A 69573-nucleotide genomic window follows, 5' to 3' on the forward strand; every position below is an offset into this window, starting at 1 on the left:
ATAATTTATAAGTTTTGGATTTCCATTATTTCTTCAGATTTTCATCCTGACCCCTCTCTCTCTCTCTCTCTCTCTCTCTCACCAGAGACGAACCCAGGGGTGCTTAATCACAGAGCTACATTTCCAGTTCTTTTTTATTTTTTAATTTAAAAACAGGGTCTCACTAAATTGCTTAGGTCCTCAGTAATTTGCTGAGAATGGCAATCTCCTGCCTCAGCCTCCTGAGCCACTGGGATTATAGGTGTGAACCACAACATCTGGCCTTCTTAAGAAATAGAGAAAGAGAGAGAGAGAGAGAGAGAGAGAGAGAAATAGGACTCTGAGACATTAACTGAAGTATCATGATGCTTCTTCTCTTGGCAAGTTTGCACAGAGAATGCATGAGGACACTTTGCCTCTTGGCTTCTTAGGCTCTCCTTTGCCCATTTTTAGTTATTTCTCCCCAGTGAGGCACAGTCACCCAGTGCCCATCCAGCTCTCCCTTGCTCTAGTGCTATCTCTGTGGAGCTCAATGCACTGCAGTGGCTATGGCAGGAAATTGTATTGTGCATTTTGAGGTTTACAACATGGTGTTAGGAGATACATGCAGATGCAAAATCATTTACTATAGTGAAGCCTGTTAACACATCCATCATCTCACGTAGTGACTTTTTTTTTTTGGCACTGGGGATTGAGTGCATGAGTGCTTTATCACTGACCTGTGTCCCTGGCTGTTTTTACTTTTTATTCTGAAACAGGGTCTCGATAAGCTGTTGAGGTCCTCACTGAGTTGCTGAGACTAGCCTCAAATTTGCAATTCTCTGGCCTCAGCTTCCCGAGTTGCTGGGATTATGGGTATGTGCCCTATGCTCAGTTCACATAGTGACTTTTAAAAAATATTTTTTGGTAGGTGTAGTTGGAAACAATATCTTTATTTTATTTATTTATTTTTATGTGATTCTGAGATCGAACCTTGTGCCTTGCACATGCTAGGTGAGCATTCTACCGCTGAGCCACAACCTCAGCCCTTCACATAGTGACTTTTTGTGTGTGACAAAAAGCAGCTAAAATCTACTTGTCCAACAAAAATCCCTAACACGATACAACTTCACTAATTTTGGACCTCATGTTTTCCTTTAGGCCTTTGAACTTGTTCATCCTACATGTGTGCTATTTTGTATCTTTTGATCTGCATCTATTTCCTCTCCCCACCCACACCTGTGGTCACCACTGTTTTGTTCTCTATTTCTATGTTTATGAACTCTTTTTAAAATGTATATATTCCAGCCAGGTAGGGTGGCTCACACCTGTCATCACGCTGAGGCAGGAAGACCTCAAGTTCAAAGCCAGCCTCAGCAACTTAGCAAGGCACTTAGCAACTCAGCAAGATCCTGTCTTTAAATAAAATATAAAAAAGGGCTGGAGATGTGGCTCAGAGGTTAAGCACCCCTGGGTTCAATCCTCAGTACCAAAAAAAAAAAAAAGTACATATTCCATATATAAGTGACATCATGCAATATTTTTCTTCCTGTGTCTGTCTTATTTCAATTAGCATAATGTCCTCCAAGTCCACCTGTGCTGTAGCAAATGGCAGGATGTACTATTTTTAAGGCTGAATAACCATTTTATGTATATCTACACATTTCTGGATCTGTTCTCCTGGTGGGCATTTAGGTTGTTTCCATCTCTTGCTTATTGTAAATAATGCTTCACGAACACCAGAGTCCTGGTATCTTTATGAGGAGGTGATTTCTCTCCCTTGGGTATATACCTAGAAGAGGGATGGGTGGGTCAGATGGTAGTTCTATTTTTAATTTCTTTAGGATGCACCATACTGTTTTCCACAAGGGCTGCACCAAACTTCATCCCAACCAGCCACATGGAGAAGGAGCAGATGGCAATACAGGAAGCCAGAGAGATTCAGGGACTGGTTTCAATTTTTAATTAATTTATTGTTTATGACAATTTGCTCTTTTGAGAGCTCAGTCCATGGGGTCAGTATTAATGCCTTCAGACAATGATGCCCCCATGATCTACTGATCTCGCATTAAGTCCCTCCTCTTTTTTGGGGCTGGTACCAAGAATTGTACTCAGGGCCCTCGACCCCTGAGCCACATCCCCAGCCCTATTTTGTATTTTATTTAGAGACAGGGCCTCACTGAGTTGCTTAGGGCCTTGCTTTTGCTGAGGCTGGCTTTGAACTCTCCATCCTCCTGCCTCAGCCTCTCCAGATGGCTGGGATGACAGGTGTGTGCTGCTGTGCCTGGCTAGGAATGTCAATTTTGATATGATCCCCCTTTTTCAAGTTTTAAATTTTAAAGTACTTTCAGAATAAATAACACATGCACATAGAATAAAATTCACAATGGACCAAAGCAGGTTCTTCCCTGTCCCCTGTCACATACTATTCCCAGCTTCTTGATTATCCCTATAATTAGGAGCACTTAATTATGTGTTATCTCACACAGATGTAGCATTCTTTCCACCATCATTCTACCCTTTTCTCTTTTTTTAAAAAATTTTTTAGTTGTTAATGGACTTTTATTTTATTCATTTATTTTTTTAATATATATTTTAGTTGTAGATAAACACATGGTATCTTTATTTATTTTTATGTGATTCTGAGGACGGAGCCCAGTGCCTCATACATGCTAGGCAAATACTCTGCCACTGAGCCACATCCCCAGCCCCCTACCCCTTACTCTTTTCTCTTAACAGTACATCTCAGGTTCTTCCTTAACAGCATACAACAGCACATAAAGAGTTGGCTTGTTTCTATCACTACCTAGTGCCCTGCTGTGTCTGTATATTCTAATTTTGCAGGATATTTAGATTGCTTCCAGTTTCTTACTGTTGTAAACAATGGTGCAGTGCCTTCTGTTCAATGATGAAAGACTAAAATCATATCTTTTAGGATAAGGAACCAGCTGAGGATGCCCACTTTCATAACTTCTATTCAACACAATACTAGAAGTCCTAGCTAAAGCAATTAGATAAGAAAAGGAAATAAAAAGCATCCAAATCAAGAAGGAGAAGGTAAAACTGTCTCAGTTCCCAAAGATATAGTCCTATGGGTACAAAACCCAAAAGACTACACACACACACACATACACTAGAATTAACAAATGAATTTGTATTCAGTAGGATACAAAGTCAACACACAAAAATCGATTGCATTTATGTACACTAATAATGAACAATCTGAAAAGGAAATTGCAAAAACAATTGGATGTATAATAGCATCAAATAATAAAATGCTTAGGAATTAAACAAGGATATGGAAAGTTTACACAGTGAAAACCAGAAAACATTGCTCAAATAAACTAAGTAAGGCACAAAGAAATGGAAACAGCCCATGTTCATGGATTAGAAAACTGTCAAAATGTCAATAGTACCAAAGGTCATCTACAGATTCAATGCAATCCCTACCAAAATATCCTGATTTTTTTTTTTTTGCTAAAATAGGAAAACCCCAAATTCGCATGGGATCGTAAGGGACCCCAAATAGCCAACACAGTCTTACAAGGCTGGAGGTTCATGCTTAACAATGTTCTATAAAACTGTAGTGATCCAAACGGTGTAGCCCTGGCATAGAGGTAGACATACAGACCTTATAGAGAGCAAGCTGGAGACCCAGGGGGAGCCAGTACTGCAGTTCAAGTCCAAAGGTAGTCTGCGAGCCACTGATCTTTCTTGCTTGGGGAAGTCAGTCTTTGGCTCCATTCAGGCCTTCAGCAGAAGGATGTGGTCCATCCACATTATGGAGGCTAATTTGCTTAGTCAAAATCCATGGATTTAAATGTTAATCTCATGTAAAAACACCCTCAGCAGATATCCCTGAATAACATCTGGCCAAAGATCTGAGCACCCTGGTCCAGCCACAGTGACACTTAGAATTAACCCTCATACCCAAGGATAAAGATGAATTCACTAAGTTCACACAACAGGGCTGCTGGAAGTTTTGATCTAGACCTAGAACCAAGGATTTCTTTATTTCAGCTCAGTGATTAGGTGGCCACACATTTGGGGACAGTCTCAGTGCACACCTGTTATCCCTGTGCAATTAATAATGCCACCTTTTGATGGGCACGTTGGGGCACCCTGTCATACCAGTGGCTCCGGAGGCTGAGGCAGGAGGATGGCAAGTTCAAAGCCAACCTCAGCAATAGCGAGGGCTAAGCAACTCAGTGAGACCCTGACTCTAAATAAAATACCAAATAGGGCTGGGGATGGGGCTCAGTGGTCGAGTGCCAGTTTTGAGTTCAATCCCTGGTACCCCCCCCATCCAAAAAATATCATAATGTCATTTTTTACTCCCCCAAGCATCCAATTTGAACAATAAAGGTGACCACTTTTTAACAGACGGACCCTTTTCAATGCCACTCAACATGTTTTAGCCTGAGACGTGATGTTTAGTCTACATTTTGTCCACTCTGGCCCTGAAATTCACTCATCAACTTGTTTGGGGAGGAGGATGAATCAGTCCCCAAAATGTGACACTGACGTGATTAAGGACAAGGTCAGAGGATCATTGGGGGAGAAAACCCGACAGCAACTACAGGAGAATGAGGGGAGTCTGTCTGTCCGCTGGGCGAGGCTGCTCTGAATGCTTTCTGACCCATTTGCTGGGTTTTGTTTTGGCCTCCAAAACAACCACTTATGGAAAACATAAATAAAAATTCTGGCAGTGTTTGAAACGACTTGTTATTATTTTCCCTGCTTGTGAACAAAAGGAAGTATTTTACATGTGTGGCAGCATCTTGTTTTTCTAGGACAGACGTAAGACCCAAAGCTGAGGACAAAAAGTACCCAACATATTATTATTCTTTCTTTTTTTTTAGACTTTTTAATATTTATTTTTTAGTTTTCGGCGGACACAACATCTTTTGTTTGTATGTGGTGCTGAGGATCGAACCCAGTGCCTCACACATGCCAGGCCAGTGCTCTACCACTTGAGGCACATCCTCAGCCCCTCCCAGTCCTTTTTTTTTTAAAGAGAGAGAGAGAGAGAGAGAGAGAGAGAGAATTTTTCAGTTTTCATGGACACAACATCTTTATTTTACTTTATGTGGTGCTGAGGATCGAACCCAGGGCTCCCTGCATGCCAGGCGAGCAGGTTACCACTTGAGCCACATCCCCAGCCCTCCCAGTCCTTTTTTATTTTGCATTTTGAGACAGGGACTCACTAAATTGCTGAGGGTCTTGCTAAATTGCCTAGGCTGTCCTTGAACCCAAGATCTTCCTCTCTCTTGCGTTGTTTGGATTACAGGTGTGCACCACCGTGTGCCCAGCTCCCAAATGCTGCAGTTTAGAGTAGTGTTGACAATCAGAGATCGTCATTTGGACCAGACTTCCCTTCTCAGGGGCTCAGAGAGTGGTTGGGTATGGCCGGGTATGGTGGCACTCAAAGGTAATCACAGTGGCTGGGAGGCTGAGGCAGGAGGATCGCCAGTTCAAAGCCAGCCTCAGCAAAAATGAGGCCCTAAGCAACTCAGTGAGACCCTGTCTCTAAATAAAACACAAAATAGGGCTGGGGATGTGGCTCAGTGGCCAAGTGCCCCTGAGTTCAATCCCTGGTACACCCTCCCCTGTCCCCCCCCCCCACACACACACAAAATAGAGTGATTTGGGTAGGTGTGGTGTTTGAGAATGACAACCCAGGTCTAATGCAGAGTCCCTCAAAGAAGGGAAAAACATTGTCTTTTGCCTCACAAGCTACATCAAGTCCTAAAGACCCCCTGTTTGTTGGAAAGCAATGTGCTCTTCACAGGCTACCTGAGGTAGGGTAGGAAAGAAATGGAAAGAGAAGTATAGAAAGGACACCGATCTGAAAGTCTTGAATGTGAAGACTCCCTCCCACCCCCACAGCCAGTTCTCTCCCCCACACCCGGGACTCCCAAACTTCTAGGAAATCCATAAACCTTCACTCACAATCTTACAGTTAATGGAAACTCACTCACTCATGAAAATTGCCCCATGAATTGCACTACGAGTTAGTCCACACATAGTTTTTAGAAGAGGCTGAGCAAAAGAAGATACAAAGCCTTTATGTATAGAATACTTTTGCAGAAACCTATAATGTAGGGTGCTTTCCCCATGTATGATCAGGTAAGGGTGAAGATGTCGACCTAAGATCCTGAGAATTGTCAGACTGCCATAGACTGTCTTGAGATCCCCAGACTGCTGTCCCCTGCACATACCTTCCCACACCCGCCCCTTCGGGACCCCAGAGCACATGCCGTTCTTGAGATAGCCCTCCTTCTCCACTGAATGTGTCTCTTCTTTCCTAAGGGAATCTCTCTCTGTGTCCCTGACACATCCTTGAATTCATTTCTGTGATGTTTGTTAAGACCTCCACTTGTCCCAGGTTGAGGTCCCCTCTCTGGAAACTCCTCAAACCTCCTCCAGTGATGTGCCTGTCACAACAGGATAATAATCACTTTTAAACATATTTTAAAGGTACCCGTTGGATTCTGGATATCACTGGTGGCTTTGGTCTGACCACAGGGGTCATGTTTCTGAAGCTTTATTTCTGAGGTGCTGGAGAGATGGAGGAGAGGATGGAAAGGTCAGAGTTGAGCATTGATATGGTATCTTTATGAAGTGCCCATAATCAATGGTACTTCTTTGTCCGGGCCACTGTTGCCTCTAGAGAAGACCTTTGAACCACATTTATGTTTCAAATTAAAAAAATAATGTCGGGTGTGGCAATGCATGCCTGTGATCCCAGAGGATCAGGAGGCCGAGGCAGGAGGGTGGAAAGTTTAAGTCCAGCCTTAGCAATTTGGTGAAGCCCTAAACAACTTAGTGAGACTCTGTCTCAAAATAAAAAATAAAAAAGAGCTGGGGATGTGGCTCAGTGGTTAAACACCCCTCGGTTCAATCCCTGGTACCAAGTAAATAAATAATTAAAAATAACCACGACAGGGGCTGGGAATGTAGCTCTGTGATAGAGCATGTGCTTCACAGGTGGAAGGCCCTGGATTCAATCTGCAGCACCAACAGAATAAAAAATGGGGTTAGGTGTGTAGCTCAGTGGTAAAGTGCTTGCCTAACATGCACAAGGCCTGGATTCAACCCCCAGTACTGCAATAGATTCATTAACTAATTAATTAACAGAATAGTAATTAACCATTGAAATGAATGAAAGTGGCTGTCACCTTGTATTATGAAAGGACCTATTCCTTGTAATGAAGGAAGGGAGGTATGGCTTCATACAGATGGGACAACTAGAAAAATACCACTCTGGATTTTCATCCTGAGCAGTTGAGGTTGCTGAATAAACCATTTACTGAAAGACCAATCGCAGCAGCTGAAAAATCTCCAAGGCTCTAACTAATGACCCTGTTATCTCTGAAGATGTGCCCCAACCTCTGTCTGCCTGCTGGAGGTCAGACCTGGTTCCTTGCTGCGTCCTTCTGTATAAGAACATCTATGAATTGCCGACACCCCTCAGGGATGTCAGAAGGCAGGAGACATGGTTAGTTTTCAAATTGTCCTCAATTTTGTCAATATTATTGGATATTATCCAATGTGCACGAGAGTGACTACTCATGTGGTCATCGCAAGAATTAAATAAGGCAGGCTATGTGCTTAAAATATGGGTGGATGGATTGATTATAAATGCAATGATTTGAAATGGTCTGGGCTGTGGCGCTCTGAGCAGATTTGCAAGCGGGGTGGCGAACACAGTGGTCAACACGGTGTTCCTCAGAGTGTAGACTACAGGGTCCCTGAGGGTACCCCAGGTCTTTTCAGCAAGTTGTGGAGGGAAAAATTATTTTCGTAATCATACAAAGACATTATTTGCCTTTTCACTCTTACCCACTCAGGAGTGATACTGGAATTTTCCATAAGCCACACACATATGATAAGATCCTGAATCCAAAGTCTAAGAGAATGTGTCTTCCTATTCTTGGGTTTTAAACTATTCTCGGTTTTCATTAGTGGTTGCTAAAGAGTTGGAGGAGAGTGGACTGGTTGACTCAAAGGGACAGGGATAATTTGGGGGCAGTGGTGAGTCTATATTTTGATTGTGGTGGTGGTTACATGGCTGTGTGAATTTGCCAAAACTCATCAAACTGTACACTGAACATGGGTGAATTTTACTATGTAAATTAATATATCACTTCAAAAGTAAAAATTATTTCTCAATTTCTTCCTTTCTTCCTTCTTTCTTTTTTTCTTCATATCAGGAATTGAACCCTGGGGTGCTTAACCACTGAGCCATACCCCCAGCCTTTTTTTTTTTTTTTTTGGTATGTTTATTTTGAGACAGGGTCTTACTAAGTTGTTTAGGGCCTTGCTAAGTTGCTGAGGCTGGCTTTGAACTTGTGATCCTCCTGCCTCAGCCTCCTGAGCCTCTGGGATTACACGCATAGGCCACCCTGCCTAAATCTCAATCTCAATTTCTTTTTTTTTTAATATTTATTTTTTAATTGTAGTTGGACACAATTTTATTTTACTTATTTATTTTTATGTGGTGCTGAGGATCGAACCCAGGGCCTCACACGTGCTAGGTGAGCGCTCTACCACTGAGCCACAACCCCAGCCCCTCAATTTCAATTTCTAATAGGATAAATATAATGAATTAGAACCCACATGTACAAAAGCTCTCAGTTTTTACAAAGGACTCCTGAGACCAACACCTTTGAGAACCACTGCACTAACAAATGTCTTTCTTTGGCACTGGGGATTGAATCCAGCGTTGCTTTGCCATTGAGCTAACTCTGCAGTCCTTTTTATTTTCTATTTTGAGACAGGGTCTCCCTGAATTGCGGAAGCTGCCCTTGAACTTTCAATCTTCCCGCCTCAGCTTCCTGATTCACTGGGATCACAGACACATGCAGTATGCCCAGCATGTGTAGATTTCTTTGGGGAAGCAGTTGGAACTCAGTCTGGAGTTGAGGAAAGTGATTAAAAAGGAGATAAAAACTTCTCTGGCCTTCATGCTCCATAAAGTGTATTGCCAACGTGGAGGCCACTAACCATCTGTGGCTTCTAAGCACATGAAAATTAAGTAGCTCATGGGCTGGGGATGTAGCTCAGTGGTGCACGTGCTCAGCAAGTTCAAAGGTTCCATTGCTAGTAAAACACACACACACACACACACACACACAGCCTAAATTGAGAGGGTCCAAAAAGACTATAAATTATTTCACTACTAATTTTATATGGAAATCACAATATTTTAGATCCAGAAAAATTTACCATTAAAATTTATTTTCACCCCTTGTTTTTTACCTTAAGTTAATTACTGAAAAATTGAGAATTACTTATCAGCTCCCTACTCTATTCCTGTTGGACAGTGCTTTTCTGGAGATAGCCAGACTTGACTGCCAAACTCCATCCCACCTCTTACAAGCTGCATCAAAGTCTTACTACATCTCCAAATTTCTTGGATTTTTCTGGAATGTAAAATGTGGGTAATGTTGAATTTGTTATGAAGATTAAATGCAGTCGTACTTGGCAACATGTACTGAGCACTTAAGGGAACAGGAAGTTTGGGGCTATTATCCCTTAAGACCTCAGTTTCCCTATTGGCACCCTCGGAAATCGTCCACGTGCTCATGAAAGGTCTTTCCTCTGCAACCCATTTCCACCCTGTGACAATATAATGGCAGTGTTACTAGGAATTCACCCTGTGTACCTTGGCTCTTGTGCTCTAAGGAGAGATTTAGAGTAAGACGCGAAATGCAGCTAAAGTGTAGCTAGCAGCCGGGTGCAGTGACCATGCCTGTAATCCCAGCAGCTAGGGAGGCTGAGGAAGGAGGATCTCAAATTGGAGGCCAGCCTCAGCAATTTAGGGAGGCCCTAAGCAACTTAAGGAGACCCTGTCTCAAGATAAAAAATAAAAAAGGCTGGGGATGTGGCTCAGTGGTTAAGTGCCCCTGGATTCAACCCCTGGTAGTAGTAGTAGTAGTAGTAATAATAATAATAAAGTGTAGCTAGCGAAGTCGATGGCGGAAGTGGGAGCAGACCCTCGCAGTAAATTACAAATACAGTAAGGTTAAAATGACACGCTAAGGAACGCAGGGAGTCTCGGGCTGGGATTCCTGGGCCCTGGGAATACACGATGCTCCCGGCCTCTCACGGAGGCCGCCTCCACTGCCGGACGGGCCCTCCCCCTCCACACTGAACATATGGCCCAGGGTCCTTCCTGAAACTGGGTCGGTCATCTGCATTTGTGAATGGAGTCTGGATAAAATGTGAAAAGGAAGCGGCCCAGAGCAGGTGGGCCTCCCTTAGCAACAGTCCTCGGCTCCCGTTGCTAAGGGGGACAGGAAAAACAAAGAGGTGGTCCGTGGGCTATTACTCTCCGGTGGCCGCCACTTCCGGTCCTCCCGGGGAGCTTGTCCTTCGGCCTCGTTTCCCCCGAAGAGCTGCGATTGTGGCCGTGGGTTCCGCCGCCGCGGGAGCCTGGGGAGCCCTCCGGCGGGCGGCGGCGGCGGCGGAGTCGGAGGGGCAGCGGCTGGCCTCCGGCACGTCCGCGATGTTGAGCTCCCGGGCCGAGGCTGCGCTGACGGCGGCTGACAGGGCAATCCAGCGCTTCCTGCGGACCGGGGCGGCCGTCAGGTGAGCTTCGCCGGCGGGGGCGGGGCGAGCGGGAGGCCGGGACCGAGGCTGCAGCCGGAGCCGGCGGGGCCTTTTCTCGCCCTGGTCGGGTCCTCCGGGGCCCCGGTGGACACTCCCCAGGCCTCTGCGTCCTGACGGAGGGAGGCCCGGGCGCCGAGGCGGGAGGGGTGACAGGCCTATCAGGGCCTCCAGCCCTGCGGCGACACCGGTTCCGTCAGCGTCCCCAGTTCTGTCGCTGTCCCCACCCCGCGCCATTGCCACCATGCTGCCAGCGTCCCCGACTTCGAGGGCCTCCCAGTCCTGTCTAGGCCCCGGTGCCACCGAGCCCTCTAAAGCCCCCAAAGGCCTGCGAGGCCCCTCGATCCTGAGCCCCCCATTCATATCGGTCCTGGATGCCAGGTTCTCTGCCAACCCCAGTCCTCGGTAGCTCCCACGGTCTTACCAGTGCCTCAGGCCTGCCAGACCCCCCCCCCCCAAGTTTTGTCCATACTCCTGTTAATGTCAGACCCCCCCTCCAGTTCTGCTAGGGATCCCCACTTCTGTCTGAGTCCTCAATCCTTTTCATGGGACTGAAGACCCTTGGGAGGGCCCCTAAACCAGACCAGGCCCCTTGATCAGTGAAGATTGCCTGGTCCTGCTGAGGCTTAAGGCCCCCCGCCCTTTCCTGGTATGATACCTGTGTCCCCAGTCCTGTCATCGTGTCTGTCTTATCCGCTCTCTCCAGGGTGCCAGGCTTCAGAGCTGCTTGCTGCACCCCCATTGCTGACCCTAAGTGACTGAGACCTGTTGCTCAGGTTTGCTTCCTTTGGAACTAGAGCAGGTCGAACGAGTTCATTATCCCAGGACTGGAAGCCCTCAATGCTTGTCCTGTCCAGGGCCCCCATTCTGTAGGTGGAAAATGAGCCTTGAACTGGCCTTGCCCAGGACCTGATGGCAGAGCCGGAAGGAGAAGCCAGATCTCTTCACTCCCAGGCCCTGACATTCTGCTCATGATGTCGTTTTTGCAGAGAAATTGAGTTTGCAAAGTCATCATTTTCCCCTGGGATTCTTGTCCCTGCCCTGCTAAGGACCTGGGCAAGTCCTCTCCCCAGCCTTTCAACACTGCCTTTCCATTTCCCTCGTGAACTTTGGTTTTAAGCACAGACTTTGGAGCCAGCTAGTCGTGGATTCAGAGCCACATTCCCTCACTCAGTCACTCAAGTGACTAAGTTGGCCACATCTCCCAGATCCTTCATTTTGGATGTCAGCAGAACCTACTTTCACAGGGTTTTTTTTTTTTTAATATTTTTTAGTTATAGATGGACACAATATCTTTATTTTGTTTATTCATTTCTATGTGGTGCTGAGGATCAAACCCAGTGCCTCACACATGCGAGGCAAGCGCTCTGCCACTGAGCCACAACCCCAGCCCCATACAGGGTTGTTTTAAGGATGAGATAAGATTATCAATAACAGTGCCTGGCATAGCGTATGCATGCTTAAGTTTTAGTATTTGATCAGGAGATTTTTAAAGTGCTGCTCAAGTTCTTTACATTTCAGTGTTCGTTCATTTTAGCATTTCCAGGCACTTTAAAAAAAATATATTTATATTAGATGTTGATGAAATTCTTATTTTATTTATTTATTTGTATGTGGTGCTGAGAATCGAACCTAGTGCCTCACACATGCTAGGCAAGCACTCTACCACTGAGCCACAACCCCAGCCCTCCAGGCACTTTTGTGAACACATTATGTAAAAATCAGCACAGTGATACATTAAGAAACTTCAAGAAAATGTCATGAATGAGCCTGAGATTATAATGCTTAATAATTATAGAAGTTGATACTTAAGCTCTTTTTATGTACCCTATGCATGAGTGCTGATGTAATCCTCAAAACAGCCCTACGAGGTGTGTCCACAATAATCATTGTTGAACAGATGAGGAGGCTGAGGGTTACAGGGTGAAATGATGTCCTAGGGAATAGCAAAGCCAGGCTTGAACTTGAGTAATGTGATTCCATTTTCTTAACTAAGTTCTGTGCATTCTTCTGATTCTGTCTTGGAAGATCAAAGGCCTATTTGAAATTCATTTGTCAGCTATGATACTAGAAAAATATAAAACAGTCACTATTGTCACTAGTGACTCTTCCCTTAGTTATGTTTACTGAGCTGAAATCAAAATTATATTTGGCTAGGTGTGGTGGTTCATGCCTGTAATCTCAGCTGCTTGGGAGGCTGAGGTGGGAGGATTACAAATTTGAGGCCAGCCTGGGGAATTTAGCAATACTCTGTCTCAAAATAAAATTTTAATAATGGCCTGGGAATGTGATTCAGTGGTAGAGTGCTTGCCTAGCATGTGTGAGACCCCCAGTATCTATAAAGTAATCAAATAAAACCCCCTATATTCACATAATCCATGTATTGGGATAAGAATTAGCTGGGCATGGTACTGCATACCTTTCATCCCAGCTACTTGAGAGGCTGAGGCTAGGGATGGGCTGGGGTTGTGGCTCAGCAGTAGAGCACTCACCTCGCACGTGTGAGACCCTGGGTTCGATCCTCAGCACCATATAAAAATAAATGAGCAAAATAAAGATATTGTGTCTATGTATAACTAAAAAAAATTTTTTTTTAAAAAGGCTAGGGATATAACTCAGAGGTAGAGTGCTTGCTTAGCATTCATGAGACCCTGGGTTTGATTTCCAATACTGTAGAAGGAAAAAAGAAAAAGTAAGAATATATGTGCTACACATATATAGATATATATTACACATAGAAATCCACATGTGTATGTGTTTGCCTTGGTGGAAATACAGAGCTTTGCATAAAAATAGTTTTTAAATTACTGGAGAAATTTCTTCATTTGTAGTAAAAGAATAAATTCTGTCTGTGTTCAGTTCAAGGCTGAAATTAAGAAATCCTTAATTTTAAAAATGTTCAGAAGATCTTTAATTATATGCTTAATATTTTAAAATCCATTCCAAAATATTTGCTACAGGAGTCAGTCATTGAGTAGATGTTATTGAGAACCTCCAATGTGCCAAGCAGGGCCTAGACACTTCTGACCCCTGCCCTCACTTGAGGGAGACGTACAATAAATGTACTAAGTGGATTTTATGTTAGAAGGTGATAAATACAATGGTTTAAAAAAACCCAGAAACATAGAATCCTGGTAGAGAAGGCCAGGAGTGCAGATTCCAGTAACAGGTTTGGGGTGGGTCTCTTTGAGAGGTGGAGGGTGGTGAAGAAGTGAAGGAGTGGGCCACGCAGTCTTCTGGGGGACGAGGCTTCTGGGGGAGCAGCAGTGCAGAGGCCCTGAGGTCAGGGTGTGGGCCGTGTGGCAGCCAGTGTATCAGTGGAGGGAGAGAAATTGTAGGAGGAATACTTCTGCTTTTCTTCTGAGTGAGACACTTTTGAAAGGTCATATTTTTGTCTTAGATTTTAAATCTTATTGTCAAAACATCCTGATTTATTTTAATTGTTTTGGTGCTGGGGATTTGACCCAGGGCTGCTTTACTACTGAGCTGCTTCTCCAGCCCTTTTCATTTTTATTTTGAGTCAGGGTCAGGGACTCACTCAATTGCTTTGGGCCTTGCTAAGTTGCTGAGGCTGACTTTGAACTTGGGATCCTCCTGCCTCAGCCTCCTGGGTTGCTGAGATTATAGCTGGGCAACATCCTGATTTTCAAAACATAATTCTGTTACTATATATTACATTAACCTTAAACTTAGGTATTTGGTAGGATATTTTGACAAAATGTTCTTCTTTTACCTATGGCAGTGTATCCATATGACTTGTCTGTAATGAGGGAAGACAATAAACTTATTTTCTTTTTTAGATACAAAGTTATGAAGAACTGGGGAGTTATAGGCGGAATTGCTGCTGCTCTTGCAGCAGGAATATATGTCATTTGGGGTCCCATTACAGAAAGAAAGAAACGTAGAAAAGGTAAGAATGGGACCATTGCCTTGTGGTGTTTTTATCTGAAAGCGGTATAGAAAGCTGGGGGAGTGGGTAGCTTTTTCTTCTCTCATATCTTCAAAATGAGGCCTTTGGTTGTGAAACAGTGCTTTTACATTGACTCATTTATTACTCTGTAATGAAAAGATTTCTACCCTGCCTTTGCAGACTTTGAGTTTAAGGCAGGCTTTGTAATGACGAATTTCAAGCAGCTTAATCAGCTCAGTGTTCTCACTAATATAGCAATTGTGTTTTTGGTAGTAAAATTGATTAATTATGTCATTCAGTTGTGGTTTCTCTGACTAGCTACTGGTAACCAATAAAAGTTTCAAGTTTGTTTCTTCATTAATAAAAAAATCTATTTCCTTAAGTGCTCCCTTATGTAAATATTGTTTTACTTAACATTGGTGAAAGAAAGAGAGTTGTAGCAAGATTTGATCATTGCTAAATCTGGGAATGGTAATAATTTGAGTTCATTATACATTCTTATGCATGTTTGAGAACTTTCATGTTTAAAAGTTTTACAAGCTTTTCAGTAGAAGAGGGGATTATATCAGATTTTGTTGATCTCTTTGCAGAAAGATTGATCAGAATTGGTAGAGTGGTGTCTTTCCCAGTGGTTGTTATCAGAGCAAAATCATTGTCCCCTGGGAGCAACAACGGAGCAATTGTTTTCTGTTCTGAGAAGTGTTGCTTTTTTATAGAAGTAGAGGGAACATGTGAGAGAATGACGCAGGGGAAGAGGAGGAGGTGGTCACCAAGTGTTCTCATACACTTGACAATAATCCAAGCTGTGCCAGACACTGTGGTGGAGTCAAAGCTAACATGAGACAGGGATGAGTCCTCCTGTCACTCACGTCTGTAGGGCAGAACTGGGACCAGGCCTGGGCACAGAAAGAAAGCCTGGCTCCCAGAGCTCATCAGATAAGGACCTGCTCAGATCAGGGTTCCAAACTTCAGGTCACCGTGTAGAAACTCTGGGTCCCAAATGGGAGGAAAAGAAAGTTGGTCCCGTGTGATGTGCTGTTCTTGTGTTCCTCCAATGTTTTTAGGGCTGGTGCCTGGCCTCGTCAACTTAGGGAACACCTGCTTCATGAACTCCCTGCTGCAGGGCCTGTCCGCCTGCCCGGCCTTCATCAGGTGGCTGGAGGAGTTTACCACCCAGTACACCAGGGACCAGAAGGAGCCGCCCCGGCACCAGTACTTGTCCTTGACCCTGCTGCACCTCCTGAAAGGTATCTAGCGGCACTCCCAGGGGGTCGCGCACATTTTCAAGAAAAGGCCTAGATGGCAGACAAACAAAGGGTTATTAGCTTTTTTGTAGAAAAAGATCACGTAGATGGTCATGCAAAGATAGATACAAATAGGTGTATTTTTTAAAAATCAAAGATTAAACCATTTATTTAAAAAATAATATCAGCTTTTTTTAAAAAGGAAAAAATCCACTACCAAAGAAACATTTTGATTGTAAGAAGCACTCTAGTTTCAAAACCATTAAAGTTGAAAGGGAAAAAAAAGTGTGCCTTAGCCTAGGAAATAAGGGCAATCACAAAAATAAGTCATGTGGAATCCTAATAAATACTCCAGAATTAATCAAAGAAATGTAAACAAAATAATAGTGCCACTTAAATTTTTTAATATATTCTTTTGCCTGTCAGTAAAGATTAAAAATTCACAGTCCTGGCCACTGTCGGACAGCACCTCCACATGCTGCTGCTGATGGGTGGAGCTCCATGTATTATTCCTTCTGGAAGGTGGTTTGCAACTGCCCAGTAAGAGCTTGTGGAGTGTTCAGTACCATTTGGCCTCATACTCCCACATCTAGGAATCTGTCCTGAGAAAGTACTTAGGAAAATGTGTACTATGGGGCTGGGGGGGACCTCAGGGGTAGAGTGCTTGCCTAGCAGAATGAGGCTCTGGGTGTGATCCCCAGCACACACACACAAGAAGAAAACAAGACATGTGCACTGTGATTTATACTAGCCAGGAAAATGGGGTTCTAACAGCAAAAATTGTACGAATGGCTGAACACTGGCCTTCAACTGAGAAATTCTCAGTATGTATTGATAATGGTAAAGATTTGAAGTTAACCTGTACAACTTCATTTTTTGTGGGGAGTGGTACCAGAGATTGAACTCAGAAACACTCGACCACTGAGCCCCATCCCCAGCCCTATTTTGTATTTTATTTAGAGACAGGGTCTCACTGAGTTGCTTAGCACCTCACTTTTGCTGAGGCTGGCTTTGAACTCATGATCCTCCTGTCTCAGCCTCCTAAGCCACTGGGATTACAGACATGTGCCACCGCACCTGGCTACAACTCATTTATTTAAATACTTTCAAATATTTATTTTGACCTTTTTAAAAAAAGTTATATATGACAGTGGAATGTATTACAATTCTTATTACACAGATAGAGCACAATTTTTCATATCTCTGGTTTTACACAAAGTATATTCACACCAATTCCTTTCTTTATACGTGTACTTTGGATAATAATGATCATCACATTCCACCATCATTTATAACCCATGCCCCCTCCCTTCCCCTCCAACAACTCTTAGGGATAGGGAGAGAGGGAGCATGGGAAGAATAGACAATTTCATTTTTAAACTAAGTTTTTTGACTGCAGAACTGTCTTTCTTCCCTATAACATCTGTTAAAATCTCATAGGCAGGGCTGGGATATAGCTCGGTGGTAGAGTGCTTGCCTAGTATATACAGTCCTCTGACTTCAGTCCTCAGCACTGCAAAACAACAAAACAAAAAAAATTCATGGGTATTATGTAGAACATGATAGATACACAGAGGTCTCCAGCACAAGCCTATAATGGCAAAAAAAGAAAAAAACAAAAAGACCATGAATGGTTAAAATGGAATGCTTAAGCAATCAGTGATGTATAGCTATGCAGAATCATTTTTATAAAATCTTTTTAATTTGGGAAAGGCTAAATATTAAGTTTAAAAGAGCAAGAAACAAAATGTGATATAATGTCATTCAGCAAGGTAAAAACTTCCACAGATAAAGGCTGGACAGAAAAAGACGAAAGCATTAGCAGTGGCCATGCTGGTGTGCAGTTATTGATAGTTTTAAGAAACATTTTAAAAAATCATACTTCTGCCTTCAACAATAGCATGTATTTCTCTGATAGTCAGAACAAAAAATCAGACTTAAAAAACTCCCAGCTAAGATTGCTTCATTGAGGTATTTTGCCTTGGGAATCTCTGCTTGACACAAAAGTCTCTAGGAAACAGGTCTGCTCTTCTGTATAAGAGGTGAGTTGAGAATAATCCCCTTTCCGACCCTGTTTTAAAAAAATACCATTGCAATCCTGGTGCAGTGGTACACGCTTGTCATCCTAGCTACTCAGGAGGCTAATCCAGGAGGATAGCAAGTTCAAGGCCAGCGTGGGAAACTGAGACCCTGTCTCAAAAATAAAACATAATGGGCGTAGGACTTTGCTTAGTGGAGAGCATTTGCCTAGCATGTTTGAGGCCCTGGGTTCAATCCCAATACTAAACAAACAAACAAACATTTAAACTATTTTTAAGCGTATAGTTCAGTGGTCTTAAGTACAGTCACATTGTCATACGACAGTCCCCACCACTCATTTCCAAAGCTCTTCATCACCTTATACTGCAGCTGCACCCATCAGACAGAAACTCCCTCCCTCCCCTCTCTCCAGCCCTTTGGAGCACTGTTCTGTTTCTAAGATTTTGACCCTTACCTCATGGAGCCGTGAGATGCTGCATGTCCATGTATTTTTCATAAAAGTGGACCCTATAATATTTGTCCCTTGGTGGCTGTCTTACTTATTTCACTTAGTATAATGTCATCAGGATTCATCCACATTAGAGCATGTACCAGAATTTCATTCCTTTTTAAGGTTGATATCCATGTGCATGTACTGCATTTGGATTTTCCATTCATCCATCAGACAGGGGACATTTGGGCCTCCATCGTTGACTCTCCTGAGTCACGCTGCTGTTAACATCAGTGTGCAGATATCCGTCCAAGTCTCTGCTTTCATTTATTTTCTGTGTAGATCCAGAAGAAGCCCTGCTGGGTCAATTGGTAACTTTGTTTAAATTTTTGAAGAACCACCATTCTGTTTCTACAGAGGCCACACCAGTTTATCTGCCAGGCAGCAATGCAGAAGGGTCCGAGTCTCTTCATGTCCTTGCCATCACTTGCTGTTTTCTCTTAGTTTAATGATAACCATCCTCACGGGTGTCGAGTGGTATGTTATTGTCTTAATTTGCATTTCCCTAATGATAAGGGATGTTGAGCATCTTCTCATTTGTTTATTGGCCATTCATATCATCTTTTTTGAAAAAAAATGTCTGTTCAAGTCCTTTGCCTATTTTCAAATTAGGTTGTTCAGATTTTCTGTTGTTGAATTTTGCAAGTTCTTTCTGTGTTCTGGGTATTGATCTTGCATCAGATGTGTCATTTACAAATCTCCTCACCTTGGTGGCTGCACGGTGGCTGTATATTGAGATGCCTCCGTTTATTTCCCTCTTGTTTCCAGTGTCTCGTCACAGTCAGCAGGCTGTGGGGAGCATCCTGTGCACTGTGGGCTCTTGGGCATATAAGCACATGGGTCCTTAGGTAAATCCTGAATAAAGTCAAGCTGCTGGACTGGGGGACATGGAACTATTAGCAGATATCGCCAGGTCACCCCGCAGCATTTATTTATTTATTTTTTCCCTAATGAATTTTTTTTATTAGTTGTTCAAAACATTACAAAGCTCTTGACATATCATATTTCATACATTTGGTTCAAGCAGATTATGAACTCCCATTTTTACCCCGTATAGAGATTGCAGAATCACATCGCTTACACATCCACTTTTTTACATACTGCCATACTAGTGTCTGTTGTATTCTGCTGCCCTTCCTATCCTCTACTATCCCCCCTCCCCTCACCCCGCAGCATTTAGACAAAGTCAGGTTAAAGGAGGCATTGGAAATTTTCCTGGGGAGAGAAAAAGTTCTCAGAAGGGCTGCCCAATGAATGCAGGAAGCAGGAAGACACAGTTCTTCTCAGTCCTTCCCTTTGTTCTGGAGGGTGGAGGACTGACCCCAGGATATGTACACTGATAGGTGGACCCTCAGGCCTTCTCAGCACTAGCTGCCCAGGCTGCTACTTCTCACATGTCCCCATTCAGGGTCACCAGGCATACTCAGACAAGGATGAGGGTGGTGATGGATTGGGGTGGGGTCAGAGTCCACATCCTCCTGAGTCAGAGCTTAGAATATATTTTAAAGGAGTCTCTCTCAAGTCCACTGACTGCAAATCCAAGATGAGAAACAGGCTGACCTACTTGTCTGTAAGTCATTGAACTTTCAGAACACCCCCACCCTGAGGTGGCAGGCTCGACTTCTTCTCTCCCACACTCTAGCAGTACTGGTCCAGTGTGGTCTCCTACAGGGAGGGGGTGGTTGAGATCAGCAGTCAGGCCAGGCGCTGGCACAGCCTGTAATCTCAGGGACTCCGGCTGAGGCAGGGGCATCACAAGTTTGAGGACAGCCTCGGCAACTTAGTGAGACCATGTCTCAAAGTAAAATATTTAAAAAGGGCTGGGAATGTAATTCAGAGGGAGAATGCTCCTGGGTCAAAGCCTAGTAACACACACACACACACAAACATACACACAAAATCAGCTGTCATCTCCCTGTAGCCAGTGGGCCAAATCGCTCCCCTTCGTTTTTATTAATAAAGTTTTATTGGAACACAGCCATGCTTATTTGTTCAGGCACTGCCTGTGGCTGCTTTTGTGCTGCAGCAGCAGTTGAGTGGTTGCAACAAAGAACATGCGACCCTTTACAGAGAAAGCGTCAACCTCTAGATGTATTTATAAATTCACAAGCCAATCAAACTTCTATTTTCCTTTATTAGGATTGCTTCTACGCTTGACTGACAAGTGAAGCTCTTAGCAGAGTTTTCTGGCTGCCACACACACCCTGACACGCTCTGCTGTGGTGGCCAGAAGCTCAAACGCATACAAGCACAGCGAAGGCCTTGCCAGGGGAGGGCTCGGTGTGGAGGGTACACACTGGTTACCCACTGGGTGTGGGGTGGACTAGATGAGGGTTTGAGGCCCCTTCCCACTCAGAGAATCGTGAGCTAAAATAGTTTTACTCAATAAGAACCTTGCATCAATAGATTTAGATTGACCATGGTAACTCAAAGATCAGAAATCAGTTACTGCATTTAAATACTGCAGACTCAAAAACACTAGATCCACTCGACAAACATGAAGTGCTAATAGCATAGTAAGCACAAAGCTACAATGAATGATGACGAAAGCCCTCTAGTTCACAGTGAGTTCTGCGTTCTTAAACTGTGATTAACTGTGGCCTGGTGTACTGTTGTAGATTTTCTGGTGTTAGTCATTTGTTGGTGCATTTAGTAACTGGCTTTCCGGTTTCATTTCCAGCTTTGTCCTGCCAAGAAGTTACTGAGGAAGAGGTCTTAGATGCGAGCTGCTTGCTGGATGTCTTAAGAATGTATAGGTGGCAGATCTCTTCCTTTGAAGAACAGGTGAGCACAACATGCAACAGGTGTAGCTCAGAGAAGCCTTTTCCCTAGAGGCTTAGGGAGCAACCTTGCAGTTGCCTAGTGTGAGTGTATGTTTATAGTGCAGGTGACAGAACCCAGGGTCTTGAACACGCCAGGCAAGTGTTCTACTATTGAGTTCCATCCCCAGTGTTTCTGTGACATTTTAGACAATCTCAGTGTTTTGGGACCAAAGCATCAACTTCCTCCCTGCTCTCGTGATCAGAGCAGACACACAGCCCTTTGCCACCCAGTGGAGAAAGGTTAGCGGCATGGAGCATAAACAGTTGCCAAAGAGGGAAAATATTTCAGTTCTCTAGTGACCTTGCTCTACAGTGGCTAGATAGGGAGGCCTGGGTCCTTTAAAAAGTGGCAAGTGGTGTCATCTTAGTGTTCCAGAGATTTAAGTGAGATCCTTTTTTGGCCAAAGCTCTCATTTTTAAGAAAGTCAGACTTCAGAGATGAGCTTAAAGTGGCCCCAAGCCTTGAGCAGGGGTCATATGCAACCCCAAGACTTTATTCCAGCCACTCCTACCTCCCTGGTCCACACCTGCAGCTTCGCTGTCTGCTTGGGATCTGGCTGCCCTCCTCCGCCCCAGACCACCACCGCCAATGGCAAGCCTGAGCCAGAGGCCCCCGGGGCAGCTGCAGGAGGGAGAAACCACTCTGTTGCTCACTGCAGCGGGGGGCCTTTTCTGTTTTGTGCAGGCCGCTTCTGCCCCTCTGGTGCAAACACAGACCTGAGAAAGGGGACATGGCCTTCTAGACCTCCCCAGACTGTGGGGCTGGAGCAAGAGGCATTCTAAAAACATGAAAAGGGAACAAGGGGCCTTTCTAGCTCCCCTTCGTTTAAGATGACCTCTAGTTCCTCGTTCCTGTCTGATCTGAAGCCACGAACATGTTGGTGATGTCTCTGCTTTATACATATATTTAGTTATATATGGACACAATATCTTTATTTTGTTTATTTATTTTTATGTTATGCTGAGGCTCGAACCCAGTGCCTCATGTGTGCGAGGCAAGCACTCTGCCACTGAGCCACAACCCAGCCCATGTCTATGATTTTTTAAGATGCATATCTTTTAATCCAATTGTATCTTTTTTTTTTTTTTTTGGAGAGAGTAGAGAGATGAGAGATGAGAGAGAGAGAGAGATTGATTTTAATTATTTTATTTTTATGTTTTCGGCAGTACATAACATCTTTGTTGTATGTGGTGCTGAGGATCGAACCCAGGCTGCATCACATGCTAGGCGAGCGCGCTACCGCTTGAGCCACATCCCAGCCCCCCNGCTTGAGCCACATCCCCAGCCCCCCAATTGTATCTTGAAATGTTTTTCCATTTAGAACGCTGGAAAGCGTGTGTGTGTGTGTGTGTGGTGCTGGGTACATAAGTATTCTACCACTGAGCTGAACTCCAGCCCTTTTAAATGTGTCTCAACTGAGAGTATGGATTTGAGGTTCAGTCCCTGATGACATCAGATAACTTTTGTTATCAAAGACCCACGTAAGGGCTAGGGTTGTGGCTCAGTAGTAGAGTGCTTGCCTAGCACGCATGAGGCACTGGGTTTGATCCCCAGCACCATATAAAAAACTAAATAAACAAAATAAAGGTATTGTGTCCATGTACAACTAAAAATATTATAAAAGACAACAAAATAAAACAAGACCCACTTAAATTATACCTGATTTCCTGGAAGTGTTCTCAGCATGCTCAGCCCAGAGCAGTCCCTGGCTGGGTAGTGCTTTAGTGTGCAGGGAAGCTGGTGATCGTGTCTTTCTGTTGGTCTCTTGCTCTTTGAAGGGATCCAGAGCATCTGGCACGGGACCTTTTCCATCTGCAACACAGAGGATCTAGTTAGTCAGTAGTTTACTCTTGCTGACCATCAACACATTTTCTGTCTATAGCTCCAGAAATCCTTCTTTGTGTAAACTGATTTGATCTGTACAACAACCCTGTAAGCAGTTACTATTATTATCCCAAATTTATAGATGGGGTCACTGAGGCTTGGAGAAGGGAAATGATTTATCCAAAGTCACAAAGCTGCTTGGTGGCACAGTCCCATTGGAGCTTACCTGGCACTACAGCATACACTCTCAAGCTCCACCCTCTTCTGCAAAACTGTTCATTTCTGGGAGGCTCTGCAGCTCTGTGACTGACAGGACAGATTGTGGTCTGACTCTGCCCTGCCTCAGGAGTGCTCCAGGGCTGGGGCAGAGTCCTGACTGTCAGGGCCCATCCAGTCTCCTGGGAAGAGCTGAGTCCCTCCCGGCTCCCAGCTCATCACTCCCTGTTCCAGGGCTGACTCTGTGCTTGTGCTCTTGGTAACTGGCCAGGCTGCCCCTGGATTATGAATCTGCCCCTGGATTATGAGTCCCTGGGTGGCAAGACCCTTGCCTTGTTTATTCTTGACTCTTTTCCCAACAAGTATCTGTTGAGTGCCTGCCTTGGGCAGGGCCTGTTGAGGGCAGGAGGTGGTACAGCAGACCACTTGGCAGATCCCCTGCTCCCATGAACTTGAATTCTTGTGGTGGAAGGAGGGGGATGCAGGCAGTAGACAGGTGATTTCAAGATGTGCAAACAAGAAAATAAATAGGATGACATAATAAGTCCGCGGTGGGGCACAGGGGAGCCTGCTGTAGGCAGGGAGGGCCCATCTGGAGAGGTGAGGCTCTAGTGAGACCTGAAGCATGAAGAGGGGTGAGGCCGTGCAGAATGTTGTAGCAGAGCAGCAAGCCAGGATGGAAACCTAAAGATGGCTGTAAGCCACAGAGTTTGGAAGACAGCAGGGAGGCTGGGGTGGCTGGCTGGGGCTGGGGCAGTGGGAGGGACGGCAGAGGTTGTCAGGAAGCAGCTCGTGCAGGGAGGCTGTGGCCAGGGCCTAGCTTTGACTGTGTATGCAGGAGGGGGCCATAGAAGGCTTTGAACAGCGCCCTGGTTTGATCTGACTTGTACTTGAAAAGGAAGAACTAAGGCCAGAGTGAGAGGGAGAGGAAGGCGGGAGGCTGTGGCTACTCCACCTAAGGTGGCTTATTGGCGGTGGGGGGACAGGCAGCTTTGTATATTGGCCGGGGAGGTCCCCCTGTGGGGAGCCATTTCAGGGAGGCCTGAGGGATGGAAAGGGCAGCTTGGGTACGGGTGGGCACGGCTTGAGATGGGAATAAACTTGTTTTGCTCAAGGGCCATGAAAGAGGCCAGGGGCTGGAGCACGTCGGTGAGGTAGAGTGTTCTAGAATGAGTCAGGGTCAGGGCCTCTCATGGAGGGCTTTGCAGGAGATCAGAGGCTTTTCCCTGGCAGTGAGAGCTGCCAGGAGACTGGAAGCAGAAGAGGAAAACCATTGGCCTTTTAAAAGATGGCTCCGATCAGTGCTCAGCCTTGGGGCTCAGGTCAACAGAGTGCCTTTTCTCATTCTGCTGACCACGTGGAGTGGGGTGAAGAGTGGGAGTCAAGGGCCGCAGGAGGATCAGCGCCCTGAGAGCCTGGGGAGGAGAGCAGGAGAGATGGGAGTCAGGGCTTGGGCTTTTGGGGAGAGGATCATTTGAATTGATCCTTAAAGGGGAGCCTCTTGCCACGTGACCCAGAAGCTCCACTTTTGGGGTACATACCAAAAAGTCGCAAACAGACTCAGACAGAGTTTGCACACCCCTACATGTGCTGCACAGAGCAGGGTTGTTCTCAGAAGCCCATAGGTGGAAGCAACCGTGTGTCCATCAGTAGAGGAACCGATGAACAAAAGTTGTCTGTGGGTGCCAGGAATTGAACCCAGGGCCACTATACCACTAGCCCCATCCCAGCCCTTTATATATGTATATTTTTTTAAGTTTCTTTTTTCTCTCTCTCTTCTCCCCTCTCCCCCAACAAGTTTTTTTTTTAAACTTTTTTTTTAGTTGGTGACAAACCTTTATTTTATTCATTTATTTATATGTGGTACTACTGAGAATTGAACCCAGTGCTTTATATATGCAAGGCAAGTGCTCTACCACTGAGCCACATCCCAGCCCTTTGTGTTTTTAATTTTGAAACAGGGTCTAGCCAAGTAGCTCAGGGCCTCATAAGTTGCTGAGGCTGCCTTCAAACTTATGATGCTCTGGCCTCAGCCTCCTGAGTTGCTGGGATTATTGGCATGCGCCACTGTTCCCGGCTGGATGAACAAAAGTTTTATGCAATAAAATATTATTCAGCCTTTAAAAAGGAGGAGGGCTGGGTTTGTAGCTCTGTGGAAGAGCACTTGCCTTGCACATGGGAGGCACTGGGTTCCATCCTCAGCACCATATAAGAATAAATAAATTAAATAAAGGCATGTGTCCATCTACAACTAAAAAAAAAAAAGTTTAAAAAGAAGAAAATTCTGACACATGCTTCAGTTAGATGAACCTTGAAGACATTGCGCCCCGTGAACTAAGCCAGTCGCAAAAGGACTAATAGTGTATAATTCCACTTCTATAAAGTCCCTAGAATTGCCAGAGTCCTAGAGACAGGACATGGAATGGGGCCAGGGCCCAGGGAGGGCAAATGGGAGTGAATGTTTAATGGGTAGAGAGTTTGAGTTTGGGAAGATGGAAAAGTCCTAGGGTTGGACGGTGGGGATGGGGAGAGACACTGAGTGTATTTAATTCCACTGAACTGTACCTTTAGAAGTGGCTAACGTGGTACCCAGGCATGGTGGCACATACTTGTGGTCCCAGCAGCTCAGAAATGGCTAGTGTGGTAAATTTTATGTGTATTTTACCATAACCTAAAAAGAAAAAGCACTCCTTGGGAGTCCAGTGGAGTGAAGGTCAAGGCCATGTCAGTTCAGCTGACACTGGCTGCTGGTAGGAGGGCAGCCGCCCCTCTCTGCCTTCTTAATCCTCCTGGACCTCTGAGTTGAGAGTCCCCACCTGTGGAGTCATCTACCATGTGACAGTTTTCCTTAAGGAGCAGGGCCCTGAGAAGGTGGAGAGCCAATTCTGCCCTCTCTAACTACGGGGGTCCGCCTGGTGGCCACAGAGGAGGTGGTGCTGGTCTTGCAGTGACTTCATGGGGCCTCTCTGAAGAATGCTTTGCCCTCTGACAGGATGCTCACGAATTATTCCACGTCATTACCTCATCACTGGAAGACGAGCGGGACCGCCAGCCAAGGGTCACGCATCTGTTTGATGTGCATTCTCTGGAGGTAACCGTTAATATTTTCCTCATGCTTAATGCTGTTTGGACATATTTAGTCTTTGTAGAAAACACAAGTATAATCTTTGTACAACCTTAAGCACAAAAAAGTAGGATTTAGTAAGAATCAGTAGTGGGGATGAGACTGGGGAGGGTCTTAAGGTACACTCTGCAGTCAGTGCCTTTAGCTAGAGAGGTCAGGCTTTTTAAATGATGCATTGCTGAGATTTGTGTTGTGGAGAAGAAAGTTAACTAGTAAAGGGGAAATGCCCCAGGGAGGGGAGGCGTTTTAATTGCCTTGGGTGGAGGAGCCTGCAGGAGCCAGCCAGAGACACTAGCGAGCATGCTTTGAGAACCGAGGGCTGTGTCGGAAGTTCATTTTGAGTGATGCCATCAGCACAGAAACTTGTAAACTCTCGGGGTGGTGAGGGAAGGAAAAGGCAGGATTTTCAGTCTGTTTCTTTTTCCCTTACAGCAGCAGTCAGAAATAACTCCCAAACAGATCACCTGCCGCACAAGAGGTAGCTGTTTTCTATTGAATGTAACACATAGATGCATACTTTGTAGATATGACACTAATCTGCTTGTTTTAAAAAGTTGTTGTTTTTAAAATTTTTCTTGGTGACACCCAATCCAGCCTGGACTGTGGTCTAGTTACAAAGGAACCTGTATTTTGGGAACAGCTTTAAATGATTGTCTCAGTGTTCCTTGCACCCCAGGCCTGCTCAGGTTCCTCCAGAAGGACTTTGCTCTTCCCACAAGGGCTTTCTTTTTGCTTCTGGAATTTCAGATCGTGGGTAATTCCATTTTAACGCATTTTGTCCTCAGGATTTCCACCTTGGCCCACTTTTACTGCAAATGATCACAGTTCTCCTTTGAAGGGGAATCCTTGTTAACTCTTAAGGCTTGAACTTAAAAAATAAAATTGACACATAATTTCCTTTGTGCCTTAGTTGTAATAGAAACAAAATACCTCTTTTAAATGCATTTTGTATTCTAGGCATTGCAATTTGTCTTCTAAGCTTCCCAACAACTCTATAAAGTTGATTCTGGGGACAGTGGATTAATAATCATCCCTGTTTCCAGTGGATGAGACTTTCAGAAATGAAAGAACTTCCCAGGTCATGAGCAGAGCCAGCAAGGAGGCCGGGCTGCCTGACCCCGAGCCCGTGCTCCTCTCTAGGGTGTGGTAATCCAACCTCCATCCCAGCCAAAGCAGATCCCAGTTCTTCAGAACTTGCTTATTCTGATCATTTCAGAAGCTTAGCTCCCTGTATGGAATGCTCACTAGTGGAACCTTTCATTGAAATCCCTAGCATTTTAAGCTTGTATTTGTAAGAAGATGTTATTAAATGCAGATTCTTTTTTCAAATGTGGCTGTACCCATGATATAGAGACCCATGTGAAGAACTATGGAAATCTGTGGAGAAGGAATGCGTGTGTGTTTGCTGGAAGTCAATGAGGAAAACTCTTTGAATGAACTTTTTATTTTACCTAAAGAGTGTCTCCTGTAAAAAGGAGGGTATGTTTTGAGATTGGTGCCAAAGGGCTAAAAGTGGCATATCAAAACGTATTTTGTGTCCCAGGGTCTCCTCACCCCACGTCCAGTCACTGGAAGGCGCAGCACCCTTTTCATGGGAGACTCACGAGCAACATGGTCTGCAAACACTGTGAACACCAGGTAAGTGCAGCACCAGCGCTTGCTGTTCCTGCGAGCTTTTCTTCCGAGTCAGGGTTCTTGGAAGGATTTAGAGAGTGTGGGCTAACCTCAGTGAATGGTGCTGGCGTGCCCAGGCTCTGCACACCTGGAGGGCTGCCTGCCCGCTTTGGTCAGCACCAACATGTCACCTGTTCTCACTTGGCATCTTCTGCACCAGAAGCAGAAGATCTATTGTGAATCAGCAGAATTTTGAGTCCTGAGGTTGAGTTTATGCTAAAGTGGACGCGTAGATTCTAGGACTGGAGGGTCTGGCTTTGTTTGCATTTGATATGTTAAGGTGAATTGTTTTAGAAAGTTTCATCTTTTTCTCAAATATTTTAGAGTTATACATGGACACAATATCCTTATTTTGCTTATTATTTTTATGTGGTGCTGAGGATTAAACCCAGTGCCTCACATATGCGAGGCAAGCACTCTGCCACTGAGCCACAACCCCAACCCAAAGTAATTTTTTAAAAATAGTTTTTAGTTGTAGATGGACACAGTATCTGTATTCTATTTATTTATTTTTATGTGGGGCTGAGGATTGAACCTAATGTCTCATTCATGCAAGGCAGGCACTCTACCACTGAGCTATAGCCCCAGCCCCAAAGTAATTTTTATTATGGAAAATTTTCAACATAATAAAAATATTTTGCAACTGTCACTTCTACCAACTTTAGACATCTCCCCTCTCCTCAAAATAAACCTCATGCCCATTATCAGTGTCTCCCCATCCTCTCCATCTCCCCACCTCTGGCAACCACTGATTGACCTTCCATCTCAGTGGATCTGCCTGTTCAGGACATTTCAGATGCATGGAGTCATACCACATGTGGCCTTTCTTTTTTTTTTTTTTTTTTTAAATATTTATTTTTTAGTTCTCGGCGGACACAACATCTTTGTTTGTATGTGGTGCTGAGGATCGAACCCGGGCCGCACGCATGCCAGGCGAGCGCGCTACCGCTTGAGCCACATCCCCAGCCCACATGTGGCCTTTCATGTCTGGCTTCTTTCATTAGCATAATATTTTCAAGATTCTTCCACATTGTAGCGTGTACGACTGCATTTCTGTTTATTGCCAAATAATATTGCATTGCAGATAAACCACATTTTGTTTATTAAATCCATCAATTGATGGGCATTTGGATTGTTTTCATTTTGGAAAGTGTTGTTTACACGTTGTTGTTTATTTAATTGGTTCCTTTTAGTTATACATGACAGCAGAATCCATTTTGAAAAAAATCATACAAGCATGGGATATATCTTATTCTAGTTAGAGTCCCATTCTATGGATGTTCATGGTGGGTTTGCATTGTGTGCAAACTTTTATGTAGAAATATGTTTTCATTTTAGTTGGGTGTATATATACACCTAGGAGTGGAATTGCTGCCTGATGTGGTAATTCCATTTTAACCTTTTGAGAAACTGCTGGTCTTTTCTAAGGTGGCTGCACCACTGACTCTCCCCCAGCCGCATGCTGAGGGCTCCCGTTCTTCACAGCTCACCGCCCCTGCGCAGGCTGACTTTTGATTGCAGCCGTCCTTATAGCTGTGGAGTAGTGTCTCTCTATAGGTGTTTTCCCTGCTTTACTGAGGCATAACTGATGAAATCGTGTCTATTTAAGGTGTATAAAGCAATGGCTTGATAATCGTGTGCCCTGTGAGATGGTCACCACAGTCACACTGTTCAACACATGCATCTCCTGGTGTGGTCACCTTTTCGTGTATGTGCAGTAAAGGCACTTGAATTCCTATCTCAGAAAACAGGACACAGTACCATACAAGCTGTAGTCACCGTGCTGTGTGCAGGACCCGGACCGTGAGCCTCGTAGCTGGAGGTTTGTGGCAGTGTCCCCGGCACTCCTGCCTTGGCAGTCACCATTCTACTCTCTGCTTCTGTAAATTCGACTTTGGAGTCTAGATTCACACTGTAGCGTGGTCATGTGGTATTTGTCTTTTTGTGTCTGGATTATGTCAGTCAGCATGTAATGTCCCCTGGGTGCACCTGCGGTATCACAAAATGGCAGGGTTTCCTTCTTTTTATAGTCAGTACTGTTCTGCTGTACGTATTTGTACATTTTCTTTTTCCACCCATCTACTGATAGACACCTAGATAGTTTTGGAATCTTGGCCTTCCGGACTAATGCCGAGGGGTGATTCTGTCTCCTCTGGGTATCTGCCCAGAAGAGGAATTCCTGGGGCACATGGTAATTCTATTTTCAACTTTTTGAGGGGTCTCCACGGTTTTCCCTGAAGGCTGCGTCAGTTTGCATTCCCACAACAGCGTAAGGAGTTCCCCATCCTCCACACCTTGCCAGCACTTGGTGTCTCTTGTCTTTTTAATGACAACCTTCCAAATAGGTGTGAGGCGATGTGGCGTTGGGGTCTAGATTTGCGTTTCCCTGACGAGTAGTGATGTCGAGCACTCAGGGCCCTGTTGGCCATATCTCTGTCACCTTTGGAGAAATGTTTACAGGTCCTTTGCCCAATTTTTAATGATGTTACTTGTCTTGTTTGTTTTGGGGGGAGTTTTCTTTTTTTATTGTTGACTTGTATGAGTTCCTTCATTTTAGATATTAATCCCTTTTCAGATTCATCGCTTGCAAATATTTCCAGCCATTCTGCATGTTACCTTTTTGTTTTATTGTTTATTTCCTTTGCTGTCTTGTTTTGATTGAAGTTACCTTGAGGACTGAGGTGTTGAAAAAAAAAATAAGGCTGATATACCACAGATCCTTGACATGCCTTATTTTATAAGTCACCCACTCTTCCCTCCTATTTTTTTCTTTGCATTTTATTTTTATGTTAAAGCTATTGTGAAGTGGAATTAAACTTTTCTGATTTCCCAGCCAAGTGAGATGGCACACACCTGTAATCTCAGCTACTCAGGAGGCTGAGGTAGGAGGATTGCAAGTTCAAAGCCAGCCTGGGCAACTTAGTGAGACCCTATCTCAAAATAAAATAAAAAGGGTAGGGGATACAGCTCAGTGGTAGAGTGCTTGCCTAGCACATGTGGGGCTCTGGGTTCGTTCCTCAGTACCAAACCCAAAAATTATTTCCTGGTTGTTTGCCAGTAGTAGTTTATAAAAACACAGTTGTTTATGAACCTTGTATCTTGAGAAAGCTTCATGTGTCAGTTGTGGAAGTTTTGTTGTAGATCATATGTATATAATCATGTCTGTGGACGTGAACACTGTTAGTTCTTCCTGCCCAATCTTCACGCTGTTTACCTATTTATTTTCTCTGCCTTCTGTTCTGGCAAGGACCTCTGAATAGAGTTGCTCAAGAGTGGCCATTGCAGACATCCTTGTTTTGTTTCAAATCTTAAGAACCAAGTCTTTGGTGTTTTATAACTAAGATTGGTATTAGCTTTATTGTACTGAGAAAGTTTCCTGCTGTTCCTAGTTTGCTGTGAGTTTTTTTAAAAATATTTTTTTAGCTGTAGATGGACACAGTATCTTTATTTTTATTTATTTTTATGTGATGCTGAGGATCGAAGCCAGTGCCTCACACATGCGAGGCAAGTGCTCTGCCACTCAGCCACAGCCCAGCCCTGCTGCAAGTTTTTACAGGGACTAATGACTGAATTTTGTCATGCTTTTCCCATGTCTGTTGAGATGATCATATTTTATTCTTTTATCCCATTAATGTGTGAAAAGGCAGTTTTAAAATTTTCTAGCATTAAACCAGCCTTGAATTTTCTGGGAAAAACTCGTTTGATTATGATGTTCTGCTGGACATGATTTCTAATATTTTCTAAAGGCTATGTGGCTGTTTATGAGGAAGGTTAATGTTTCAATTTTCTTCTCTTGTAATGTCTTCATCAGACTTTGCTAGGATCATGCTGGCCTCATGAAATAAGAGGTGTTCCCTCTGTTCCTGAACAATTTTGTTTAGCATTGGTATTATTTCTTCCTTAAATATTTGATAGAATTTTTGTTTCTTTCCTTAGTTCATGGTTCTGTTTACACTTTGCTATGAGATACAGGCACACATACTTTTTCCACATTTTTAAAAATATTTTTATTGTAGATGGTTACAATATCTTTATTCTATTTATTTATTTTTATGTGGTGCTGGGGATTGAACCCAATGCCTCATATGTGCTAGGCAAGCTTTCTACCACTGAGCCACAGACCCAGCCCTTTTCCACATCTTTTATTGGTGCACAAGCATATATATTATGAGAAATTGACTCTTACTGTCTTAATAAAATGTCCTCTTCATCTCTGACTCATCTACTTCCATGAAATCAAGTCTGTTTGATTCATTTTCATCTTTCTAGTGTTTTTTTGGTATGTCCTTTTCTTTCTTCATATTTTCAACCTTTGTCTTTGTAGTTAAAGTATAGATTTTATAGATAGATATGATTAGGTCTTGCTCTTTTATTCAGCTTGAGAATCTGCCTTTTAATTGGAGTGTTTAGTCCATTTACATTTATTGTAAGTATTCATATGCTTAGATTCAGGTCTGCCACTTTACCATTTGTTTTGTAAATTGTCTTACATATTTCTATATGGCTTACACATTTCTTGTTCCTCTGTTTCTTCTTTCTGGCTTCTTTAGGGTTGATCAATACTTTTTGGAATTCTGTTATTGGCCTTTTGTGTGTATATGTGATTACTCATGTAATTTTACCCATATCATAGCCTATTTAGAGTCAATATCTACTCTTTTATGTAAAGTATTGGAATGTTTAAAAATATATAATTTTGCTGGATGTGGTGGCACAAACCTGTAATCCCAGAGACTTGGAAGGCTGAGGCAGGAGGATGGCAGATTCGAGGCCAGTCTCAGCAACTGAGCAAGACCCTCAGAAACTTGGTGAGACCCTATTTCAAAATAAAAAATAAAAAGGGCCAGGGATGTGGGACTGGGGTTGTTGCTCAGTGGTAAAGTGCTTGCTTAGGACAGTTGAGAACCTGAGTTCCATCCTCAGCACCACATAAAAACAAACAACAACAACAAAAAGTGTGTATACATGTATGTATGTGTGTGTGTGTGAATATATATATATACATACACACACATCTGTGTATATATGTGTGTATGTTCATATATACATATATGTATTCTTCAAAAGTTAGAGCTGATCAAAATATTTTTATAGACATGAAATATCAGTGTATCTGCCACAACTAGACCTATAAGAAATGTTAATTTGGGATCATTTTAGGCTGAAGGGAAAAAAACATCAAATGGACTTAGATCTACAGGAAACAGAGCCAGGCGCAGTAGAGCATGCCTGTAATCCCAGTGCTCAGGAGGATCGAGAGTTCAAGGCCAGTCTCAGCAAAGTGAGGTACTGAGCAACTCAGTGAGATCCTGTCTCTAATTAAAATACAAACTAGGGCTGGGGATGTGGCTCAGTGGTCTAGTGCCCCTGCATTCAATCCTGGTACCCCCCCAAAAAAGATCTGTAGGAAACATTGAAGAACATCAAAAACAGGGTGTGTGTGTGAGAACTTTTGCTATCCAGTCTTTTGTGCTGCTTTTATCATATCTACAGACATTATAAACTCCACAATATTGGGTTATAACATGCTTTAAATACTTAGATGTGTTTTTAACAAATTGAAGGGAAAATATTTCATATTTACCATTTTTGGTGTTCTTTGTTGTTGCCTATAGATCTAAAACCATTTGATGTTTTTTCTTTTCAGCCTCAAAAAATCCCCTTCACATTTCTTGTGGGTCTACTGGTGGCAGACTCATTGGTGTTTCATGTCTATGAAAGTATTATTGTTTCGCTCTTTTAGAATAATTTTGCTGTCTATAGAATTTGGAGTTGACCTTGTTGCTTTTATCTTGCTTTGGTGTACTTTAAATTTGTTATTTTAAAGACATTGTTTTCTTCTGGGCATTTTTTTCAAAAAGTGTGTCATTCATATTTTCTTCTGAATTTAAAATATCATTTTTCTAAAGCTTCTACTTACAAGGTTTTCTCTTTTGTTCATCCTGTGTGTAGATAGAGTTTTCCTAAGATTTATCCTGCTTGGGGTTTGCTGGGTTCCTACAATCTGTGTTTTTGTGTTCCACCAAAGTTTGGAGCTTGGCCGTTGTTTGCCCAGTCGTCTTGCCTGTTGTGGACTCGCCGGGCTACTGATGTGGTTCCCCGGGTCACTGATGCCATGTTCATTTCTCATCGTCTCTTCCCTCTGTGTTCTACAAATTCAGTCATTTCTATTGACCCATCTTCAAGTTTGCTGACTCCTCCATCCTCGGTCTTTGCCTGTCCAGAACGTTTTCCATTTTAGTTCTCTTTAGTTATGGAATTTCCTTCTTTTCAATAGTCTCCATTTGTCCATGCACTGTAACTATGTTTCCCCTTTCTGTACTTGAGCATATTTACATCACACCTCTGAGGTCCTCGTGGGCTAATTTCAACATCTAGGTCACCTCCTTTTCACTTCACCATGGGTCACATTTTCCCTTCTTGGTACTGTGTATTCAGTCATTTTTATTGCATATTTTATATTGTAGTAGAGACTGGATTGTGTTGTTTCTCTGAAGGAAAATGGCTTTTGCCCTGGCACTCAGTTCATTTGACGGGGCTCAGATTCCAGACCCTTCCTCCTCTGCCTGAGGGCAGCAGAGTCTCTGCTCAGGTGTTTTAGCCTCCAGATGCTCCCTTTTGCCAGGCTCCCTGCAGTCGGCCCTGAGCTGGTGCCATCCAGGGTCAGCTCTGAGACTGGGCAAGGTCTACCCACAGGTTTTGGAGCTCCTCCTCTCTTGGCTGCCCTCTTTCTGGGATTTGTCTGTGTCTTTTTACCAGCCCTGAACTTGGCCTTCTGACAACTCAGGCCTGTAAGATTGCTGCTTTTGGGCTGGGGATGTGGCTCAAGCGGTAGCGCGCTCGCCTGGTATGCGTGCGGCCTGGGTTCGATCCTCAGCACCACATACACACAAAGATGTTGCGTCTGCCGAAAATTAAACAATAAAAATAAATAAAAATTATTAAAAAAAAAAAAAAAGGATTGCTGCTTTTGCCACCCGGCGTTGTGCAGAGCAGGCAAAATAGGGCACACGGCGTGTCATTTCAGTTTCTGCCAGCTTCTGACAATCATTCAGATGGTTTTGTTTTACTGGGTCCATGTTTTATGGTTGTTGGCTGAAAAGGGATGCGTCTAGCCAAGCTCCCCCGCTGCTACCAAAAGCAGGGAGCTTATCCTGTTTTATCATCTGACTTTTTCAATTAATCATATAAACATCATTTCACATAATCACACGTTCTTCTACAAATTAAGAGCTGGCAGAAACTAAGTCCTTGTAGTATGTCTATGGTTATTTCCTTAGATAAGATCCCCATGTTGCTGGGTCAGGTATGTGATCTTAAAGTTTTTTCAGGCTATTCTTTAGTATTATTGTTGCTGTTGAATTTGTTTTGTTTCTGTGGTGCTGGGAGTGAACCGGGCCTCAAGCGTGTATGCAGAATAAGTGCTCTGTGCTGAGCTACACCCCCCCACAGTGCTTAGGTTTATAAGGTTGTTGTTAATAGAATTTTCTTCTGAGCACATTATGTTTTCTTATGTTAAATGTGAGCATCTAAATTAAATTAAACCAGGAACAGCAATTCATGCCTGTAATCCTAGCAACTGGGGAGGCTGAGGCAGGAGGATCCCAAGTTCAAGGCCAGCTTCAGCAACTTAAAGAGACGCAGTCTCAAAATAAAAACTGAAAAGGGCTTGGGTGAGGCTCAGTGGTCAAGTCCTCCTGTGTTCAATGCCCAGTACTGCTGAATGAATAAATATGTACTAAAGTGTCTCGCAGGCACATACATTCCATCTGTTGCATGGAATCTAAGGTGTTTTTTTTTTTTTTTCCTGCAATATTTGTTTCAGAGTCCTGTTCGATTTGATACCTTTGATAGCCTTTCACTAAGTATTCCAGCTGCCACTTGGGTATGTACCTCTGGTTGATTTGGGGTATGTTTTGCAAATATTTCAATCTGAAAGATCTTCAAGGCACTTTATGTAGCTCAGATCCTGTGTGTTATTCAGACACGTGGTCAGTCACACAATTCTTAACTCCAGGGTGTGGACCAGGGCCTGATCATGGGGGAGAAAAACGTGGAGGTTTTTTGTCTTGCTGCAGGAAATTTGGCTTTTTCATCAAACACCACACATGTGCACACACACACACACCCCTCAGATTTAAAGACACATAAAACATAGATTTAGACTTCCAAATCATGGAAGTCCGTAATTTTCCACGGCCTTTTATCCTTGTACTCTTAGATAGGTCAGTAGTCGCAGTGCCAGATCCTTTGAGCTCCACCTTTGTGCAGGAGACATCCAGTTGTGTCTGCGGGGCTCTGTTGCCTGGAATTTGCAAATAATTGGGCAGCTCTGAGCTCCACCCAGCCACCTGCGAGTTCAGTACGGCTCTTCTTTGAATTATTCTAATTTTCTTCTCATGCTGTAGGGTCATCCCCTGACCCTGGACCACTGCCTTCACCACTTCATCTCCTCGGAATCCGTGCGCGATGTTGTGTGTGACAACTGTACAAAGGTATGCCTTGAATCCCAGTGGCATCTCTCAGCTGGCGCGTGAGCTTCCGTAGTGCCCCTCACACCGCTGGCCTCAGCTCCTCTGACTGCCTGAGCCCAGAGGATGTGTGCAGCCCCTGCCATTTCCACCCGACCTGGTTTGGAAAGCGACTGCCCAAGGAGTTTGTTTCCCAGATGAGTTTCGTCTCATCCATAGCGTGTTTAAAGGAGAAGCATGCAGGTCAGGCTGGAGCTGGGAGACGCAGTTGTCTCCACTCCCCTTTCTCTCGTGCCCTGCCTTTTCTCTGTGCTGTCCGTCTGAGTCCCCATGTGACTGCATTTCACCCTTTGAATGGAGAGGAATTGTGTGGACCGAATTTTTGAAGACAAGATAGATTTCATGCCAGAGTTTCAGTTTTGACTCCTCATTTTTCTCCTCCCTCCATGGCTACTGTTATTTAACATTCAAGAGGATCAGTGGGAACAGTTTGCAAATAACTGGGCAGCTGAGTTGATTTCAGCAGGTAGCAGTCCAGTGCCAGTCAGATGCCCCAGCCCGGTCGCTGCCCTCCGGAGAAGTCCTGCTCAGGGTTTTCACAGAGAAATGTTGTTACTTCCATTTCAGATTGAGGCAAAAGGAACCTTGAATGGGGAAAAGGTGGAGCACCAGAGGACCACTTTTGTTAAACAGTTAAAACTAGGGAAGGTGAGCCCACCCCTCGTACCAGCTTGACTTTGCTTTGCAGGGATCCCTGTGTCCCACCCTGAAACGTACCGCCCTTTTCTCTCCCTCCGCAGCTCCCGCAGTGTCTCTGCATCCACCTGCAGCGGCTGAGCTGGTCCAGTCACGGCACGCCTCTGAAGCGGCACGAGCACGTGCAGTTTAATGAGTTCCTGATGATGGACATCTACAAGTACCGGCTCCTGGGCCACAGGCCCAGTCAGCACCACCCTAAACTGAAGGAGAGCCCGGGGCCTGCGCTGGAACTGCAGGACGGGCCGGCTGCCCCCAAACCAGGTGTGTGCCCGAAGCAGCCACCTTTCGTCAGCACAGAGCAGGGGTTTGGCAGCACCACATTCTGGCTTCCCCATAATCTGAGCACAAGGCTTATACAGTGTTACTCAGAATTCTTGGGAACAGCAGGTTCGGGGGTAGAAAAGGGGTTTTTGTTTGTTTCTGTGTGTGGTGCTGGTGCTGGATCCCACCCTGGACCTCACGCATTCTAAGCAGGTGTGGTACCCGTGAGCTACACCCCAGCCAAGATTTCTTAAAGAGGTTAAAATTGAACAGTAATGAGGGCTGGGGATGTAGTTCAGTAGCAGGACGCTTGCCTGGCATGCGTAAGGCCTGGGGTTCAATCTCCAGAATCCACCACCCACACACACACACAAAATTACACAGTAATGAGAAAAAGTTCTTAAAATTCCATTATAGATGAAAAAGTACAGAAGGAAAGCTCAAGATTGCAGACTTGCTTTTTCATCTTTGGACTAAACAGTAATTGGCTCCGACCATTCCAGTGAATTTGCATTTCTTTCTCCCGCCCCTAAAACAAGTCATCCCATTTACACAAGGGGGGGTGGTAAACATCCTGGCTGAACATCACGGGAAATCTTATTTGGGTTCACAGTTCTTTTTCCTGGATTGTTGATCTCATTCTGTTACTGTCCTCATCTGAAGTTAATTGTTGAGTGGGTCCCCATTAGGCAAGGTCACCCATGAGAAACTGGAGGCTCCCTGTGGTTCACAGTTGGTCCCAGGGCACCCAGCAACTGGCAATCTGGCCTGCAGTATGGGTCCGGGTGGTGTTTGAAGGTGTCTTGTGCAGCCCATTGGGTTCTTTGGAGTTGTAGGTGGGGAAGACCCACCAACTTGTAGGCTCCACGCCTGAACCCATCCCCTGCACGCTGCCCCCAGGTGATTGGGACTGTCCTCCTGGACTCCCACACTGTGTGGACTGAGGTCCCTCCCTCCTTTGGTTCTTTTTTCACAACCACAATTGCACGGCCTGGCCAGACCTCATCCGAGGAGACTGTTCCTGGTTCTCCCTCACCAGGCCCTGGATTCACATCAGGAACCCTGAGGCAGGGAAGCCAGTCCCTGGCCCTCGTTTGGCACCACAGCTCTCTTGCCCCAGCCTGCACCTGCCCTGACTGAGGGGCAGCCTGCTGGTGCCCAGAGCACATAGCCCTGTTCTAGATGCCAGCGTGAACTACGTGGTGCATGAGAGCCACTAGACATGATGCTTGAGCCGAAAAGAGATGGAAATGTCCCCCTAGTGATGCTACCCACGACTCATAAGTGTTAATGCTGCCACACGTTGGTGTTCCTTAGAAGCAGACAGGGTTTTTTAAAAAGACGATGTTTACTTCAGTGGTTCTCAGTGTGAAGCGATGGAAGACTTTGGGCAATGTCTAGTGACATTTTTGGCTGTCACAAAACACCCTGTAACACAGCACATCCCCCACAACGAAGAGTTGCCCAGCCCTGAGTGTCCGTCAGTAGTGCCAAGTCGAGAGGCCTTGATCAAGTCAAAAGCCAATAAATTAACCCCTGCTTGTCAGGCGCAGGGCCACCTGTCTGCAATCCCAGCCACTCAGGAGCCTGAGGCAGGAGGATCACAAGTTCAAGGCCAGCCTCCGCAACTCATCAAGGCCCTAGCAACTTGTGAAACCCAGTCTCTAAGTGAAAAAGGGCTGGGGATGTGGCTCAGTGGCTAAGCACCTCTGGGTTCAGTCCCTGGTACCAAGTAAATAAGTTCTGCTTTACTTTGGTACCTGTAGTTTGCAAAGGGGAATGGGAGTCTAAATGATCCACACAGTTATCAAGGCCAGCACTCGATCTGGGGCTTGATACGCTTTTCCTACTTGGATTTAAAATAGGGACTGAAGGGTAGGGAATTTTATGAATTACTTTAGTACAAAAGGGACTATTGCTTTTCTTTGTGGCATTATAGGGAGCTCATTTCCAAGGCAGTCAAAACCACATTTGTTTGCTGAGAGCCACTGCTTTGTTCACTGATTCAGGCCTTCTTCTCTTGCAGTTCTGAATCAGCCAGGGGCCCCCAAAACACAGATTTTTATGAATGGCGCCTGTTCCCCGTCTTTGTTGCCAACCCTGCCACCCCCATTGCCCTTTCCTCTCCCAGTTGTTCCTGACTACAGGTGAGCTGCTCTTCAGAAACACGTTCTTTATTCATCATGAGCCGTTGTCTCACTTTCTGACGCTAACTTTTCACCGACATGAATTAATGACAATTTAAAGATTAATTTTTTAAATTTTAAGGTGGAATTTTACTTTATTACACATTCCTATTTAGGAATTATAAAAGTACATAGAAGCTGGGCTTGGTGGTGCACACCTGTAATCCCAGTGGCTGGGGAGGCTGAGGCAGGAGGATCAAGAGTTCAAAGCCAGCCTCAGCAAAAGTGAGGTGCTAAGCAACTCAGTGAGACTCTGTCTCTAACTAAATACAAAATAGGGCTGGGGATGTGGCTCAGTGGCCAAGTGCCCCTGAGTTCAATCCTTGGTACCCCCCCCCAAAAAAAAAAGTACATAGAATGTATACGTATGTGTGTATATGTATGTATATAAAGAAGAAAATTTTAAATTTCTTGGATTGCTTAGATAACCCATTACATCTGTAGAGTCCAACACTGTAGGAGCTGTGTGTAGGCGGGGGCAGGGACCTGTAATCCAGCTGCTGGAGACTCTGAAGTGTATGTTCCAGGCCAGCCTCGTCAACACAGAGAGGCCCCTTTCAAAACACGAAACAAAAGTGCTGTGTGTCTGTGTGTATACACCTGTGCACACTCAGGGTTCTCCCCGCCACCCTCAGTGTGGACATCCTGCCTCACCAGTAAATGGGGTCTGTATTTCCATGGCTTTGTGGTGTGGTGTCATGTGAGTGCACTGCTGTGCTGACCCCCTGTGTTTAACACCTGGGGTTCTTGTTGTCCTTCTGCCTGTGTGAGACTCCTAACTGTGAACCCGGCGTTTCTCCCCCACATTCAGCTCCTCCACGTACCTCTTCCGGCTGATGGCAGTGGTCGTCCACCATGGAGACATGCACTCTGGACACTTTGTCACTTACCGACGGTCCCCACCTTCGGCCAAGAACCCTCTGTCAACCAGTAACCAGTGGCTGTGGATCTCTGACGACACTGTCCGCAAGGCCAGCCTGCAGGAGGTGCTGTCCTCCAGCGCGTACCTGCTGTTCTACGAGCGGGTCCTCTCCAGGGTGCAGCACCAGGGCCAGGAGTACAAGTCTGAAGAGTGACTGCCCTGGTCCAAGCTGATGGCCTCGTTCGCGCCATCCAGGATAGAAGCCAGCTGTGCTGTGTGTGTCGCGCAAGCAGCTTGCGGCGTGTTCCAAAAGAGGGCTCTGTGGAGGAGCCCCCCACCCCCGGCCCTGCTAGCAGCTCTGGAAGGGCCGGCGAGCCGGAGAGCATCCCTGTGTCTAGAGTGTCTTTTTACTCATCTGATTCAAGTAATTAAAAGCTACCAGATTCCAGAAACCACCTTTTCTATATTGTAACATGTTAGATGTTCTCAGAGGGCAGTCACCTTTGCCTAATCCTCTGACATTTCCACATAGATTTTTTATTTTTAATAAGCAGGCCCCTAAAAATTGTTGACATAATTAGTGAAATTATTAAAGGCAACAATTTAGAAGAAAAAGTGCCTTTCACTTTCGATTGCTTTTGTAGCCCAACCATTCTGAGAAAGAGACATGATCTAAGAGTCCTAGAAACAGTTTTTGAAAGCCCTATTCCTTCCAGGTCACTCAGAGGATATCAAAGAGCAGTTACAAGATGCCTGAAGAGCTCCTCTCCCTCTTTGTACGCCTTTTTCTAACCTTTTGATTCTTTCTATGTCTTAAAGACACATCTGCCAAGTCTCCCCGCCCCGGGCGCTCTGTCACGACTTTGTCAGTCAATGTAAGTGAAACGCTTGTTGCTTTTCTCTTTTGTGTACTACACCAAGAGATGTGATCCTAGTACATTATGAAAACCGTGTGGCCAGCCAGACCGGACAGCGTCTCTGTATCTGGGCAACCCCTGTGTCTTCTGCCATGTAGAAAACCCATTACACGAGGACAGTTACTTCTGTGTTATTTATTGCCTGTGCAGGAGCTCTGAAGGCCTACAGGCAGGGTCTTGGGGCTGTGTGAGCTCATCCCTGCCTCAGCTGGAGAGCTGGATTAGGATGCGCTCTGTATATGGGCTGCAGTCTTGCTGGACCTGTTTCCTCATTTGTAAAGTGAAGGGTTAGATTAGATGACCGAAAAGTTCAATCCTGCCACACGCAGTGGCACATGCCTAACATCCCAGCAGCTCGGGAGGCTGAGACAGGATGATCTAGAGTTCAAAGCCAGCCTCAGCAAAAGTGAGGCGCTAAGCAACTCAGTGAGACCCTGTCTCTAAACAAAATGCAAAATAGGGCTGGGGATGTGGCTCAGTGGTCTAGTGCCCCTGGGTTCAATGCCTGGTACCAACACCCCCCGCCCCCAAAACTCCAGTCCTTCCCACAGAAGGAAGAAAGCGGTTTGATTTCTGAAACACAAATACAGCCAACATTAGGCATCATCATTTTGTTTTGGCCCACATTCTAAATTTATTCATTCCCAGTAGCCTAATACAAAAAGAGTATATTGAGCATTTTCTTCCCTTTTCAGATAAGTCTCATGAATGCAACCCAGGGCTGAAGGAATTTTGATGACACAATAGTACCGAGTTTAAGCTAGGTTTGTGATTTTTAAAAAAAGATACCAAATTCAAGCTAACTCTTCAGAGAAAACATTTGGAATCAGACCAATACAAAAGATCACCAGAAGTCAGGCCAAGAACTGTGCTCCTGCTGGGCATGCCCCTGGACTCCAGAGGCTCAGGCAGGAGGATGGTGAGTTCAAGGCCAGCCTCAGCCACGGCGAGGTGCTGAGCAACTCAGCGAGACCCTGTCTCTAAATAAAATACAAAATAGGGCTGGGGATGGGGCTCAGTGGTACCAAAAAAATAAATAAAAGAACTGTGCTCCCTCCACCTGGGGTGAGCTTCCAGATGTGCGCTGGCATTAGTTGACAGTGCAAGAAGCCCAGGTGGTCACCATTCAGCTGGGCCAGTGTGCATCCTAAGGACTTGGGGACTCTCCCTGCCAATAGAATATACTGTGAAGGTTCTCGGAGCCACCAATGTCAGTGTGAAAGCAGGAGCTTGAACCACCTGGTCCGTGCACTGCAGACCTCAGTGTTGATGTGGAACTGAATGCACCTGTTTATCTAAATCCAGTGACATAAACACCAGGTCGTGTGACCGTGAGCTGCACTGCACAGTTGTAGCTCTGAGTAACTGCTGTTCTGCAACCCCGGGAAACTGGCATCAGAGAGATGCATGCGAGGATGGGCCTCCAGACAGCGGGCTGGGAGGAGCTCCTTGGCCAGAGGCTGGGGTGTGAGTGAAGGCTGTAAATGTGAATGACAACCTGTCTGAACGCTAACTTCCTCATTTTGTAAATTATTAGGCATTAAGTAGCGGCAGAATCATCTGATTTCTTGTTTTAAGTTATTTACAAAGTCAGTAGCTTCTTTTTGGAAAAGCCTAAGTTAAACTAGTAGTCTAGGCTATAATAACTGATTTATGTATTTGCTAAAGGTACTTTTGTATCTGCTATGTATTATAGCAATAAAAGAATCATTTTGTTAAGAAAAAAATCAACTGGTATTCTTTTGTAATTCACTATGCTTTCCTTAACCTGCTCCTGTGTTCTCTATTGGTAAAGAAACACCAGCTCCCTCTCAGACAAAAAAAAAAACACAAAAAGAAACATGTTAAAAACGTTTTTATTTCTTAGGCAAAATTTTACGAAATGTCAGGTTGACCCGTGGAGCCAGAACCTTCTTGCGCACGGGAAGACTGTGATACCAGTGGGCGTTGGTCGGGGGGTTCATCATTAGTAAGCTTCCGTGGGCCAGCTGCAGCCGGACCACCTCTAGCTTCTGGCGGGGGTTCTTCCCTCGGGAGTCCTTGTGCCGGAAGCAGAAGTCCCTGCAGGCACCAAAGGAGACAGAGGCGATGGGGCTCCTGGGCGCCAGTTCTCTCTCATCATCTCGATGCTCCCCAATGTGGTCACAGCCATCTTTGTACCTGCAATGAGAAAACAGGCACCGCTCAGAATGACCTTCTGGAGGCTGTCCCTGCAGGGCCTGAGCGCCTCCCTGGCTCTGCAGGTGAGGCCAACCTGGGGCATATGCATGGGTAACCTCTCCTAAAGCAGGCCGACAGCACATCTCATCAGCCCCTGGCTCATGCATGGAAAACTTCCTGTCACGTAAAAGGATTTCCTCCCTCCATACAGAATAAACTCCTGTTCCTGGCACATTCTGGCCCCTGGCCACTCAAGAGCACCCCGCATCCCTTCCTCCCTTACTCATTGCTTTCTGGCCACACCAGAAGTATTCCTGCTCCACAGGTGCTCTGGGCTTCTCTGGGTGCCTGGCCTGAGGTCTCCAGTTAGTTACCAGCTCAGGTGTCTCCAGGAGCCCTTCTCTAACCATCTCATCTAAAGTGGGTCCTTCTCCTCTGCCCAGGGTTCTCAGCCAGGGTGATGTTGCCCCAGGAGATGCTGGGCAATGTCTGGACACATTTCTGGCTGCTCTGATGGCATAAGGTGCTACTGGCATCCCCTGATGGGCCAGGGACGCTCTCAGTCCTACAATGCACAGATCAGCCTTGGGCAACAAATTACCCAGCCTATGATGTTCACAGTCCTGCTGCTGCTCAGAAACCCTGAGCCCCAACCTTTCCTCAGCTACTCATTCAAATCAGCCTGCTTGACTGTCCCCACCACACTCCCCAGGGTCTCAAATGACCCTGCCCAGCTGTCTGTCCAGGAGTTAATCACCCTTCCCTCCTGCTGCTGCCTGAGCTCCCTGAAGGACGACTGGGCTTGCGTCCTCCCACCATGATGTCCCTTGTGTGCTACTGGATGGTTTGCTGTGCAGGACCAAATATGGGGGAGCCCTGAACACTTCCTTTTAGAGGAGACAGAACGCTATAAAACTTACTCCACCAGACAAGGGAGGCGTCACCTGTTGAGGAGCACGAAGTTGAAGGTATGTCCTGTCAAGCCAGAGACACGATCCCGGATGCACTCTAGAACTGGGATCCAGGGCTTTGGAGACAGCGTAAGGCCTGAAAACGTGTAGGTCAGTCCAGCGTCACCATATGTGGCTTGCTTCCTTGGCACACTGTGCCACTTCCCAAATACCTGGACCCTGGCCAGTGCACCTGTGCAGAAAAAAACAGCAGTGCCAGACCCTCGGACCCAGAGAGGCAGGCGACACACCTGCTGAGTACTCGGGAGAGCAAGGGAAGGAAAACAGGAATAGCATGTCCCTCTGTCCTCCAGTGTCACGAAATGCCCTGTCCTGTAATACCCCTCCTCAAAAATCACTGTGGCTTGCCAAAGTTTTATGTAAAGCCACTCTTGCCCTTCTTTCTGAGGTCAATTCTTGAACACGGTAATTTAATTGCCTTTAGGAGCAGAACAGAGACTGAACTCTGAGCACAATGAGGTTTTCATGATAGGCAATTTGTGTCAACCTGTCACTCCATGGAAGGCGGAGATTGTGCAGCTCATGCTGGGCCAGATCCCGTGAGGCATCATGGGGGGTTCTTAGCCTATGGTTCCCAGACCAGCAGCCTCCTCATCACCTGGAAACGCCTTAGAAACCAGACTGCAGAGTGGGCCCCCATGAGAGTGTAGAGTAGCAACATATACCCCAGAACTACGTTCTACCACTTTCCTGTCCTGGAAGCCTTTTTAAAAACACTGATGCCCAGGCTGGACCCCAGCTATCCTGATTCACTAGGTCTCCTGTAGAACCCAGCTTTTTTTTTTTTTTTTTTTTCCAATTTACTGGGGATCAAACCCAGGGCCTCATGCAAGGCTCCTTTTTCTTACCACGTGGGGCAAACAAGCCCTTTCAGCTTCAGCTTTTGGGGTTTTTTCAGATTGCTTTTCGAACTTTCCCANTCAAACCCAGGGCCTCATGCAAGCTCTCTACCACTGGGCAACAGCCTCAGCTTCAGCTTTGGGTTTTTTCTATGATTGCTTTTGAACTTTCCCAGGTGATTCTAGTCAGTAGCCAGGTAGATGCACTCTGGTCAACGGTCAGTGGCCAGGCGATCCTGTTTTTCCCAGGTTGTATCTCAAGCCCAGAATGGCACAGAGAGTATTTGTTGACTCCATTAGCAAGCCCATCAGTAATGGCCCTGAAGGTCAGATTTCTCCTAATATAACATCATGGGTTGTAGGAAACAAGCCTTGAAACCCACACACACATCTTCTGCTTACCTGTAAAATATTCCACTTTTTCCTCCAACTGTCGGAAAATCTCGTCTGCCTCCGCTTTGCCAAACAAGACTGTGTAATCGCAGTCCAGGCCCTCGGCTCGAATGTGTCGCCAGCTGGGGCCTGCCAAGTGGGTGGCATTCCCCGGGGGGTCTGTCCTGGGCCTCTTCCTTGTGTGTCCTTTGTCGTCGCCCAGGGTAGCTCCTTCTTCTGTGCTCTGCTCTTGCTCCTCCGGCTTTCCCAAAAGGCTCCCTTGAACCTCCTTCCCCAGGAATCTGTCCATCCCTTCCTTCCACAGAAGAGGATGTCAGCAACAAGACACCCAGGAAGAGTGCCCAAGCTCTTTCCCTGATGAAAACTCAATAGGTCGGTTTTGAAGTGGTCTCACAGCAATGCTTCTATTTGGGGATGGAGCTCAGTGGAAGGACCCTTCGGTGTCTAGAATGTGCGAGTTCCTGGGTTCAATCTCAGGGTCTGCAACAAAGGAAACAGTTTCAGCTGGAAGAGCCCTAGGGACTTTCTGGCCAGAGTCTTCAGGCAGCACATCAAAACCGCCGGCTAGGAGTGTGGCTTAGTGGTACAGCATGTGCTTAGAGCATTGTGTAAGCAACTGGGTTCACTCCTGAGCTCACAAAAAATAAACAACAAACAAAAATACCAACCAGGTGAGAAAAGCAATCAGCTGAAAAGCTTGCAAAAACTGAAGCCGGAATCAGACAGGCAGTCAGTGTAGACAGGTAAACGGAGTCAGGTCGGATCTAGGAGGCCAATTTTGAGTGAGTCTGGGAAGCTGGAGACTGTCCCCTGAGGGGTCTTATCAAGAACCTGCCCCTGCTCCAACCTGTTGCCAAGGTAACCTGTCCCAGGAACTTCCCCTCCCTACAGGGAGCTGTAAGGTTGTTAATGTGTCCTGTCTACTCCATCCTGCCCTCCCCCTCAGCCCACCTATTTCCCACCTTTTGGCCACCCACGGAGCATTCCTGGGACTAGTCCTGGCTGCAGGAAAGAGAAAGATTAGGGAGGAAAGGCTGGAGATCAAAGGAAGCCCGAGACATATAAAAAGGACAGAACACCTCGCCTCTTGGGATACCAGCTGTGGCCCCTTCTCCTCCCTGGAAAAGTCGGTGTTCCCCCCCTTTTAAATAAACCCCTGCTTCATACGCTTGCCCCGGCTGCTTCTCTAATGTTCAGACCTCAACGTGTGGGAAGCAGGACACGGATAACCGGCGGTGTCAAAACCTGACACTTGCACTTCACCCCCACGCGGAAAATTTTTAAAGAACACGCCTCCCCGTGGGAATCAGTATTTGCAGTCAAGTTTGGAAACTCCAGACAGGGAAAATGACGCCCAGAGGGAGGGGACAGGGAGTTTTGTCAAAATCACCCACAAATGCAGTTCTCTATTCCTGTCCACTTTGCTGAGGAAGAGACTCCTGGCTTCCCTCTTTCTCACCAGCATTAAAACAGGTCGATACGGCGACTCTCAAGGGGAAAAGACCCGGAATCCAAATGTCAATTAATGACGGTCAAACCCTCCTCCCCTTATGATAGAAAATAAGAACCGTAACACGTGCGTGCGGTGGGAGCTGGAGAGCTCTCTTTACACCCCCGGACCGCCCCTGCGTGGCTCAGAACCAGGAAAACACCACAGCACGTCCAGGCCGGCGGGAAAACACACTCACCCCGCCCGCGGCAGCTCAGTCGCGCTTGCGCGTAGGTCTCCGGGGGCAAGCTGGGAAGCGCAGGCGCATTGGTAAACTCAGTGGCTGCTGACCTCCTGGCGCCACCTGTCGGCCCCTGGATGCATCGCAGGCACTGCTCTGTGCCCGGCAATGTCTGCCGCATTTGGGCTTAATTGCCTCATCTGTAAAGTGGGGACTACAACCCCTGCCAAGAGAGGAAGTTGCAATGAAGTTGGGGGCTTTGTTTTAAAACTTCTTAGTATACAGTTATGCAAATTTTGACAAAGCTACAATACTTTATAATCACTGTTGAAACACGACGCAAAGAAAAGACCACCGACTCCAATTTTAAATCAAATTAAAGCAAGCTTTTATTTGTGTACACTGGAGCTGGCCAGGACTGTTTCTCTCCAAAACCCTGGGATAGAGATCAGCCCCCCAGCTCTCCAGGAACAAGGTTTTATAGCACAAAAAGTTGCAAACGGGGGGGAGGGGGTGTCTTGAGAACTTACAGCCAACAGGATTTTGACAAACATAGTAAAAAGACAGATTAATGATCTACATGGGAGTAAATTCAGATCTCAACATCAGAATTTATGAAGTGCCACTGAGATTTAGAGAGGGTTGTTATCTGGTCAGGGAAAGCGAGGCATGAGTGAGTTCAAGGCACGGGCAGGAATTCCAAACAAGTTTAGAAATCTCAGTAATTTTGTAGTAAAACTGAAATTAATTTTTCATGACTTTGTGATGAGATGGCTCCCAATCTTAAAATGGAATTAGGCTGGGTTCATCAATCACCACAATCAAGATCTATAACAGTATTGGCCAAATTAGATTGTTATATTGTGTATTTCGTACATGTGCAAATATGTAACAACAAATCCCCTCAGTATGTACAATGATATTACACCTATTAAAAAATGGGGGGGTATAGGGCTGGAGCTGTAGCTCAGTGGCAGAGCGCTTGCCTGGCATGTGTGAGGCACTCGGTTCGATCCTTAGCACCACATAGAAATAAACAAATAAAATAAAGGCATTCTGTCCATTTACAACTACCAAAAAAAAAAAAAAAATGGGGGAAGGTGTTTAAGATCTAGAACAGTTTCATCATCACAGAAATTCCCCCCATCTTTTGGTTGTCAGCTTTTGCTCCTTACCCAGTCTCTGGCAACTACAGTTCTTTCCTCTATCCCTCTAGTTTGCATTTTCCTGAATTTCATATGAATGGAATCATACAATACATAACCTTTTGTGTGTGACCTCTTTCATTTAGCAATGGTGCTTTAAAAATTTTTTTTTTTAGTTGTAGAGGGACACACAATATCTTTATTAATTTATTTTTTGTGTGGTGCTGAGGCTCGAACCAGTGCCTCACACATGCTAGGCAAGTGCTCTGCCACTGAGCTATAGCCCCAGCCCCCAGGATGCTGCTTTTAAAAATCCACAGCACTAAAAAGAAATACTGCTTGCATCAGTAATTTGTCCCTTTTTATTGCTGATTAGTATTGTATTCTATGGATGTAACACAGTTGTATTTGGGTGATATGAATAGAATCATTACAGACATTCCTGGACAAGCTTTTATGTAAATACAGATTTTTATTTCACTTGAGTAAATGCCTAGGAGAGTGATGCTGGGTCACAGAATAAGTGTATAAATGTTTAACTTCATACAAACTGCTAACTGGTTTTCAAAGCAAACGATATTCAATTATGAGTCTTTCTCTTCTTACCTTAAGCTCCTTGCCCTGGGCACTGGCACACAGCATCAACAAGGATAAAGCTCCTGCCCTGGTCCAGGTTACATTTTAGAGATGCAGACAGGAATAAGCAAGGGAAAAATAATTTCATATAATATAGAAATTACAGAGTGATAGGCCAGGAGGTGGGGCAGGAGGAGAAGGCCTCACAGGGAAGAGTCCTGAGCAGAGACCCAGGCCTCAGGGGAGGAACTGGCTGTGTCCAGCGAAAGTGCTGGGATCCAGATTCAGTAGTAGGGCTTTGGTGGGAGAGGGAAGGAGCCAGCAGAGCTGGGTAAGACGCGGAGGGTTTTATTTCAAGCCATTTTGAAAACTGTAGGAGAGTTTTAACCTGGGGGTTGTCGTGATATAATTTATATTTCCAAAATATAACCGATGGGAAAGAGAAAGCCAGCCTGGGTAGTAAGCCAGGAGATGGGAGAGCTGCTGTTGAATTCAGGACTTGGAGAATTGATTTGCAGATATTGATAGTTTGAACCCCCGGGGAGGGATGGGGGAGGGAACCCAGGTGTGTGTTGGGGGAGGAGGGGGACCATGGTGCTTTTAGAGGGTGAACAGTTTGGGGTTTGACCTCCGTGACCTTAAAGTCAGCTCCAAACCTGGTAGATAAGGCAAAGCGTAGCAAAGCAGGCTGTGAAAAGTGGTTGAGATCTGTATAGCAGTTCAACAAGTAACGGAGAGAAGGCTCCTTTCCCTCCTGCCACACCCAGTGGGGCCCGTCCCTTTTTTACAGCCCAGCAATTGGAGCACCAGGCCCGGAGGCAGAGAGAGGACGAATGCCTTTAACTAAGAGTAGGCGGTCCAAGCCTACCTCTCCCCGCCCGCGTGGCTCAGCATCCCCTGGGGCGCATGCGCAATGAGCCCTAGGCACCCCGCCCCGCCCCCAGGGAAGCCCCCCACCCTCCGCTCCGAGCATGCGCCGGCTGCTTGGCGCCAATTGCTGACCCACCACAGGCTACTGGGTCCCCGGGCGGCGCTCGTTCGCTCCCTTCTCGGCTCCGGGATGATTGGCCAGAAGACCCTGTACTCCTTCTTCTCCCCGAGCCCCGCCAGGAAGCGAAGTGTCCGCAGCCCGGAGCCGGCCGACCTGGGGACCGGCGTGGTAGCTGTAGCTGAGGAGAACGGCGATGCAGCGGTGAGGCGCGGCGGAGACCGCTTCAGGGCCCCGGGGCGAGAGGCAGGGATGGGGAAGAAGTCAGGAATGCCATCTGGCCGGGGCGGTGCAGGAGCGCACTGCTAGCTCAGTAAATCAGGGGCCCGAGTTGAATACAGCCTACATGCCTTCAAAACAGCCGCCTCCATCCCTCATCGGCCGCCATGCTGCAGGGCCAGCCAATGGGAATGGGCCTCGGGAACCACAGCGCCAATCGGCATGCAGCTGTCCCGCCCTTCTCAGCCCTCTGTCCAATCAGAGGGGGAGGGAGGCGGGACCCCGGAGGAGGGCTTTTTGCCGCGAAAAGGCCACGTGGGGACGCTTCCCGCGGGTCCCGCAGGGCGGGGCGCCTTAGTGAGTCTCAGGACCCCGCGGGGCTCTCTGAGTACCGACTCCAAAGCTCTGCACTGGCTCCACCCCGAGCCCTGGAGTCAATTGTCTGATTTGGCTCGCACCCGCCTTCGCCATGGGCGTCTGTAGCCGACCGCTGGTGGGTTTGGCCCGGAAGCTGCGGGCCCCGGGGAAGCGGCCTGTGCGGTTCGTGACCGGCCTCTGCGGGGACTCGTTGCAGGACCATCCCACCAAGAAGGCCCGGGTCGGGCAGGAGGAGCCCGACACGCCGCCCTCCTCGCCGCTGAGCCAGGAGCAGCTGGTCCGCATCCAGAGAAACAAGGCCGCAGCGCTGCTCAGACTCGCGGCCCGCAACGTGCCCGTGGGCTTCGGCGAGAGCTGGAGGAAGCCCCTGGGCGCCGAGTTCGGGAAGCCGTATTTCATCAAGGTGAGCCGCACAGCCGCCTTGCCCAGGGGTCCGGGGAGCACTGGCTCTTGGTTGGCTTGGCAGGCCATCTGCGTTTAGAGCACGTTGGGCTTCCACGGCCTCCTGTTTTCCCTCCTGCACTGGGTTTCTACCACGAAGCGGGTGAACTAAAGCCGTGGTGTTCTGAGTGTGCACTTAGGTTGTGAAGGACGGTAAGGTGATGTCATGGGTTTTAAGCCACTTAGTTTGCTCCCCAGGAAAGGTTGGCATAAAACAACCAGACTGATTCCCCGCTCGGCCCTTGGGAAAAAGATGAGAAGTATTGGCATCACTCGGACATGAAAGCCATCAGGCAAAACGACAGTGATCCGTCCCCGAGAAACGGGAGTTGGGGTGATCCGAACTTAAGGCCCTAGTAGGTACAGGGTTTTTTTGTTTTGTTTTAAAGAACTTGGATTTGAACCGTTTCAGGGAGTCAGGTAGCTTGCATGAGAAGTTTTCTTACTGAATTCTTACAGGTTTCCAGTAAGAATCTGATTTTTAAATCTAATTAATCTTTTAAATCAGCTAATGGGATTCGTTGCAGAAGAAAGAAAACGTTACACTGTTTACCCGCCTCCACAACAAGTCTTCACATGGACCCAAACATGTGACATAAAAGATGTAAGTACAATTGTGGGTGAATTTTACTAGGGGCTGGAATCAAATAGTACTTGTTAATTAGAGGCACTGGAGAAAAGCCATATAATCCGTCATTCAGTAGAAATTAATACTAAAGTTATGGGGTTTGGCTGACTATATTTCACCCTATATTTATTTTTTTAATCTTTATTGTGCTACCTTTGCAACAAAAAGGAAAAATATGTACAACAATGTCACTCTTTTATTTATTACTTATTACTACAAATTTATTTCGATGAACCTTTAAAAATTTTTATTTTTATTTTTATATTTTTTTAGTTGCAGATGGACACAATACAGTTATTTATTTGTTTTTATTTTTGTGAGGTGCCGGGGATCAAACCCAGTGCCTCATACATGCTAGGCAAGTGCTCTACCACTGAGCCACAACCCCCGCCCTCACCCCCCAGTTTTTTTTTTTTTTTTTTTCAGTTGTTGAGGGACCTATATTTTATTTGCGGTGCTGAGGATCGAACCCAGCACCTCCCATGTGCTAGGTAGGTGCTCTACCTCAGAGCTACAACCCCAGCCCCTCCATGAGCCTTTAAAAAATCTTGTTAATTGCAGATAATGGGACTGGGAAAGAAGGATCTGTTATGTACAGAAATGCACAAAAGAGGCAAAAAAGAATGAGAGTTATGTTTAGAAGTAGCAGGAATGGGCTGGGGGTATGGCTCAGTGAGAAAGCATTGCTAAGCATGCTGGAGGCTCTCTGGGTTTCTTCCCAGTTGGGAGCAAGGCTGTTCAGCTCAATTAGCCTTCAAGAGTAGGGGGTTGTTGAAATCTTGGTAATTTCCCAACTCCATCTCATGTAATAGTCTTATCTCCCCCCATCCAGCCTTCCTATCAGAACTGACACTGCTAAATTAACTGGTAGAGGAAACAGAACAAGGGGTCAGAGGATAATGCATTGGTTGGACAGTCAGCCTCCCAAAAATTACAGAGTGACTGAATTGCTTTCCTGTGTTTCGTGATGAATCTCTCAGGACTTTGTGTGTCCTACCCAGGTATAGTCTTTGCTGCTGGGGGAATATGGTCGCTACAGGCCACAGCTGTGAGAGCCAGTGTTAGGAAAAGGACTTGATTGGGCTCATTTGAAGTGGAATGCTTGAGTGTGTATTTTCGGTGGTGGGAGACTGACCCAGGGCCAAAGGGGCCACACCACACAGTAACAGTCCATATATATCATGCTGACATTTTGTGGCTAGATCCCCTCCTCCATGTTCTTAAAATATTTGATCTGCAAAATAGTTATATAGTTAACCATTATTGCCCTTCTCCTTTTTGTTTTTTAAATATAAAGTGGCATGTAGTAATTACACATGTTTATGGGGTACAGTGTGACATTTCAATACATGTATACATTGTATAATGAGGAGGTCAAGGTAATTGTATTACCTGAGACATTTATTATTTCTTTGTGTTGGAAACTAGCTATTTTGCAATATTCAATTGTCTACCATAGTTAATCCTACTAGAACTGGAATGTGCTTTGGAACATTAGAAGTTATTCCTTCCTACCAACTGCACCCCAGCCTTACCTCCCCCCGCCAGAGTTAGTACAGCAACACTCCTTGCTTCTGTCTTGAAAACCAGCTTCAGGGGTTTGGGTGTGGTTCAGTGGTAGAGTCCTTGCCTAATATCTGGCTCTGGGTTCTGTCCCCAGCACTGCAAAGAATAAAATAAAACCAGCTGCATCCATCTGTGGTACTTGAACCTTCGTGATTTGGTTTTCCATGTAATACATTCAGTATCTGCTTACTCTGAAGTTTTTTAGGTGTTTTTTTTTTCCTTCCCCATTTAAAAATGGGAGCAGGAATCATGATTTACAAAATATTCATTAAATCCAGTAGAAGTGGAATAGGTGAATAACTGTCTTGATAAGGCAGTCACACCTAACGCTTAGGAAAGTTTCACAATTTATCTCCTAGAGCAAGAATTTTGAATCTAGCTGCTTGGTTTTAAAGTTTAAAAAAAAAAAAGGAAACAGAAACTAAGTCCTATTAAATTCAGTACTAGCCAGTGGTGCGTGCTTGTAATAGGACTGCTTGACAAGTGGGCAAGTTGGAGGCCAGCCTGGGCAACTTAGCAAGACCCAGTCTCAAAAAGGCCTGGGGACATAGTTCAGTGGTAGAGCATTTGTCTAGTTTGTGCAAGTTCCTAGGTTCATCCCCAATACCAAATATTTATAAATATGTACATATTTTTTCAATGCTAGTTTGCTCCCTGTTTGAATATTTTGCCATGTTCTGAACACCAGTGATAATGAAACAGGGAGGCCTCTCAAAATCCATTGGGCTGGCCAGGCTGCTTTATAGGTAAGTGTACTGGGTCAGGGAGATTAGGTAATTTGCCCAGAATCTTCTACATCTAGGACCAGAGTCTCAGAGCCAGAAAGCTTTCCTGCCTGTCCAGCTGCTTCACCATGAAGAATATGCACCAGGGGCAGGAATTGAGAGCTTCCTGGTCATGGGAACATCTGTAGCTGGATTTGAAGGATGTAGAATGCAGAGGAAGGTTCTGAGAGCACCAGGGACAGAAGCAGGAGGAGACAGGCAGGTGCTGCATCCATAAGCCGAGCCAGCCTGCATTTCATCACCTCTGAGTGGGGACCTCATTGCTCTTCCTTGCTTCCTACTGCCTACTCCCATGCCCTTTGACCTGACCTCATTCTCCTGGTTTCTTCCTTTCCAGGCCCTAAAATGCACTCATCCTTTGGTAGTTCCTCGTCATGAATCTGTGCCACTGAGTGTGTCAGTCTGTCTGGACTGCACTGTTGATCTATAATGGAAAACACCAGGAAATGAGCCCACTGCCCATGGGTAGTGACGATATGCTGTACTGATTTGCACACTGCTCAGGTGTGTGGCAGGAGACATGCAGGATAATGAGTGCATTAACCAGTCACATAGACGGTTAAAAATGGTTAATTCTGGAGCTGGGGTGCAGCACAGGGACAAGCACTTGCCCAGTGTGCTGGAAGCCTGGGTTCCTCCCCAGCATTGCAAAAAGAAAGAAGGCCGGCTTGAGGGGGGATAGGGATCGCCACGACTTCCAGCCACTTTGTATGTTCCTGGGTGGCTGTGCTGTTACAGGGCACATTACCTTTTTGTTTTGTTTTTTGTTTTTTTTTTGTTTTTTTTTGAGGTACCTTAAATTGAACCCAGGGGTGCTTAATGACGTACCCAGCCCCCTTATTTTTTATTTTGAGACAGAGTGTCACTAAATTGCTGAGACTGGCCTCAAACTTGGAGTCTTCCTGCCTCAGCCTCCTGAGTTGCTGGGGTTACAGCTCCATTGTACTCAGTTCTACTCTGTAATTTGAAAAGTGAAAAGAATAAATGCAAAACTGACCCCAATTTGAACATTTGTGTCAGAGAAGGGGCGGGGCAGGGCAGCATTTCAGAGTGTTTGACAGATGACTTGTTAATTGGACATAACGGTGACCCGTGGATCCTCCCTTGGGCTTCTTAATTGGGCCAGGAACAGGGTTTTGCTTTTCACTGTTGTGTCTTCCCATGACCAGTCAGCCACATGTTCACTTAGACCACAACAGTATTATGGTTCAATTCTTTGCCATCTGGTGTTTACAGGTGAAGGTTGTCATCCTGGGACAAGATCCTTATCATGGACCCAATCAAGCTCATGGGCTCTGCTTTAGCGTCCAAAGACCTGTTCCACCTCCGCCCAGGTACAGTTGCTTTGCAGATGGCAATGGTCTAGTCATAATTGATTTTGGATGTGTACGTTGTAAATTACAGGCAGTGGTATTGGGGGGACTTTCACTAGCCTCTGGAGGAGGATTTCTCAACCTGGCACTATTGACATTGGACTAGGTCATTCTTTGTTTTGGAATTGGAGTTGTCCTGTGTGCTATTAAAGTTATATGGGGGTCAGAGCACCCCTGGTTAAAAACCACTGCCTTGGAATATTTATATAAAACAGATAAAAGGGATATAAAACTGTAAGCATCCGTGGGGAAGGTGGGTTGTAACTGCTGGGTGATTTACTTGGATCTTTTCAAGGTATTACTCTGTTCCGTATATCCAAATACAGACCAAAGTAAAGGTCTTTGTCAGATTTACCCGTCAGGACTGCAGGTGTTTATCTTGTTAATTGGTGCCCTGGTTTCCGTTGTCCCTTCCAGGGGCTGGCTTTAAACCTATAGCTTTTTCACATGTTGTCTTGGAATCACTGAACTTTCAGGATTCCGCTTAAGATCCTGTTTTTGTTTTTCTTCCTTCTTTCTTTCAGTTTGGAAAACATTTATAAAGAGCTGTCTACAGACATAGATGGTTTTGTTCATCCTGGCCATGGAGATCTATCAGGATGGGCCAAACAAGGTAAGACAACCCCTGCTAGATACATTTTGGATTGATGTTAACAGTCATCATTTTATTCTGCTCTTTACAGTTTTAAAAGGTCATCATAAAGTACTAAATGTCTAGTTTTGCTGGGTGCAAGTGGCACATGCCTATAATCCCAGCTACTCGGAAAGCTGAGGCAGGAGGATTGTTATGTTTGAGGCCAGCTTCAGCAACTTGGCAAAATTCTATCTAAAAATAAAAAATAGAAAGGGCTGGGGGTGCAGCTTAGTGTGGAGTGCCCTGAAGATCAATGATCTGAAGTACTGGAGGGTGAAATGATTAGTTTATATGAGTAAAAGTACTTTCTTAGGATATGTCTTTTGTTCTGCAGCCAGTTTTTAAAAATAATTTGAAGCATAATATTTTAAGTTTATCCAGTTCACCTAATTGAGCATTCAGAAAGTGGCTCTGCTCATATTGATAGGAGCTGTGTGTCTAGTGCCTATTTTGAGACTTCTTTTTTTAAATAAATTGTCCACAACCAGGATGAAAAAAGAATGTTTATTCTTAATTTCTTGAAGTCTGTTTTTGTTTAAGTGGAATGTTTGGCCTGTTTTCTTATTTGGGGTTATTTAGTATCACATAGGGTACTTAAAAGACATTCTGCTGGCAGGTAACCCATGTTCACCGCTGTAAACTGGAAGATGCCAAAAGGGCAGAGATGACAATAGAGTGGCCTCTAGTCTCACCAGAGCCCACCCTGGCCATGTCATAAGGCTTTCCTCATAACCTAGGGTCATTCCGCAGTGCACATGGTTCATCGTGCGTCTGACCCTCTTGTGGTATCTGCTGCTGCGGCTGAGCCTCCTCCTCACCTGCTCCTGTGGTCTGTGTTCCTAGGTGTCCTCCTGCTCAACGCCGTGCTCACTGTCCGGGCCCATCAAGCCAATTCCCACAAGGAGAGGGGTTGGGAGGAGTTCACCGACGCAGTCGTGTCCTGGCTGAATCAGAACTTGAACGGCCTTGTCTTCCTGCTCTGGGGCTCATACGCACAGAAGAAGGGCAGTGCCATCGACAGGGTATGGGTGTTTATGCTCTAGGCAGTTTAGAGAATTCTAGGAATCCCTGCCAGTCAATGTTAGGAAATGACTGTCCTGGGTTTCCCTTTGAGAACTGAGGGGCATCTGTCCACACACATGGTGAGCTGTGAAGTGGGAAAGGCAGCCGGCCAGCTTCGGTTTCCTGCAGTTAGTGGTACAGGCTCGGCACGCCCTGTGCACAGAGGACACAAAGGTCCTTGGCATTACTCCTTTAGCACGTGGTGCCTTGCCTGGTGAATGAGGCAAGTGTCCTGCTTCCAAGAAATTGGGAGCATGTAGGAAACATGAGGAATTCCACTAATCACACACCCAGTTTCCCCTGCACATGGTGTCAGTGTCGTCACTACCTGAGGTCTAATTGGAACGTCCAGCACAACCAAACCAGCTCTTTGTACTGCCTTTGCCGCATCCTCTCCAGTTTGCTACCTCTTTGTCCTTCCCCGTGTACCTAGCACACCTGGGTACCTGGTTGCTGAGTTTAACCTGGAAGTCATCCTTGAGTCCTCTTTCCCCTTAAATCCTGTCTGTCTGTGAATCTGATCAACTCTGCCCCTAAAACGTCTCTGTCCTCCTGCTTCTCACAGTTGCCCTGCTCCCCACTGGCATGAGCTATCAGCTTCTCTGCAGTACAGCTGTGGTAGAGGAGAGGTGAGGGTGTTGGGTGGAAAGCAGAGGAGGGTTTGGGGCGGGAGGGGGAGGAGTGGAAGAGTGCTGGGTGGGAGGATTCTGGGGTGAGTGCTTCAGCAAAGGAGGTCAGGGCCTACGCGGGAACCCAACGGTGGTATCTGGGCTTCAGAAAAGTGCAGTGGTAGTGAACTGAGCCATGCTTTGAGTTTGTCCCACAGAGCTCTGGTTTATGTCCCCGCATCTGTGGAGCAGCCCACCGTCACTAGGCACAGCCCCTGCAGTCTGTGGGCCAGTGGGTGCGTTAGGGCTCAGCCAAGGATGGAGCTCAAGCCTGCAGACCTCACTCATAAGTCATTGCCTATCTTTTCTCTTTAGTGGAGCTTTGTCTTTATTTTTTAATAGAGTTTTTCAAAGGTTTAGTAAATTCTCATGATTGACAACAAGTGCAGTTATGTGATGGACAGCCTCCCTCCCTCCCTCCTGTTCTGTCCACTTACTCCCTCCACCTTGCGTGGCTAAGCACTGGTGTTTAGTTTCTGATATATTTTTCTGGAGTCCTCATGCATATATAAGCAAATAATAGCCAAGCATGTAAGTCAGATCAAAAAGCTTTTTTGTCCAAAAAGTTTGTGTGAATACGTAACATATTTTCAGAGTTTGGGGAAGGGGGGTTGGTTGGTTGGTTGGTTTGTTTGTTTAGGGGTACTGGGATTAAAACCAGGAACACTCTGAGTACATCCCCAATTTCTTTTTAAAGTTTTTTTATTTTGAAAAAGTTTCCCAATCTGGCTTTGAACTTGCCATCCTGAGTTTCTGGGATTATAGGCCTGTGCCACTGTGCCTGGATTAGGGATTTTTCTAACTGGAATCTTGGAGGGGGAAAAAAAATCTAACCTAAGATTAAATCTTGCATGGATTGCTAAGGTCTTTTTTTTTTTTTTTTTTTTTTTTTTTTAACTTGGTATAGACCTTTATTTATTTATGTGTGGTGCTAAGAATTGAACCCAGTGCCTCACACATGCCAGGCAAGTGCGCTACTGATCAGTCCCAGCCCAAAATCTTGTTTTATAAGTAAAGAAGTATACATGGGAGTAATTACTCTTTACCTTAAGGAGGCAGTGAGTGGCTGCTATAGCTCTTACTGTGTTGGTAATCTGTGTTATCTATAAGCATGGTTTGGTCTGGAAGTAAACTGTTACCTAGCTCCAAGGCCAAGTCTCCTGAGTGTTAGATTGTCTAGTGCCCCCTCATTAGTGTCCTGGAAACACATCAAATTCAGCCTTGTTCACATTAAATTCTTCTCTCTCCTCCTTAAACTTGCTCCTCTGTACTCTCCAACAATAGAAAGTGCCACTATTTGCCTAGTTGTCCAGCCAGAAATCTGGCACTTACCCTGGCACCTACCTGCCTCCTCCTCTTCCCCCCTCTTCCCCTTCATGTGAAATCAGTCATGTCTGCGTTCTTCTCTCTGCTGTTTCACATCTGTTCCCTTCTGAACACCTCTGCCCTGAATTGGCCCTCATCTGATCTTACCTGGAGATTCAGAAGCTTACTCTAGAGAAGGCCTTGGCGCAGGCTGACCAGCTGGGTGGGAGATGGCCTCCAGCAAGCCTTACTTCCGACTCCCCGATTTCCCCTCTGAGCTCCAGGCTGACTGGCCACCTGCACCTTTCCCCGTGCCCCACTTCTTGCAGTTCTTGGCACAGACTGTTTCCTCTGCCCAAACTGGAAGTCTTTGCTTTCCTGGGAGGTGAACTAGATGGTCTTTCAGAGCTCCGTGTAGCTGACTTTACAGGGGCCTGTAGGGCTGCCGGTGTGGTGAGCTCTGACGTGCCTTCTCCTGACAGCCACCCATGTTCACTCATTTGATCCTCACAGTGGCCTCCCCCTAGGTGAGGTGTAGCTGTCACTTAGCTTACAGATGAAGCTGAAGTGCAGCTTGGTGTTGTGGCCATTCGCGTGGTCACAGCGGCCAAGGGATAGAGCTGGTCTTGGACCCAGGCAGTCGTCCCAGGCTCTGCTCCTGGCCGTGCTGGGCTCCTTCCCTGTAGTTGTCCCCCACATGCACACCAAGCAGGGATATTTATTGTGAAAGACCACAGCTTGTTAATTTTTACCTAAAATGCAGAAAAGAATTGAGAGGAAAGCAAAAATAGTCCATAGTCTCCCTGTTCCAGATAACTTCAATTGAAATCTTAAAAATCAAGTATTCCACCTTGAATGCCTTTCACCATTTCCTCTAAAGGAATACTATAGTGTCTTGGGTATTTTTCCAAAAAAATTCTTTGTATTGCTAGAGATCAAACCCAGGGCTCATGCATCTAGGCAAGCACCTTACCACTGAGCAACGCCCCCAGCCCTCAAGGAAAAAAAAAACAAAACTGAAAATGCATTTATTACTTTACATTGCTTGTTTCCACCTGATAAATTTTAGGGGTCTTGGGCCAGGGGTATAGTTCAGTACAAGATGTGTGGTTAGCTCTGGATTGCCAGTGCCACATTTAAATTTTTTTGTTTTTTGATGTCCTCCCATATCAGTACACATAGGTTAGTCCAGTTTTGTTTTGGTGGGCTTTTGTTTTTGCTTTGGCACTAAAGACTGAACCCAGGGCCGCTTGGTCCCTTAACACTTGAACACTGGACTTACATGAAGCTGCAGCCGGCTTTAGACTTAGATCTAAGCTGTGCTATGGTTAGTCTCAATCTCTGCACATCTGTGTGGGTGTCATAGCATCCTTTAGGAAATGCAATCTAAATGCAATTATAGCCGAGGAATTTCTAGATAATATATGGGCACTTGAAAATGGCATAGATAAGCCAGGTGCTGGGTGCAAGTGGCACATGCCTGTAATCCCAGCAGCTCGGGAGGCTGAGACAGGAGGATCACAAATTCAAAGCCAGCCTCAGCAAAAACGAGACACTAAGCAACTCAGTGAGATGCTGTCTCTAAAATATAAAATAGGGCTGGGGATGCAGTTCAGTGACTGAGTGCCCCTGAGTTCAATCCCTGGTACTCCCCCTGCCCCCAAAAGGCATAGATATTGCCAAATTGAAGGCCGAGATGGATCCCCTGCACCACCTAGAAAAGGTAGTCCTGTAAAAGTGATGAACAGGTGAGCCCTGCTCTAATAGGAAGGAAGACACCTTTGGGAGGTGGGAATTGCATGGCTGTCTCGAAGTATGTTGTAGTCTTTTGTGAAAGTCCCCAGTCTGCCACTTTTTTTTTCTTTTTCAGAAGCGGCACCATGTACTGCAGACTGCTCATCCCTCCCCGCTGTCCGTTTATAGAGGGTTCTTTGGGTGTAGACATTTTTCTAAAGCTAATGAGCTGCTGCAGAAATCCGGCAAGAAACCCATCGACTGGAAGGAGCTGTGACCTTGCACTGAGAGGGGGTCTCTTCTTCTCTGGGGGTGGTTTTTGAGAAGCTGCTGTTGAAGTATTCGTCAATTGTGAAGTCATTGAAAATTTCCTTATTCTTAAGTGCCTTGCCTAAGAGGAGAGAGCTTCCATTCAACAGCAGAGAGCCAGGCTGCCCAGCCAGGGACAGCAGAGATACAGCACTGTGACCTTTTCTGTATTTGAACCCTCCTGGCACAGTAAGATGAGGCCCAAGGACGGCAAAGGTGGCTCTGCCTGAAATAAGCACACTTCTCTCAAGACCAGTGAGGTCAGGTTCTGGGTCCTGTCCAGCCTCTTACCTCTTTGGTTCAAAATGGGAGAGATGCACCTTTTGGGGGCGGCTGTGTTTGGTCTTGCTGCTAGCATTTTTAGCTGATAGGTTAGACTTTAGGTTACAAGGTATTTGGTGGCTTGGCTTAGAAAAGCCCCTTAAATCTTTAGGAGAATCTTCAGGCCATTTCCTAGAAGAATCTGGAGGACCTTTTGCAAGCTTCTAGGAATCTGTCCCAAAAGCTAAGGATCAGAGTTTCCTGATTATAGTAAAGGCAAGGATCCCTGAGGATCACACCCTCGGTGTGAGCCTCAGACTGGATGAAGAAGCCTTGGGCTCTGTTTTTGTTGCATGGAATGAAGGTGAAGTTGAACAGAGAAGAAGGTTCTGTTTTGTTTTCATGCTGGGTGGGAGACTTTCTCCTAGGGTCATCAGTTGAGGTGTTTTAAGGAGGGACAGATTGCCAGATTCTATTTTTATGGACTTGGATTTTTTTTGCATCACTGGAGATTTTTACATTTTTGTAAGATACTCAGATACATTTTTTTTTTTTTCTTTTTAAAGACAGTGGTTTTTGCTGTTAGCTGGGTTAAAGAGTTGACCCTTACAAATTTGGTAATAAAAGATCTAACCCATTGAAGTTTTGCTTCCTGTCCCCTCTTTTCTTTGGCATGTGTATAAGCCCTCGGGCTGCCTTGTCCTTTGTACTAAGGGACCCCCCCCCCCCCCCTGCTTGTTACCATGGCAACCATTGTCTGCAGGAATGGCCAGGCCTTGCCCTTCCTCCTTCCACCCTGAATGGAGCCATCCACTTGGCCAGCAGGCCTAGTGTTGTGGGACAGGCCCTCCAGGGAGGTTCTGGGGGTCCTGGGTGCCGTCTGTCTTGCCCAATCTTCCCTCTGAATCTGTCATATGTGACCCATTGGTCTGTTGGCACTTGGCCCTCATCACTGGTAGGCTGGAGGAAGAAGGTGGGATTCCCTGGCTGTCTGACAAGAAAGCAGAATATGGGGCTGAGGTGTAGCTCGGGGCTTGCTATGTGCTTGGCCTGCAGGCCTAGGCCCTGATGAAAAGCGCCTCAGGTGAAAACCGAGACCAGCAGAGGCTTTTCCCAGGAGGGCAAGGATATGGAGACAGACCTTGGCTTTGCCCAGATACGTTGCTTTCTCTGGGTTACCAGAGTTTCCTTATCTATGAAAAAAAGGGCTCAGGATTCCACTGTTCTGTGAGCAGCACAGACTTCTCAAGTGTAATAGATGCCTTTTCAGTTGGGCCTCTGGTCACTTTGGGGTCTCCCAAAAGCATTGCAAGGGATCAGTGAGTGGATCCTCCCTCCCAGTAGGAGCCACTGCTGTACAAAAATTAAAGAAGCAAACAATTTGGTGTTTTTAACACCTTCTGGTGTGGCAGCCAGCTTCAGGAGGCTGAGGCAGGAGGATCACAACCTCAGCATTGTGCGATCCTCAGCAACTTAGCAAGACCCTGTTTCCAAATATAAGGACTAGGGGTGGCATGGGAATGTAGCTCTGTGGTAAAGCATCTTGGATTCAAGCCCCAATACCAAACCAGCAACAATAAAACTTTAACACAGTGAAGCTGTAAATGGAAAAGAAAACGTTAAAGGGCCTATGATTCCCCCCAGAAAAAAATACAAGTTGACTATTGATTATCTAGTGGTACTGAGGGTTGAACCTGGCTACTCTGTCACTGATTTATACCCCTGGCCCCTTTTATATTTTTGAGACAGGGTCTCAGTTACCCAGGCTGACCTTGATGTTGCAGTTGTGTCTCAGCCTCCCAGGCTGCTGGAATTACAGGTGTGTGCCACTGTTCCCAGCTCCTCATCACATTGTTTTTCCAGTGCTCAATATATAAAAATGAATAGAAGACAGTGGGCTTTTCAGGCTGGCTTGGCACACTGACGTTTGAGGTACTGAACATTTCAGGTTTCACAGTCGCCTAGTCTCTGCAAACTGCTTGACTATCATAGACAAAGCAGCTAAGCACAAAATGTCAACGAAGAGGTGAGGTGTGTTTCAGTAAAACTTTTATAGACACTGAAATTTGTTCTTAGCATGTTTTTCACGTATCTATAGATAGCTTTTGATTTTTTTTCCCCCTCCAAACATTTAACAAATGTAAAAACAGCTTCTAGCTTGGGAGCCCTAGTTTGCAGGCCCTTTGAGCTCCCAAGTTGGACAGGGTGGGAGCAAGCGGAAGCCACAGCTATATCCGCCCAAGAGAGGGCAGGGTTTGAGCTGTGTCCAGACCAGGAAGAGAAAGGAGCATTCTGCATGAAGGAGCCGGCCCCGTGTGCCGTGAGGATCTGGAGAGTCCCACGTGGCACGATGTGGGACGCACAGGAGAACCTGGACGGAATGTTGCCGTCTCCCTTCACTCCTTAGAGAGTGGCTGCCAGTGGTCCTGCTTCCTGGCTTTGGGAATTGCCAACCCAAGGAAGTTGGTTATTATGCAAATGTCATACTGGGAACCCCAAGTTATAAATTAATTGTGTGAAAGTTCACTACGTCGTTTTGATCTGGATCCATAGGGGGCAAAGTCGGGGACTGAATCGTTGATAAGTTTTTTGTTTTTTTTTAATGGCCTAGATAATATATTTTCTCTTGCTTAGAATTCACTCACTATTGCTTCAGTTTGCTCCTGGGATAAAATTCTTGGGGTTTTCAGTGGAGAAGTGAACTTTTGATGTAGATGCAGCTTTTCGTCACGTCAAACCTCCCAGATGTGTGAGGAAGAACAGGTAGGAGGGTGCTGGGCTACTTTGGAGGGGCCTTAAGGTGGACTGGAGCATCTCCCTGCTGGAGGTGGCCTTGTTTTCTCTGAGAGTCTACCTAACCCTTAATGTTCCCTTGTAGATAATCTGGGTTGGAACCTTTTCTTTTTGATGCTGCAGTGGAACCCAGGGCCTCAGGACCTACGGGCAGGCATTCTACCGAAGCTATACACCCCCAACTCTAGTTTTTTAAATTGTTATTTTTTGTGGTACTGGAGGTTGAACCCAGGGGCACTCTACCACTGAGCTGTATCCATAGTCCTTTTTTATTTTGAGATGGGATCTTTTAAATTTATGAGGGTGGCCTCAAACTCAAAATCCTCCTGCCTGGGCCTCCTGGTGGCATGTGCCACCATGCCGGTGCTCTGCTCTAAATTTTCAGTTTTGAAGTGTGTGTGGAACTGTGAGTACTGGTAAGTGGGCCAGCCAGGAAATACTACTTTGCTTCTCACTTGCATATTTCCTCTGTGCCTTTGTCTCTCCTGTTAGTGGTATTTGGCGTAGGAGGAAGGGAGGCTTCAAACAAGTACTCAGTTCTCCTCAAACTTAGGAGAATTTAAAAAAAAAGCAAAGATGAATTCAAGGCTCAGGGTATAACTGAGTGTGGAGTCCCTGGCTAGCATGTACACAGCCCAGGGTTCCTCCCACACTGCGGAAATGAGGCTTAGGCAGACCCCATCATTATTATCTGTGGGGACAGACACCTCATTTTTATCAAGTGTCTGGTTTGCAGCAGGACTGGCATCTTTTTCCCAAATGCCATTTCCTTGGCCTGTGGTCACTTACTGAGTTTTGTTGTTTCAGCAAATAACTTGATGTACATGACTTTTCAAATCTAGGACGTTTGAAGAGATCTGTTTCTTGTGTTTGAATATGAGTAACTTTGGTTCCAAGCCTTCCATGTGTGTTCTCCAAAACATCTGTCTTGGTGTCAAGGGAGAGTACCCACTCCAGGGCTCTCTGTGTGCCTAGGTGTTTTTTTTTTTTTTTTTAAACTGGCGATTGAACACAGAGGCACTTTACCACTGAGTCACATCCCCAGCCCTTCTTATTTTTTATTTTGAAACAGGGTCTTGCTAAGTTGAGGGCTCAGCCTCCCAGGCTACTGGGATTTACAGGCACCACTGCACCCAGATAGTATTTTCAAAAGTGATGAATTCACTAGAAAGATTAAATGCCCATCATGAGCAAGCCACTGTGTTAAGAGCTCAATGTTTATCACGTCATTTTTTCTCAACTACATAATGAAGTAATTAATGAGAACACAGAGGCTCAAAGTCAGGGATAACCAAAGAAGGATTTGAACTCACTTCAGCCTGATTTCAGAGCCTAATCATCTTGCCACTATCCATATCCTTCCTAGATCATAATTGTTTGTGGAGTCATTGGGAGGCTTCTCTTGTTGGTGGTGTTGTTGGTGGTTTGCTGTGGTGGTTGCAATTCCGGGCATGGAACCCAGGCCTTACCCAAGCTAGGCAAGTGCTGTACCCCTGAGCTCCACCCTCGGCGTGGGAAGAAATTTTTTTAATGTAATTTTTAAAAATTCCCTTGAGTTACAGATGGCTTTCCCAGGAAGTGGGTGTAAGTGGTGCCTCTTTCAGGGGATTGCATGAAGCTGTCTTAATAAATAGTCTAAGGGCTGGACTGTACTTGGTTGGTTAGAGCATTTGCCTAGCACTTGTGAGGCACTTGATTTGGTCCTCAGTACCACGTAAAGGTATTGTGTCTGTCTACAACTGAAAAAACAACATTTAAAAAATGAAAATAAATAAATAGCCTAAGAATGAGCACCAGGCTACCCCTCCCGAGACCTTAGGGCGGGCAGGCCATGCTGAGCCCTGGGCCTGCTGTGTTAGCCCCAGGTCCTGCAGTGAGCACTTGCTGCTCGTGGGGTTTGGCCGAAGATCCTGAGGCTCTGTAGCAGGCATGAAGTCCTCTTTCTGCTCCCAAGTTCACTGGAGAAAATCCCTAGAAGCCCAATATTCAATGACTTCTTTATCAAAAAAATAAGTCCACAGTGAAATCGCTCAGGCGACTGCCCCTGCCTGGCAGCTCTTGCTGGCTTCCCTACTTGCTGTTCAGTCTGGCGCTTCTCTGCTCATGGAAGGGGCTGCTGAGTGCCCTCCCTCCCTGTGTGGAGCACAGTGCTCTCCTGTGCGGCCTGCTCAGGTTTGAGCCTGGAGCTGACCTTTGTCCCACATGCCTCAACACTGAACTTCAGCCTGTGCTGAATTCCTCTGCTCAGCCCCAGCAAGAGCCAGCAGACCCCGAATGGGAGGGAGTGTTTTTTGGTTTGGTTTGGTTTCAGTCTCTCCGTCCCCAAAACCAGAAACGTCTCATTCAGTGGCGTGATTTTGGAGGGTTTTGCCAAATCTTTCAGGGAGAGGAGCCAGAGGATCTTTAAAGGGAACTGCCTTCCCCATTCAGGCTTGTCTCCGTGAGCTTGTTTTCTCACACGCCCAGCAGCCTGTGGACAGCATGTCTCGGGAGGGCCAAGATGACTTTCGTTCCTGTTGCTTATGACAGCTTGGACCTGAGATGCCTCATGGTGAGAGCGCCATGAATCATGAAGTAAAGCAAGTTACAGGATGTAGAGGTGGAAAGCAGAGCCCTCCCTGGAGTGGCCAGTGTGGGATTGTTTTCCTCCTGCCCAGGCTGTTGCTGCCATTCAGTACCTTGAAGGTTAAGTGCTCCAGGGATATTTTTAAACAGCAGGGGCCAGCTAATCTAAAAGTGACATTTAAAGTCACACAGTGAGCAGCCGGCAGGCTTAGATTCAGGCCCTTAGCAAACAAGGGACTTGGAAAATGTCACCCTGAACACACAGTTGAGAGGACATGGGAAAAGAAAGGCTGAAGAGCTAAAGTGGTAAGTCAGCCCCTCCCTCCCTGGGATCAGCAATCAGCCTGTGTCTAAGGGACCAGGAACTGAATGTAGCCTGAGAGCAGCCCCAGTATAAAAGTGGGCACTTGGGGTTCCTAGGAGACCCGCTCTGTTTGAGGGATGCTGCCCAGAAAACCTTGGGACACAAAGCAGACAAAAGAGAAGGGCCTTGTGTGGCTTCTGTAACTAGGTTGCTGGGGAGCCACCCAAGTACGTGCCCCTTGATCTCCACAGTTCATTTAAATGAAGTTCTGTGATTTAAATTTTTTTTTCAAAACTCCTGTCTTAAGAGAAAGTATGTTTCTTACAGCTGTCCCCTGTCTCAAACTGGCTCATTTTTAAAAAAGCAGACTGTAGCTGCTTGCATTGGCACACCCCTATAATCCCAGCAGCTCCGGAGGCTGAGGCAGGAGGATCTCAACTTCAAAGCCAGCCTCGGCAACTTTGCAAGGTCATGAGCATCTTGGTGAGACCCTGTCTCAAAATAAAAAGGGCTGGGGAAGTGGCTCAGTGGTAAAGTACCTCTGGGACCAATCAGTTCCCAGTACCAAAAAAAAAAAAATTTTTTTTTAAAAGACCCTAAGAGTAAAGCATCTATAGCACTCCTTTGCTACTAGGAAGACAAGATTTTCTTTTAATTTTTAAAAAATGCATTGTAAAGTGACAAGAGTCTAAAACAGGAATAGTCAAATGAGCTGTCTTGCCTATGGCTCCCATGTAATCCCAAGAGATACTGAGCAGAATTTGCTATAAATTCCCCACATTTTGTTCTATGCCCTCACATGGTATGCTATATAGCTTTCAGTTTTGTTGTTGTTATTATTGTTATCATTAAATATAAATGGGCTTCCATGTAGGTAGGGTGACCAGCATCCCAATTTGTCCATTATTGAGGGGAACTCCTGGGACTCAGGGCTTTAAAAACAGACAGGTTTTAGAAGTTGCTCTTTTCCATCTAACTGCAAATACGAATTATTTACAGAACCTGATGTCTTTTTTTTTTTTTTTTTTGTAGTTGTAGATAGACAGCAGCCCTTTATTTTATTTGTATGTGGTGCTAAGGATCAAACTCAGTGCCTTACACATGCTAGGCAGACGGTCTGCCATTGAGCTACACTCCAGCCCCAAGACCTGGTTTCTTTCCTGATGTCTCCAAGTTTTCAATGGAAAGACCCATCCAATCTGGAATCACATAGGGACTAGAGATGCAAATGTCCCCAATCTGACTTTCTTTGAGAAGCTCTGGGAGGGTACTTTAAATTTGTGCAAAGGCATTTTTATCTGTTCCTGCTCAGAGGTTGAGTAAACTGCCTTGTATTTTTATCACCTTTAGGTCCTAGACCAAAATTAGAAAGTTGCATTACGTGAGCTTCTCAGGCTGCTGGGGTTAGGGGAGGTTTCTTTTGAATGGAAGTTTCCTCCAAGTTTACCCCGCGTGATACTTTGGGATACCTAGTTCTAAAGCTTCCTCTGAATGTTGAGCCAGGGGCTCCTCACTTCAGAGGTGACTTTTCTGTACCCAGAGAACCCTGGATGCTGTCAGAAATCTTGCATTTGGTCTGAAAAAGTACATTCCATGTTTATTTCACACTCTGTTCTCACAGAGGTGTTTGCTATAATAATAGTAAACTTCATATCTAGAGGAAGAGTTTTCTAGGCAGATGGGCAAGATTCATTTATTCTAGGAATCAGGGGTTCTTCATACCGAGAGGCCAGGCAGAACATAGCTGGAAAACGGAGGTCTTGATTACTGGGTAGCGGTAGGTGCCGGGTGTTTCATTATTCTGATGAAATCCAGGTGTTTTCTGCTCCATTCCATGGCCAGAAACAAAGATTCAGAGGGTTTCCATGATAAGCTCGGGGCAATCAGATGACAAATGGCAGAGCCCCACCCAGGTCTACTCTGCTCCTGAAGTCCTTAGCCCCATACCTGGGTTGGGTCCTCAAGAACAACTGCACTTAGAAATGGTCCCTTATTTATTTTTTTACTTAATTTATTTATTGTTGTGCTGGAGATGGAACCCGGGGTCTCCCACCCACCAGGCGAGCACTCTGCCACTGAGCTCCATCTCCAGGCTTTTTATTTTGAGCCAGATCTCACTAAGTCACCTGACCTTGTGCTTGTGATCCTCCTGTCTCAGCTTCTGGAGTAGCTGGGGTTTCAGACGTGTGCCACCACACACTACTGCCTACCTTTTAAAGTCAAACTGATTTCCGAATCAGTGATAGAAAGGGAACTCTGACACCTTTTCCTTTTTCTTTGGAAGTCGGCAGTTGCAGGCTCAAGTCGTAGCTGGAATAATCAGTTGTGGGAAGCAGCCTTCACCTGATCTGGAACCTTCTCCCCACTCTGTTGGAAGGAAGGCTGGTCTCTTATCTCCACCTCCCAGCAGAGGGGGCCTCTGGAGCCGCCCTG

At 45.7% G+C, this 69573-nt stretch overlaps 3 protein-coding genes across 9 annotated transcripts; 2 read left to right on the forward strand and 1 right to left on the reverse strand.

The window, feature by feature from the left end:
• The first annotated feature begins 10354 nt into the window (after positions 1 to 10354).
• Positions 10355 to 43091, forward strand: Usp30 (ubiquitin specific peptidase 30). Of its 3 annotated transcripts, none has more exons than XM_015500264.2 (13): positions 10355 to 10554; positions 14373 to 14482; positions 15547 to 15729; positions 20937 to 21040; positions 26112 to 26210; positions 26679 to 26721; positions 27787 to 27881; positions 35743 to 35802; positions 36326 to 36412; positions 37016 to 37096; positions 37189 to 37408; positions 39435 to 39555; positions 40406 to 43091. In XM_015500264.2, exons 1-13 carry the CDS (start codon positions 10472 to 10474, stop codon positions 40668 to 40670), a joined length of 1551 nt encoding a protein of 516 aa, XP_015355750.1. In that variant the 5' UTR covers positions 10355 to 10471; the 3' UTR covers positions 40671 to 43091. The 3 variants fall into 3 exon arrangements, with proteins under 3 accessions (XP_015355750.1, XP_015355749.1, XP_015355751.1); XM_015500263.2 differs by having other exon boundaries at positions 10356 to 10554; positions 26676 to 26721; XM_015500265.2 differs by lacking the exon at positions 37016 to 37096 and having other exon boundaries at positions 10356 to 10554; positions 26676 to 26721.
• Positions 43092 to 43211: 120 nt separating this feature from the next.
• Alkbh2 (alkB homolog 2, alpha-ketoglutarate dependent dioxygenase) lies at positions 43212 to 47554 on the reverse strand. Of its 5 annotated transcripts, XM_015500266.2 has the most exons (5): positions 47196 to 47418; positions 46405 to 46500; positions 45746 to 46216; positions 44478 to 44676; positions 43212 to 43533 (listed from the first exon to the last, which is right to left on the reverse strand). In XM_015500266.2, the coding sequence occupies exons 3-5, from the start codon at positions 46023 to 46025 to the stop codon at positions 43230 to 43232; spliced, it is 783 nt and encodes a 260-aa protein (XP_015355752.1). In that variant the 5' UTR covers positions 46026 to 46216; positions 46405 to 46500; positions 47196 to 47418; the 3' UTR covers positions 43212 to 43229. The 5 variants fall into 5 exon arrangements, with proteins under 5 accessions (XP_015355752.1, XP_048640956.1, XP_048640958.1 ...); XM_048784999.1 differs by lacking the exons at positions 46405 to 46500; positions 47196 to 47418 and adding an exon at positions 47425 to 47554; XM_048785001.1 differs by lacking the exon at positions 46405 to 46500 and having other exon boundaries at positions 44478 to 44580.
• Positions 47555 to 50101: 2547 nt separating this feature from the next.
• Ung (uracil DNA glycosylase) lies at positions 50102 to 62120 on the forward strand. The gene is made up of 7 exons (XM_015500269.2): positions 50102 to 50319; positions 50909 to 51115; positions 51662 to 51757; positions 55369 to 55466; positions 56030 to 56118; positions 56983 to 57161; positions 61045 to 62120. Exons 1-7 carry the CDS (start codon positions 50188 to 50190, stop codon positions 61183 to 61185), a joined length of 942 nt encoding a protein of 313 aa, XP_015355755.1. The 5' UTR covers positions 50102 to 50187; the 3' UTR covers positions 61186 to 62120.
• The last annotated feature ends 7453 nt before the right edge of the window (positions 62121 to 69573 follow it).

The sequence above is a fragment of the Marmota marmota genome, unplaced genomic scaffold, assembly GCF_001458135.2.
Source record: "Marmota marmota marmota unplaced genomic scaffold, marMar, whole genome shotgun sequence".
Classification (NCBI taxonomy): domain Eukaryota; kingdom Metazoa; phylum Chordata; class Mammalia; order Rodentia; family Sciuridae; genus Marmota; species Marmota marmota.

What these genes read in the sequence shown, in the direction of transcription:
- Alkbh2 (XM_048784999.1), bottom strand. Translation starts at nt 46,025, where the DNA reads ATGGACAGATTCCTGGGGAAGGAGGTTCAAGGGAGCCTTTTGGGAAAG. An exon ending in AAAAGTGGAATATTTTACAG is followed by an intron (nt 44,677 to 45,745) that starts GTAAGCAGAAGA and finishes TTTTCTGCACAG; the next exon opens with GTGCACTGGCCAGGGTCCAG. An exon ending in AACTTCGTGCTCCTCAACAG is followed by an intron (nt 43,534 to 44,477) that starts GTGACGCCTCCC and finishes TTCTCATTGCAG; the next exon opens with GTACAAAGATGGCTGTGACC.
- Usp30 (XM_015500263.2), top strand. Translation starts at nt 10,472, where the DNA reads ATGTTGAGCTCCCGGGCCGAGGCTGCGCTGACGGCGGCTGACAGGGCA. An exon ending in GCAAACACTGTGAACACCAG is followed by an intron (nt 27,882 to 35,742) that starts GTAAGTGCAGCA and finishes TATTTGTTTCAG; the next exon opens with AGTCCTGTTCGATTTGATAC. An exon ending in AACAGTTAAAACTAGGGAAG is followed by an intron (nt 37,097 to 37,188) that starts GTGAGCCCACCC and finishes CTCCCTCCGCAG; the next exon opens with CTCCCGCAGTGTCTCTGCAT.
- Ung (XM_015500269.2), top strand. Translation starts at nt 50,188, where the DNA reads ATGATTGGCCAGAAGACCCTGTACTCCTTCTTCTCCCCGAGCCCCGCC. An exon ending in AGGAGAACGGCGATGCAGCG is followed by an intron (nt 50,320 to 50,908) that starts GTGAGGCGCGGC and finishes GACTCGTTGCAG; the next exon opens with GACCATCCCACCAAGAAGGC. An exon ending in GGAAGCCGTATTTCATCAAG is followed by an intron (nt 51,116 to 51,661) that starts GTGAGCCGCACA and finishes CTTTTAAATCAG; the next exon opens with CTAATGGGATTCGTTGCAGA.